Here is a 72,089-nt window from a genome sequence, read left to right as displayed (position 1 = left end):
CAAAATTTGGGTTAAAAACCTGCGATATTGCATGAAAATCGAGGACAAAACATCCCTTGGCGAGTCGGGCTACATAGCAGCACGCATGTGGCTGCCAAGGGGATGCCTTGAGGAGGTGCAGCCTATGCGTACGCTCGGCTGTCCGTTGCTAGCTTACACGTGCTCGAGCCTTGTGATGCTGGGCATGCTATATATGTACGTATGCATGTTGGTGCTTTATAGGGGTTAGTGTGCGTGGACATTGCTTGGGAAGCAATGTGGTGCAATGAGCACTCCAAGTCTTGGTGCTAGGCACTTGGACATTTTGGACTACGCATTTTTTTGTGTTCTTTTGTCGTTTTAATTATTTTAATTAATTATTTTGGTTTTAATTATTTTACTAAATTTTGAGGGCTAGGGCTCGGTTTTGAGCGGCATTGGCAAATTTTTAATTTTGGCAATATTTTGGGTTTTACCGACTTAATTAATTGGATTAATTAAGATGGATGCGGAATTTAGTGGGAGCTTCAATTTTTAATTGCGCTAAATTACATAATCAGTTAAACAACTTTGACTAGTTTTAATTAGGCATGTTAATTGGATTAACGACCTAAATTAGTTACTAGTTTTCGCGTGTTTGTGCATTGTTACATATTTATCGTTGTAAAATGCATGGGCCATTCACAAATAGTGGATGGATGAATGGAATGTATATTCTCCCGCAGGTTTTATAAAAATGGCAACTAGTGGGGTCCGATTAGGATAGAAAATACGGACTGCAATCCGTGATGTATTTTTGTAAATCTAAATACGGTCTGCGAACTGTTAAGTTTTTTTGTACCTTAATATTAAGATTAGTCCTAATCGTAGATACTAGTATTTGCATAATTATGGTCATGTCTTGAAGACGGAGGTTCTTGGAAGACGAAGCCATGAAGTTGCAAAAGCCGTCCCTTGAATACTTGAAGACTCAAGGGGTCATGCTAGTTGCCAAAATGCATCTTTATTTATGTTTTTGATATATGTATATATATATTTATGATTTTATATGTGTGTGATTCATATGTTAGATGCATGTTTAGGATTTCGGATGTTGTGATGATTAATTAAGTTCACTTTAATGAACCAACATAGAAAACCTAGGTCCCTAAAATATTGAGTAAAATTGCCATTCCAAAACAACACTTATCGACCTATTGAGAGTAGTGATGGGCTACGCCAAAGAGAGGCATCACTATTACTCCCTAGCCTAGGATACGTAAGGCATACCGAGTATGCAAGTTGGTTTTGGTTATACTCTACGATATGAGTGATGGAATCCTAACATGTCGTGGAAAAGTGGATAAGTTAATGAGAGAGCATTAGATGCGACGATTTATCCAACCAAGAGTGGCTTGGAGCCATTAGCAAAGAGTTGTTTACCTTAGAAGATTGAGTTTTAAGACAAGCCAAAGCATGCTTAACCACTCTTTGTTTCTTTGGATATTGGAATCACCTTATTCCCGCCAAATGGGGACAAATTTAATGCGTGGATAAGACGCTTAATAAGATTGAAAATTTGCATGAATGATTTTAAATTTCAAACTTATTATGTTATTTTCTTGATAAATGGTTATACTTTGCACATATATTTGTAGAATTCCAAATCAAACTATATTGTTTTCCTTGATTGGTAAAGGAAATCTTTGATAATAGTTCTCAAAGAAAGGAAAGGCATTTCAAAAATACAATTCTTATAAATGACTTTTACTAGTTCGAAAGGACGGTTAGACATCATGTATTCAAAATACTAGGTAGTTTTGATAAACATGAAGTATTGAGTTGGAAACTCAAAATTGTCAATGCTTGACAACCAACATATCTTTTGGCTTTATACGCTGGTGAGTACAACTCATTGATGTATTAGTTCAAGTACGAATTAAATGAAAAGATGGAACTTTGTTATACGGCACATTAGATGCTTAATTATGCCCAACAAAGTATAAAATTCAAAGACTCTTAAAAAAATGATTATGAAAGATTATGAGATAAAGTATGATAAGAATTATAGGAAATGAGGAACAAAGAAAAGGAATAAGATTCCATTTCTACTAAAGAGTTCATGTTATTCTAATTAACTTAGCAAGTTATTATCTTCACAAGTATCAGATACTGCTTGAGTTACCTCAAACTATTGAAGATAAGCTAAGTTATTGACTTACAAGCTTAGAATGAAGCAAGTGGTGCTACATCAGTTGTAAGGTAGTATGCTTTGCTTAAAGACCTTTTAAGCTAAGGCTGGAGCAAATAACTAGTTATTGTGTTCCATAATTAGCAAACAATATGTTAACACACGGAAAGACTCACATTCAAAGTAAAGAGAAATAGTTGCAAATTTATTTGAATGGCATGGTTATCTAAACCATGAGTCAAGAATGCTTGATTAAAAACAAACATTTCCCTAACATGACAACTCACAAAGTTCAAATCATAGGCATGATTTGTGTTCCGAACATCTTTAGCAATGTCACATTAACAAGAACGTACTCAAGGCTATATAGGCTCTTGACAGTTGATCGATTCGGAATCGTTCTAATACAAGAAAGTCTTACTTGTTAAAAACCGACAAAGTAAATAGCTATTGTTCTTGGTATAGACAATTGACTCCGAAAGCTAAAGAGGATTCAATTACTTCAACGTTTCACGAAGAATTTGAAAGAATATGGCTATATCCATCAAATGTGAACAAACTTGACCTTAAATAGCTCAAAATTTCAATGAAGTACAGAATCGACTTGGCAAGATATCAAAACGTCTAGATTAAATCAAGCGATGTTTGCTTGAGCCAAGCGTAACCATCACAAAGTTATGAAATTGAAATTTTCATAAATATGTCCACAAAGAACATAGTGTGTCTTCACGGAGACCTCGATGCCATTTAAAATTGACTCGAACAATGATGGATCACATCGCTTCCTATAAAGTTCTTACAGATTTGCACAAATGACTAATGTTACACTAAACAAAATGTCGGAGCTAAGAAAGGACACCATAGTCAGTTATGGATAAAATTAACTTCTAAACGTCTTTTTAAGTATGTCTTAAACTCTTAGCCATAGTGGGAGCTAAGTGACTCAGTGAGAGCTCAACGACTTAGCAAGAGCTAGGTGGTTCCGTAAGAGCTTAATGGCTCATTAAAGGCTAAGATAGCTCAAGTGGAAGCTAACTGTTTATTTCATAATGAACTTTTACCCAAAGACAATATACATGTCTCTTTGTAAGAATTCAAGTGAGACTACGAGCATTACTTCCACAACCTAAATGAGAACATAATATTTGTTATTCTAAGTGGTGTCTTTCTGGAAAGTAACACATTTCCAAAATGACAAGTGGGAGGAAAATGAACTCGATGACCATCGAGATTAGCAACAAACTAGAAATGAGAATCTCGGAACACCTTAAAAGAGCTTCGTAAGAATACTTGATCAAGAATACTCAAAAGGACTTTACAAGTGCCTTAAAAGATAATTCATTACTCGCATACTCGCAAAACTTTTGAAAAGTTGGAGTAAGATCAAGATAATCAAAGGGCTTTAGAAGCTCCTTGAAACTCAGTGTTTGATGCAATAACCTCGTATAGGTATAGAATTCACCAAAGTTTTGGATTGAATCCTTTAAATGTTCTATTAAGTTAGAAATAAACCAATGACTTACAAGCATACTATTTACTAATACTATTTACTATCAGATAGTAAGGGAATAATGCCTTGTAAGATAGCTACGACAAATCCAAATTCCAAATAATGGTTAGAGGCCATAAGATCCGAAATAGACTCCATGTTTGAAAATCATGTTTAAAACTTGATTAATTGGCATGAAGGGTGAAAGACCCATCGATCGAAAATAAATTTTCAAGGAGAAAACTAACAAATATGGAAATGTATATGTATACATAGCTAGATTGGTTGAAAAGGATATAATTAAGGAGTTGATTTTAATAAGAACCTATTCATCAATCAAAATGCTAAAGTCTTTTCGTGGTTATTCTAGCAAAATTGCACATATGAAATATGGCAAAATAGATACCAAAACCGCCTTCCTAAACTAGGATTTTGGAAGTGACTATGAAAATAGTCTAAGGGTTTTGAAAATCTAATTAATGCTAGATTTGAAAGCAAGCTCAAGAAATCCATTATAGGATTGAAGGAAGCATTGCATAAAGGAATTGGAACGTGTTTTCTCATAAAGTTAATAAATGGATTGACTTATGAAGAAACATAGAAATTCTTTTGAATAAGAAGTTTAGTGGGAGCAAGAGTCAATCTTGTAAGGCCCAACAAGAAGTTTACGAACTCTGCTGTAAATTAACTATCAAATGCTAAATGCTTAGAGTTGAAAGTATTTTCGACAATGGACCAAGCAAAAAATAGTACTTAGTACATATTGGGAATTAAGATATATTGTATAGACTTAATAAAATGTTTGAACGTGTAAAGGAGTTTACCGTGTTAAACATGAATTGAAGGACTTTTGAAATACTTTCGACCCGTATGTATAAAACTAAGTAAATGTTTGAACTAAGTATGAGCTAGGCTAAATACTATGTCAAACAAGAAAGACTCTAGTAGAGACTTTCAACCATATCACATAGCAAACAGTTTAGCAAGACTCAGTGAAACTAGATGAGCTAAAATCTAACGTGGGTGGAAAAAGATTGAGAATCATTCTACAATTAAATCCATCGTGTACACCACGATATGGTATCGTCACACGACTTACTTGCTTAGAGCATGTGAAGTATGTATATAGTACCAATCAACCTGAATCTATGTAATAGATCGTTAGATTATGGCCAAGAACATCAAAAGTACTTGGATAAGTAACAGGATGAGTTCTTAACTTGTGGAAACAAATACAATTTGAGAATTGATGTTGCAAGCACAAACCTTAACAAGGATTAGATCCTTAACAAGGAAGCCGTTTATAAGCACGAGCTAACAATGAGTCATGGCTTGAGAATGGTAACATGGACGTGCATCCATGTGTAATGTGCGGGAATTGAAGGTAAATTTCCATGATCACAAGTGATTAGGGTGTCCCAAATCATTGTGAACCGTTTGGAGTGAAACCCAAGCAAAGCATCAACAGGAAGTCTATTAAAATATATGTTGAGAATATTGTTTCCTTAAAGGAAATAATAAAGAAGACGTTCTATGGAAAGTTCATTGTTGAACATTAATGATTGTAGGTTGTCAAGTTGAAGATCTCAATCATGAAAATGAGTGGGAGCATCACTTGGACAATAAATCCTAAATCACATATAATCCATGACACTCTCAAATTCTATCATCTTATTATTAAAGTGATCAGTAATGAAGTTGCTAAGATTAGCAAAGTAATTATAACTAAACCTATGCAATAAGTGAACGACAACATCCACAATTGCACGAAAGAAATCAAGCATATTAGATATGGGTGTGATTTTTATAAATGTTTTATAAAGAGTGTTACTCTTAAAAAATTCGAAAAAACCATTTATCATAAGATGAACCATTCAGGTTTTCGAGTAATTTAAAATTTCATGCAATTTTATCACTCTGTTTTCTATTTATTTATGGTTTAGGATTAAATAATGAGTCCATTCGATTATGGGAATATTCAAAATAGGGTATCAAGACCAGTCTTGATAAGGAAACGCCTATTAAGTGAACATTGAATATTATAATCGAGAATTATCCCTAATCGAGGTCATTTAAACGATGGACGATTAATGACCACTTGAGATTAGTGTGTAGTTTGATTTATAGCACCGTTTCTTGTGCTACAAGGACATGATTGTCATAAATCATTTGCACAGGTATTAGTTTAGAACCATACTAGATCGACCTATGAGAACACTTTAAGAGATTTAAAAATCGTCATAAGCATATTCTCATTATGGCTATCGGAACCTCTTTCCTCGACCATGAGTATTGTGAGTTCTCTTGTTTGAGTACTAGTCCGCTTTGATGTTAGTCAAACGTCTACCGTAAACACTCAGGCGGCTAGGTCCTCTCAGTAAGAGAAGCTACATTACAAGACTGGGTCTGTCCCCTACTAAAATAGGGAAGATGTCTTTGTTATTTACAAGGCCTCTCGAAGAGCAAGACTGTAAAAATGCATGGTTGTGCTTGGATGGATTTTAGAAATCATCTGTTTATTGAAATTCGGACTTGGGATCGAGAAACACTTCTGGACACAATAAGGATGACGAATAAATCTTACCTTATAGTTCATGAAGAGACATTAAGCGACATAGGAAAAGGCTATACACTAAAAGCGCACTTGTCAGGAAGGACAAGTAGGAGATTGATAGGAATGGTGTCCTTGGAACAAGTGTATTATTCCGATAGAGGGTTCGGAATTATTAAAAAGCTAATTATTTAGTGAGGTCAAGTGATCGGAATGCCTAAGTGGAGGTCGCTTCCATTCAGTAATATTAATGAGTAATTAATATTGAAGCTTAATCTTCACTGAACCCTTCGGGTCACACCCAAGCAACTAACGATCTAATGCGACGAATTAATCTAAAAGGAATTAATAAGTCACTCGATTATTATGAACAAAGATGTCGAATTCCGAGCTTAGAGCGTCGGAATCGAATCTTAAAAGTCGAGCCAAAATTTAGGAATTGGCGAGACGGGAAAATGCTTCAAGTAACAAGTAAAAACCCTAGCCACGCGAAGGCTAGGGAAGCGCGCCACGTGGCAGCGTGCCAAGGTGGCGGCGTTCCATGGTGGCAATGCCTAGTGGCAACGAGCCGTGGACCTAGGTGGCCGGTCATGGACGCGGGCCAAAAGGTGGTGGCCCAACCTAACCCAACTTGGGGCTCAAAGTTGGGTGCCACATGGTTAGATTCACAATGCATGTGAGTTGCTTTGGGGAGCAAGTGAGGAAGTGGTCCTCGCCTAACTATCTGACACTTGTTACTTTGTTATTCCTTGGTTTATTTAACTAAGGATTAAATTCAACATTCACAAGGAAGCACTCCTTATACATAGCCAAGGCATACCTTGGGATTGTTCACTTGAGTAAGGTGTTAGAAAAGGCATCTCCATTGAGAAAACCTTTAAACACATATAATTACTCGAGTATTAGGTCGGGCTTAGCTAACCTCTAAGCATTGGACCTCGTCGGGGTCGAGTTGCGGGTGGATTTCCGTAGGAGGTCTTCGTGCGAGCGAGACTAAAAGCTTTCCCAAGTAAGAGCTCGGGTTAAAAGCGAAGCACGCGTCAAAGGTAAGTAATCTTTCCTTCATTCTTGTTAATTAAGTTAAATATGTCTTGTGATTATATTAATTGTGAATGTGGTCTTGGCTCGGGTTTTCTTCCGCGGTGACTTGCACTCATCGAAACCCAACACTTTTTTCTTCTTTTCAACTAGGTCGGCCTTCACTATGAGTGAATATTTTCTAGGTTGAACCGTCACACCTATAGTAGAACTTTCACCCCTTTCACCTCTTTCGTGTGCCTTACGTTGTTTCTCCCTATGCACCATCTTGTCTTTACCTTTTTCTTTTACCCAACTCTTCATTCTGGCATGATAGGGGTCTTAAATTTAATTCCTTGTGTTCTCGGACCAAGACGATCTTTAGAAGGCGCCTTCTTTTTTCCAAGTCGTCCTTTCGCATCACCATCAAACTTACGTGATCCAACTCGTTCCCTCCTACTTCAAGGATTCAACCATGCCTTGTATGCACTAGATAAGTGATATGAAATAACCAAGAAAAAGGGGGAAAAATCAAATAATAACAACTTCAAATAAAAAAAAAACAAGATAAACATATCTCAACAATCACCAAGATATATGAAATAGGGGGTCTTAATCAAAGCTAACACAAAGTAAAGCTAAGATTAAGGTGTAACCACAAAGATAACAAAGTTTCAATCACAAAGAAAGCAAATAATCACAAAGATTATGGATAGAGAGAGAAAATCTTATTAAATTCAAAATTAAGCAAAAGTTTTTCCCAAAAGAAAGCTTATCCCTATTTAAAAACTTTACAAATAAACCCTAAATTATTTAAATTATAACCCTTGGATTACAAATGAAAGGCCAAGATTAAAAGATAGCAAGAAGAAGCACAAAAGAAAAGAAGTTGTCCGCTCGAAAAAGGGCTTTGGAAGGGGCTCCTCACTACTGAAACTTCAAGTGACACCCATAGGAGCGGGTGTTCCTTCTAAGGGGAGCGGGCTCTCCTCACGACTGCTTGGACAGCTCAACTTCAAACATTCAAAACTTTTTCGTTTCTTGCTCAAATTTAGCATGTGATCTGTCGATGGAAAGCTCTTGAACTCTAATTTCACCTCCAACTTGAGTCACCTGAAAAATCCTTGTAACGAAGGAGATATAGCTGAATGAAATTGAGTATTGCATTTTGTTACCAAGTAAAAGCTTTTCTTTCTCATCCTTGTTCCCATGCTTTATCTTCAACCATAAATTGTAAAATTAAGACACAGAGATTGCTCTTATTCACCTAAACCACTTTATAACAAAGAGAATTCATCCAAAATGTTGATTGAGCCTTAAATGCCAATAAAAGAATCGTATAGCCATATAATTTGTAGGTTTCAAGGATGCTCCCACATCAAACCCTCTCTCTTGAAAAAGAATTGACCTAAATTCCTTGAGGTGACATAAACGCAAACCAAACTTTGGATGATAACTTCATTATTAAAAGCAATGAATCCTAATTGACTTCAAAAACACATTCAACTGATGTATCTACCTAGATCAAACACCAAGATGATGAGCTCGAGCAAAATTAGGAGTAAAATCAAGTAAACCATTGTGTAGATCAAGAAGAGAACAATATCACCATTCACATTATTGATTCTTTTACCCAATCACCCACAACAGGTGTAATATGATAGCCATGAAGGTTAGCCTACACATGACGCGCGACCCAACAAATAGTGTAGAATCACATTGAGAAACATCATTGGAGGAAGATCCAACACCAAATGTGGAACCAATGCAAGATGTACCAATCAACACACCATACAACAAAGAATTCCTCTCAAATTGTTGTCTAGTAACACTTTTACCAACATGAAAATATGGTAAACAAGAATCAAACACAAGATGTTCATAAAAATTGGAAGTCATTGAGCAGCCACCATGCTCATTTAAAGAAGCTTTCACAACATCCAAGGTAAATTCTTCTTTCAATTCATGCTCAATATAGTAATCATCAAAACTCTCATTAACATGAATGTCAAAAACCTAACGGGAAGAACAAAACAAGGGAGTATGACGTAGGGAAAATGTAGGTCGTTATCTAATCCTCCCTAGACCAAACAAATTTATACACTTAACAAACCTAAATACGAGTATAAAGGTAAGTCAAGGGTCGAACCCAAAGGAACGGTAATGTTCAAGCACTCTCAATTATGCGCCTAAGCTAGGTCGAAGTCAAAGGTAAGAGGTAACACTATCAACTAACAAAACAAACAACCAAACAAATAAAACACTAGGAATGGGGATCAACAAGTAATAATGACAATTGCAACAACTTGGGAAGATCATGTCAATCAAAGGTTGTGAAGACTAATGATAAGAGTTATCAATTAGAATCAAAGAGCTATCTCCTAATCGTTAAGCTAGGGTTCATTATAAATAACAAACTAAGAGAATCACAATCTAAACCAATCGATAATTGCAGTTCCTAAATCAATTGGTCGTGTCATTAGCAATTACAATGCAATCTAGCATAATTCTCAAGGCCTAATCGAATAACACAGATGCAAACCTTCATTAATCACTTTAATCTCAACAATCAATCAACACAAATCCCAAATTAATCATAATCAATCAATCATACAAGTTTCACCCAATCCTAGCCTAACAACTACTCAAGAATCATCATCTATCAACAAGCAACTAAAGAAATCAAGAATCAACAAAATATGGAGAACAATTACACTAATCAAGAATCAAACATCAATGTTAAACCAAACAAACATGAAATTAAACAAAGCAATAAAGAGGAGAGAGAGTGAGAAATCCTCATTGATTGATAATGGAGATCTTCAATATAATTGTCATCTTGAATATTCAACCTCTCAAATAACCATTGAAATCCCTCACTTTCTCTCTCCAAAACTACTCCTTAACTAACCCTTGATCTAGAGAAAGAAGCTCTCAACCTAAGCTAAAATATTAGAGAGAAATTCTAAGCTAGTCTAAAGTTGTTCAAAAATAGAAAGGTCGCAAGTATATATAGCAAAGAAAAACAAAAGGGACGAAGAGCCACGGTGCGCACATGCAACAAGCCCGTGCGCGCGCACAGAGGGGTCTGTACACACGCACAGGGGGGTCTGCTCACAGCACCCCTGTTGCATCCTTGCGGTGCGCGCGACTCCTCTTGCTTGCTCGTAGTCCCTTGTATGAAGTCTTTCTCCTAGCGCTCTGGTGTATCCCTATCGACGGCGCTATCGTGATGATGCCCGCGAGGAGGGCAGCCCTTGAGCTTCACATATTTGCGTGTTCATGACCTAGAATCAATGAGAGTGCAACCGTGAGAGCGCGGCAAATAAACTTTGAAACTTCACCTATAAAAATTCAAGTAAAAATAAGGAGAAAGAAAAATGAATTGACACTAAACTAAAATAGCAAAATAAGAATAAAAATCATGAAAAACTCATAAAAGTAAACGAAAAACCAAAATGAGTTGTAAAGACGGAAAACCAAATAAAACTAAGAAAATTATATGAAAATTATGAAAGAAAATATAGAAAATGAACCTAAATGTTATTCTTTTGAGCGCCATAAATGACGCTCAGCATTCCCTCAAGCTAAACTTTTGCTCGTCCTCGAGCAAAATAAAATCCACCCAAGGGAAAATGATGACATTATTCAAGCAAACAAAGAAACAAGAAAACTAGAGAGGAAGGGAATATACACTAACTCACTTTCGTAGGAATCACGGTTAATTTTAGCAATCAAAGACAAGTCATTTAACCCCTAGATCGCTCTAGAGGATGAGTAATGCTCTCGTAAGGGTTTTCTAAGAGATTAACCCATAACTCTCACAAACCAAACAAATAAGGAAAAGCATAAAAAGGAAATCAAATGAAAATTAAAGAAAACATATGTTCTTAAAAGGACATTTGCAAATGAACAATTACAAATGGATGCAATTCTTTCTAAACAAGTAAGGGAGTGCACGTTTCAAGATATCTAAGGTTGATTGAAACATAGGATATGCTAAGCATAGAGAACTAATGAAACGCAATTCACTTTCATCTCAAAACATTTTTAACACATTCCCCCAATTAGCTTCAAATCTACCTTTAATGAGCATCTCAATGGTTCCTCGAAGGAACCGGAAAAAGAAAGAGATTTGAGGCTACTCGACATCTCGGCTATTGCACACCGCTCTATAAGCTTAACCTACATCTCCCTCCGCCGACTTTTGACTCAACCACAAAGGTCAAAAGGTCTTGGAAAGGGTTATAATGTAAGTGCGAAAAGGGTGAAGGTAGGCTAAAATTTGAAATTTGGTGGTATACCTAACTTGTGAAGCAAAGATTGGCCAAATCTCAACACCAAAACCCAAGTAATCACCACACAAAAACACCAACACCCCCAAGCTTATTCAAAGAAAAACTCACAAACATATACACAAAAAGCGTAGGAACGCTTCCCCAAGCTTGAACAAAGCATTGTCCTCAATGCTTAAAATAGGAAGAAAGACACTTACATCAAAATATTTTTTTGAGTTTTTCATTTTTCACTTTTTTCAATTTTTGCCAAAGCTTTTGAATTTGCTTTGCTTTTTGTCATTTTTCATATTTCACATTATTTCATGTCCTTGCCTCTTTTAACTATGGACGGCTTTTCCAACTTTTTCATTTGCTTTTTATTCACAAAATATGTACAACGCGAACTTGCTTTCATTATAAGTACCAAACAATCATTCTCATCAACTAAAACTCTAACAATAGAGACCAAATGCTTCACAAAAACCAATGATGGGAACAAGAATCAAATAAAAGGCTCAAAATCTAAAGATATGGCTTAAAAAGAGAGTTTATGGCTCAAATGGTTAGCAAGTAGGCAAATGAAAACCCAAAACAAAGAATAGAAAACTATCCTAGAAAAGGAAAAATTACCACCCCGAAAAGATGCCTTTGATTTTCCTAAATGGCTCGGTCGCGATCTCGGGAGATGAAAGTCAAATTCTAGATAAAGTATACAATAGTCAAGGATCCATGCGCCGCTCAATCAAGAAATGTAGAAGGCTAGAAAAGAATGAAACCTCACATGGTGTAGCAAAAACTCACTATTAGTTTCAAATTTGCCAAAAGGGAGCAATTGCAAATTTTCAAAAACAATAGAATCCAGCTTTAAGGTCCTAAAAGTTCTAAATGACTACCTTAGCATACTCTATCCTAGAGTCAACAAAATATACTCTCAAACCGTGCACACCGTTACCATTTAAGAAGAAAAGCATTCAACTATACAAGTCTAAAAGTATTATGTCCAAGGCAAGAACAAAACAAAACACGTTGCAAATTTACCTTGATAGAATCAAAAATCTTTTTGGAGTTTTTCAAAATAAAGAGCATGAAAATGCATATACAAATGTGCATGGCATATATGAATCAACATCCCACCAAACATGATAGAATACCCTCCCCCAAGCTTGAATGAGACAACATGCTCAAACATAAATCATATAATCCATGGGAGGGGAAAACAAAGAGATCAATCCAACAAACAACCCATGTCCAACAAGTCAACAACCATTATTAGAGAAAGAGCAAGGAAAGATATTACCGGATTTAGGTGGGTGTAAATACCCGCAAATGACCCCATTTAACCTTTCAAAGCTAAGTTAATCTAGAATTGAATCTTGCTTTCCATATGCTAGCAAAAATAGGAGTCAAACTTCCTTGATTCTTAATCCAAACCAATGCACCAAAGTATATCAAGTCATGTACCTAGAAAAAGGCACACAAACATTTCTATGAGAGAAAATCTATTCTAAAAAGAAAAGAAAATGAAAGCAATAAAACACGGGTTACTTCTAGAGAAAGGCTTGCTTAACGTCCAAGCTTGACTGCTCTAGTAAAATAGTATGCAACGAACGCAAGAGCTTGTCAAATGCACTACTACACATTTCATAAGAAAGAAGGTACGCAAATTACAAAAAGAGAATGTGCAACAAGATCATTGCACGTAAGTGAGAAGGGAGATGCCAAAAGAAAGAAGAAGAGGGATCAAAAGGAAATTCAAGAAAATAAGAAGTGGAAGGGGGAAAAGAAGAATGGAAAGAAAAAGAAAAAGGCAAATCCTCCTCACTAAATTTTTGGTTGGGATAATTCCTCTCTTCCTCAACAATGATGGAATAAGGGACATGAAAATCATCCATAGAAGACGGCTCCCCAATAGGCTCTTTGAGATAGGAAGGGAGAGAAATAGGGCAAGGAGGGATATGGTCAAACCTTTGAGAAAAAGGGGTGTGAGAAATGGGAAAAGGGGTAGCTAATCCCTCACCACAAGGCCTCACATCGCTTATGAGGACATGAAAATCAATCATAGAGTCCTCAAACGAAGAACTCTCACAATCTACACCTCCCTCAAGCTTAAAAACTCCAATAGAATCGACCTCAACCTCCTTTCCACCACAATAAACAACCTTTCTTTCAACTATCTCAAAACCCAAGGCCTCAAAACCGTGCATGAATGGAGGTAGATTCATCTCAAACTCATCTAAGTCCTAAGAAGCAATCTCAATGAAATCATCCAAAAATCTATAAGTCCCCATATGACTCTCAAAAAACAAATGGGACATCACCTCAAAAGAGTCTATATACTCATAGATTGAAGGGTCACAAACATACACTTGAGACTCATCAAGATGGTAGAGGGGGTTAGCGTTCACAAATTCCACATTAGCATCATTCCCAACTCCTTCACCATCACTCGAATTCTCTCTAATGGGATCCTGACACTCGCTTGTTTGCTCATAATCATCATCATCATCCTCAATAGATACATTAGATTGGGATTTTTTACAAACAAGCATCAAAGATGACAACTGATTTTCCAACTCTTCTTTTCTTTTCAATTCTTCACTAAAAAGATTTTCACGCTCTCTAATCATCTCCAATTGGCTCCTTAAAGTTTCCATCATTTTTCTCTCCAAGGGCCTAAGATTAGGATTCATCTTAAACTCCCTCAAAGATTCATCAATTCGGCTATAAGGGATTAGAGACTCATCACAAGAGTTTAGAGAATGCAAAGGTGAAGAGGTTGGAGGATGAAGAGTAAGAGAAGAGTGACAACAAAAGCTAGGATCATCATCATTATTAACATGAGCATTCTCATTAAATTGGGGAGAGGGGGCACAATCAAGCATATGAGATTCATCATTTAGGGAACAAAGCACATCACAAGAAGTCATGGTAAATAATGAAGAATATTGAAACACACCATTAGCATCAAATTGAGCATGTACCTCATCATCATGAGCAAAAGAGGAAATAGAGTTGAAATCATGTGTTCTAGGTTCACTAATGGGATCATGTGACAAATCATGGGAATTCATGCTAATATTAGAAGAATCAACACATTACACATCAACATTAGAATCATGATTACCCCTATTATACACATCCCTAGCAAACCAAACATAAAAAATCCAAGCATCATTAATTGACTATGCTCTAAATTCACCATTATGCATGCTTTCAACTTTATTCCTAGTCTGCTCATTAAAACCAAAAGAACAAATCTCACAAGCCTCACAAGGATTACAACGATTATAGTACAAAAACCCTATAAGTCTATGGAAATATTTACAAAAAGGCAAATTATCATGTTGAGGAAATGAGAGACATGCCAGTTTTTTTACAAAACAAACAAAAATCAAACAAAAGAAAAGTATATACAAAGACCTAGACTCAAGCAATCAAAAACACTCAAACATAGACAACGTTCCTCGACAACGACGCCATTTTGACGTAGGGAAAATGTAGGTCGTTATCTAATCCTCCCTAGAGCTAAAAATAATTATAAACACTTAACAAACCTAAATACGAGTATAGAGGTAAGTCCAGGGTCGAACCCAAAGGAACAGTAACGTTCAAGAACTCTCAATTATGCGCCTAAGCTAGGTCGAAGTCAAAGGTAAGAAGTAACACTAACAACTAACAAAAAAAACTACCAAACAAATAAAACACTAGGAATGAGGATCAACAAGTAATCATGACAATTGCAACAACTTGGGAAGAACATGACAATCAAAGGTTGTGAAGACTAATGATAAGAGTTATCAATTAGAATCAAAGAGCTATCTCCTAATCGTTAAGCTAGGGTTCACTATGAATAACAAACTAAGAGAATCACAATCTAAACCAATTGACAATTGCAATTCTAAAATCAATTGGTCGTGTCGTTAGCAATTACAATGCAATCTAGCATAATTCTCAAGGCCTAATCGAATAACACACATGCAAACCTCATTAATCACTTTAATCTCAACAATCAATCAACACAATTTCCCAATTAATCACAATCAATCAATCATACAAGTTTCACCCAATTCCTAGCCAAACAAGTACTCAAAAATCATCATCTATCAACAAGCAATTAAAGAAATCAAGAATCAACAAAATATGGAGAACAATTACACTAATCAAGAATCAAACTTCAAAATTAAACCAACAAACATGAAATTAAACAAAGCAATAAAGAGGAGAAAGAGTGAGAAATCCTCATTGATTGATAATGGAGATCTTCAATACAATTGTCATCTTGAATCTTCAACCTCTCAAATAAACATTGAAATCCCTCACTTTCTCTCTCCAAAACTACTCCTACACTAACCCTAGATCTAGAGAGAGAAGCTCTCAACCTAAGTTAAAATATAAGAGAGAAATTTAAGCTAGTTTAAAGTTGTTCAAAAATAGAAAGGTCGCAAGTATATATAGAAAAGAAAAACAAAACGGACGGAGAGCCACGGTGCGCACGAGCAACAAGCCCGTGCGCGCGCACAGAGGGGTCTGCACGCACGCACAGGGGAGTCTGCACGCGTGCACCCCTACTGCATCCTTGAGGCGCGCGCGGCTCCTCTTTCTTGCTCGTAGTCCCCTTGTGTGAAGTCCTTCTCCTAGCCCTCTCGTGCATCCCTATCGATGGCGCTCTCGTGCATCCCTATCGACGGCGCTCTCGTGATGATGCCTGCGAGGAGGGCAGCCCTTGATCTTCACATATTCGCGTGTTCATGACCTAGAATCAATGAGAGTGCAACCGTGAGAGCGCGACAAATGAAACTTTGAAACTTCACCTATAAAAATTCCATCAAAAATAAGGGAGAAAGAAAAATGAATTGAAACTAAACTAAAATAGCAAAATAAGAAAAAAAATCATGAAAAACTCATAAAAGTAAACGAAAAACCAAAATGAGTTATAAAGACGGAAAACCAAATAAAACTAAGAAAATTATATTAAAATAATGAAAGAAAATATAGAAAATGAACCTAAATATTATTCGACCCTCATTAGAATAGGATTATATACCTTACTTATGAGATTCTCATAAGTCGGAGACAAATAATCATCAACATGAAATATAGACTCCATGTTTACTTCATTCAAGATCATAATCGGTAATGCCTCTTTGTATTTTGTTGACTCGACATCAAACAATACTTCTTCATCATAAATTGGTGGACCATAGTCTTTCTGATGATCAAGTGGGAAATGTGGTGTAGATGTTTCTTCATCCACACTAGGAGCTTTAATTTTGCACATAGCCTCTTCCATCATAGATGGAAAAGGCTTGTGTGTCTCACCCTATGATGCACAAGGATTTTTGAAAGAAGGTTTAGAATACCCACTAGCACTATTCACCTTGGAAAACTTCTCATAGTTCAAAGCTTTTTGCACCACATGATCAAAACATCTATGAGCATGAATATCATCCTTTTGTCTCAGCTTCCTCTTAAGACAACCAATGTTCCTAGCAATCTTATATTTTGGGGCCTCTTCAATCCCACTAGAAATAGGGAGATATTCAAACTCCCTTGTATATTTCTTAACCAACATAGATCGTTGATTGAGAGCATTCAACATAACAGAAACATCATGGAAATATGCTCTAGGAACAAAAGCTCGACTCGTGTGTTTCTTCAATTTCTCCTAAGATGTAATTTTTGTTTTTCCCTTAATCCTCATACGATTCTTAAAATTCTCACACAAAGATGCATGTTTCTTAAGTTTAATGATGGCCAATTTACAATGTTTTTCATCATTATAGCCTGTGTAATCAAACAATTTCTCCATAGTGCTAATCCAATTAAGAAATGCATTAGGATCAAGATTACCTTCGAAGTCCGGAAGTTGCAAATTGATGTCTCGGTCACGGTTATCCTCATGGCGTCGTTGGTGGTGTTCCCTTCTCCGCTGAGGAGAGTGAGAACCATCTTCTCCACTTGGACTTCTCATTCTTCTAGAACTTCTTCTATTCTGCAAAACATCAAAATGTCTATCAAACTTCCTCTCTAGAGCATCCAATCTAGATTGCTCATTATAACTTTTATCGTCTTCATAAAAGTACCTATCATCCATATTTCTAGATAGAAAACTTGTATCTTTGAGAGAAAATTTCAAATTTTGTGGGAAAAAGATGAGATCTTTTGAGAAGGGAAAGAGAAATTCAAATGAAAGGATCTTTCTAGGCTAATATCCTAGCTCTAATACCAAATTGATATGAAATAACCAAGAAAACCAAGAAAAAGGGGGGAAAATTATATAATAACAACTTCAAATCAACAAAACAAGATAAACCTATCTCAACAATCACCAAGATACATGAAATAGGGGGTCTTAATCAAAGCTAACCTAAAGTAAAGCTAGGATTAAGGGATAACCACAAATATTACAAAGTTGCTATCACAAAGAAAGCAAATAATCACAAAAATTACGGGTAGAGAGAGAAAATCGCATTGATTTTAAAGTTAAGCAAAAGTCTTTCCCAAAAGAAATCTTAGCCCGATTTAAAAACCTTTACAAATAAACCCTAAAATTTTTAAATTATAACCCTTGGATTACAAATGAAAGTCCAAGATTAAAAGATTGCAAGAAAAAGCACAAACAAAAGAAGTTGTCCGCTCGAAACAGGGCTTTGGGAGCGGTCGCTCTAAAGGGTAGGAACGGGCGCTCCACACTACTGAAACTTCAAGTGACACCCATAGGAGCGGGCGCTCCTTATAAGGGGAGCGGGCGCTCCTCACGACTACCTGGACAGCTCAACTTCAAACATTCAAAACTCAAATGTTTCTTGCTTAAATTTAGCATGTGACCTGTCGATGGAAAGCTCTTGAACACTACTTTCACCTCGAACTTGAGTCACCAAAAAATTTCTTGTAACGAATGAGATATGGCTGAATGAAATTGTGTATTACATTTTGTTACCAAGTAAAAGCTTTTATTTCTCATCCTTGTTCCCATGCTTTATCTTCAACCATCAATTGTAAAATTAAGACACAAAGATTGCTCTTATACACCTAAACCACTTCATAACAAAGAGAATTCACCCAAAATGTTGATTGAGCCTTAAATGCCACTAAGCGAATCGTATAGCCATATAATTTGTAGGTTTCAAGGATGCTCCCGCATCATTAAGAGTGGAGGAGGTATGTTACTCGCAGAAACGGTCCACATAGGCCTTCCAATCCAATATGTCTCGTACTTGTGAACATTATTTTCATGCAATGATACTTCACGAGTTCTATAATTATAGCTTGGAACTACTTGTTCAAGTCCATACTGTCACATCAATAAAGAAGGGCAATAAAAAGTCAATTTTTAAGGACTAGGAACACGAAAATACGGAATACCATTCGTCCCTACCATCCTAGTAAGCCTCCACCAAGGCACCACCCATCGAATGAAAATTCAATCTTCACAAAGAACAACTTTAAGTCATCATAAGACATGTTTGCAGAGTAGTTTTTCTTCCTACGAACTAGATTATAGGGACCATATTTTTCAATAACGTCAGGGGCTTCAAAAAAGTTCCAAGCGTTCTATCAACAAAATCAGCAAAAAAAAAAAAAAAGAAAAAAAAAAACGCAGATGGTTTGTATCGCATTAAAATAATAACACAAAGATTACACGGCATACACACCGTGGTGCGGCATAGCATATTGTGACACAGTGCACGCCATGTGTCACGGTGTTTACACGAAACCTATTTTACCTACAATATTACTAGAGAGCCCTTAATGACGGCTTTCTAGTCAGATTTTGCTTCATCAAGGCCACACAGAGTTTCTCCAAGGCAAGTAGGCATAGGGGATCTTCAAGATCACAAGCATAGAAACTAGACAAGCATGTCCTACTCTACCATTTGCAAATAAAAGCTTGCTAAACTTGCAAAAAATATAAAGCCATCATACGGTATACATAATATGATTTAGAGACAGGACGATTAAAATATAAAATTGCAAGCTTTTCTAGATCTACTTCTTTACCTCACACGGTTTTATTTAAATTTGTATCTGTTAGATTTAGATGACGCTCAAAATCCTTGTAATATTACTCACGTAGAGTAAGCATTGCAACGAGAACTCTAGCAGGAAAGACAAAATAGCACCAAATTCTTTTGGCAGAGGACAGATTTCATCATAATCAAACTTGAAACAATGGGTTTTTGGACTCCCATATTCTAAGGCTGCTCTCAAAAAATCAAGTTCAATTGCTACATGCCTTAATTCTAATTACACTAGTGTATAATTGAGTTTATGAAACACATAATTAGTAACACTTCTTGAAATGCAAAATATTAGATTAATAAGTAACACTTTGGTAACACTTTATTAGAATGTAACACATAACGTAACATTTTTAACATAAGTAACATTTCAAAGTAATACTTTTAAAATAGGTAACATTTTATGGTAACACTAATAGATGTTACCTTAATTTTTTTTAGAAAACAAAATAAATTAAACATTGAAATTAAAAAAAAAAAAAAGTGTTAAATCTCCATATTTATGTGAATTCATTAAAAAAAGCCAATTTGGCCAAAACCGCCAGATTAATGAAAAAAAACAAAAAAGGAAAACAAAATTGTAATATCTCAAAATTTTATTTCATCTTCATTCCCAAGTCAACAAGCCATAGCAGCAACATTCGATTAGGTTTCAGCAGAAATCAGTCGTCTCCACAATTTCATCATAAGTTTCATCAGAAAATTAGTCTTCTCGCGCAATTTCATCATTTGTTTCTTTAGATAACCAGTCATCTTGCGCAATTTCATCAGAAATCAAGTCGTCTCGGGCAATTTAATCGTGATATTGGGTTTGCATTGAATTTGTGATTCTAATTTCAGGTACTTTCTGATTTGTGATGGATGTTTTATTTTTCTATTTTTTTTGGTTATTCAATCTTTAAATTTCAAGAATGTATGAATTCAAGAGTTTATTTTTCTATTGAATTGTGAACGGTTATTGGCTTTGTGTTTAATGTTGTTCTATTTTTTGTTTTTTTATTGAATTTTTTTATTTGGAGTTTGGTTTGTTGATTCTGAATTTAATTGTGTGTTATTGGTTTTTTTTTTTTTTTTTTTTTTTTTTTTTTTTTTTTTTTTTTTTTTTTTTTTTAGTTCATGCATGTCGTAGAGGACATTGTAGTTGCTACTTCTAAACCTTGTTTGCATTATGTGAGAAGTTTTAGAACTACTGTTAGTTGTTTTATGTATAAAGTAAAAACCAAACGATCATTGTTATGTTTTTTTAGTCTAATGGCTATTGTACTATTGAGTATAAGATCAGCCATCAGTTCTACATATTCTTGTTTCACCAAGGTGATTGTATTGTTACTGTCAACATTGAAATGAATAAAGAAAGTGTAAAAACTAATCTGAAAGGCAGAGTATTATGTCTGATAACTTGATACAATAATTTCTAAAAACAGAAAAAACCTCTCAAAATTTGGTTCATATACTTGGTATATATGTAAACGTGCTACCTGATGTAAAAAGAAGTTGAGACATGATGCAATTAAACTGGAAAAACATGGCATGTTTTGAATTGATCAGTTAAATTAACATAGTATATGATCCATAAACATAATTGCCGCCACCATATACCAGAATGAAAAGAAATTCAGGCACTTAACATTTAAAATAAAAAAGGAAATTATATCTTGTAAAGAAAACTAGAGATAAAAGTAGAGGTTTCATTGTAAAATTAAGCATATTGATAATTGCAAGAAGAAGAACAAGCATTGAACTAGAGTATGTTGTAGTTTTCTTAAGTATGAACTGAGTTTTTTTTTTTTTTTTTTTTTTTTTTTTTTTTTTTTTCATGTAGATAGTGTGCAGAACTTTTGAACCTCTTTACGTCATTTCTTTTTCCTAAATATTTCATTGTATACATCATAGTATGTGGTAATGTGATAATGGGTGAGTGTAAGGAGGGTGTTCCCATCGTAGGGGATCCTTCTCCTTATATATCCATGGCCCTTTAAAAGCCTAGGACTTTACACTTGTTAGGGTATATTAGGATTTGAATTCCTGACTATTTGGGGGACCTTGAATTTTTTTTTTGGTAAATAGAGATTTTATTACCAAAGAGAGGAATACAACTTACAAACGAGCTAAGCTGTAGCCCAAAACATCACAGAACCCACAAAGGGCCAACCACCACAAAAAGACAAGCCAGATTCCAATTCAAACCTAGCCACCTTCTAGGAAGGGTTCTAGGAAGAACCAGAGCCAACACCTGGACTCAGGTACTTAGGCACCTTCTAGGAAGGGTACTAAGCACAAGGACCAGGACAACAAACTAAACAGAACAGAGCATAAATCTGTCAGTGCTATTACATCTACAAGCAACAAGAAAAACAATCTCCCTAATCACCTCAGAAACTGACTTACAGTTCCCTGTAAACATCAAGGCATTCCTCTGCAGCCATATATTATAGATAGCCTCAGAGAAACACATCACAATAAGTCTGCTCCTAGCATCAGTTTTCCTACAGCATTTTGTAATCCAGTACAGCTCATCACAAAAGCTAGAGATCTGCTTGGAGAAACCCAAGAGTTGCAGCATTGCACCCCAAATCTCTTTTGAATAACTGCACTCAAAGAACAAGTGATTCACATTCTCATTTGCTTCAGCACAAAAGAAGCAGCAAGGATCACAAGGAATCTGCCAGATTAAAAGCCTGGCTTTAGTAACCAGTCTACCCAAAATAGCAAGCCAAGTAATGAAAATACTCTTTGGGGAAGCTTGATTGTTGCAAATGATTCTCTTCCAGGGAACTTTAGGGCCCTGAGGCTTAATGATACTGTAAAGTTTCTTAATTTGCATCTTGCCATTGACAGTAACATTATCCCACCCACCAATATCATTCACCATCTCTCTACATCCAAGGATCTTTTTTAAAATCCAAGAAGCCTTGTTAGGAATAGCAGCAGTCCAAAAAGTCTTGCCTGCAAAATAATATGTGTGAACCCATTTAACCCAAAGTGTGTCAGATTTGCTAGCAAGATCCCAAAGCACCTTAGTAATAGCTGCTTTGTTCCAGTCTTCTAAGGAAACTAAATTCCAACCCCCACATGACTTGGGAAGGCACATAAAGCTCCAAGCAACAAGTGCTTTCTTTGTGGGATTGCCTTTTCCAGTCCATAAAAAACACCTGAACCTAGAATCCATTTCTCTAATGATTTTCTTTGGAAGAACAAAGATCTGGGCCCAGTAAGCTTGAACCCCAAAAAGAACACTTTTAATTAACTGTAATCTACCAGCATAAGATAAATGCTTAGCAGCCCAAGTATCAATTCTGCCTGTAATCTTCTCAATCAAGGGCCTGCATTCAGCAATGGTAAGTTTCTTGGAAGAGAGAGGAACACCAAGGTATTTAAAAGGAAGAGTTCCATTAGCCATTCCCAAAAAACCCTGAAGCTCACACCTATCTTGATCAGAAATACCCCCAAAATAAGCATCACTCTTATCCAAATTTGCAGCTAAACCAGAAGCACTAGAAAACTTCTGGAATGCCTCAAATAAAAGCTTTACTGACCTTGAGTCAGCTCTAGCAAATAATAAAAGGTCATCTGCAAACATCAAATGAGTAATCCCAAGTTTCTCACACCTAGGATGAAAATTAAAATCTGGATTCCTAATCATATTCTGCAGACACCTAGACAAATATTCCATACACAAGGCAAAAAGGAAAGGAGACATAGGATCACCTTGTGTCAACCCTTTCTTTGCTTGAAAAGGAAATGAGGGGTATCCATTAATCATAACTGAATAAGAGACAGAAGTTATACAACCCATAATCCAAGTTATTACCCTGTGAGGAAAACCCAACTCACCAAGCATAGTCTCAAGGAACCCCCACTCAACTGAGTCATAAGCTTTCCTGAGATTAATTTTTAACATACACCTAGGAGTAACAAATTTGTGAGTATAACCCTTGATCAACTCAGTAGCAAGCAGAATGTTGTCTCCAATATGTTTGCTAGGGATGAACCCAGCCTGAGCATCATTAACAACAGAACCCACCACCCTTGCTAGTCTAGCAGTTATAACCTTAGAAATCAGTTTATAGACTAGGGTGCTGCAAGCAATAGGCATGTATTCCTTAACATAGGAAGGATTATGAACCTTTGGAATTAAAGTAAGAGTTATACAACTCCAAGCTTTCTCCAGAATACCAGTGTCAAAGAATTCCAGAACAGCCCTGTAAACATCAAATTTCACCTGGTTCCAAGCCTGTTTGAAGAAAACAGCATTAAAACCCATCAATTCCAGGAGCTTTGTCATCTCCAATGTTGGCTAAAGCCTGGTCAATTTCAACATAAGTAACAGGAGCAGACAGAACATCAATATCATCAGCAGCAAGCTGCTTCCCTGCCCTAACAATAGCAACAACAACAGCTGGTAGAGTATCAGCAGCAGAACCTAAAAGATTCTGATAAAATCTGAGAATTTCATCTTGAACCAAATCTGGATCCTTCAACAAAACATCATCATTATTATAGATAGAGTCAATTCTATTCCTGCTTTGTCTATGCTTAAGCATAGAAAAGAAATAATGAGTGTTAGAATCACCAAGCTTGATCCAGTCAACCCTTGACTTTTGCTTTAAGATACTTTCATAAGTATCCATCCAATACTTCACTTTTTCAATTCCAACAGCTTCCTGATTCTGAAGAGTAACATTAGTAAAGTCTGCAGCCAAATGAGCTTGAACCTCAGCAAGATGAGACTTAGCAGCTTCCAGTCTGTCTGTGATTTTAGTGAAATGATTAGTGTTTAACACCTTAAGGCCACACTTAACAGATTTCAATTTCTTCCAAACTTGCAACATAGAGTTACCAGAAACATTGACATTCCAGTAAGAAGCCACAACTTCCTGGAAATCCTTATGAGAAGCAAGACAATTCAAAAATCTAAAGGGTTTACCCTTGCCAGCAACAGAAGGAACCAAATCCACCAAAATAGGACAGTGATCTGACAAAGAAGGAGACAGATAGATAGCCTCAGTATGACCATAAGCCATCATCCAAGCTTCATTTACCATACCCCTATCAATCCTGGTAGCAATTCTATCTAGCCCATGACCTTTATTATTCCAAGAGTAAAAGAAACCCTTACTTTTAATTTCAACAAGATCCAAGTCATGAACCAACTCCTGGAAATCCTTAACCTCATAGTCTGTAACCGGATTCCCATTAAGTCTATCTTGAGAATACAAAACAGAATTGAAATCCCCAATACAAAGCCAAGGTAATTGAATACTACCCAAACCTTTGATACCACTCCAAAGGGGAACTCTATGTTGAATAGAGTGCAGCCCATAAACAAAAGTACAAGAAATTTGATGCTGGAAATCCTTAGTAGATATGACAGCATGAATACACTGTTCAGTAACAGCAATAACATCTAAAGCAACAGCATCTGGTTTCCAGCCAACCCAGATCCTACCCTTGGGAGAGTAAGTATAATTGCAAACCCACTCCCAAGCTCTTCCAAATTTCTTTTTCATAGCTTCAAATTTCTGTAGCTTAACTTTAGTTTCAAGAATAGCCATAACATCAATAGAGTGATCTCTGAGTAACTGCTTAACAACAGTCACTTTATTGGGATCATTAAGACCCCTTATGTTCCAAGATGCAATAATCATGACACTAGAGAGGGATTACCATCACCCCCAATAGGAATTATTACATCAATTTCATCTTCCAATAGAGCAGAATAAGCATTGTTAGTTCTAGGCAAATTCTGATGAATATCAGCAACATGAGGCCTAGCTCTTTTGCTTACCACTCTCCAATCAGCATCAGAGTAAGCAGCAAAAGAAGTATAAGTAGGGGTAAGATGAGCATCATGTTGGTCCTTTCTTTGAACCTGATCAGGAACCACAGATGGAACAGGAACTGGAGCAGGTTGCTTCTGAACCCAAACCTTCTCTTGTGGTTTAGCTGGCTGAGACATAGCCTGTTTAGGTTTAGGCTTAACTTTAGGAGCAGAACAATCATGTCCCACTTTATCACACTTCTAACAAAAGGGTGGGGACCATTCAAAGAGCACTTTCAAATCAAGTGTTTCACCCATAGGACTTTCAACAGTAACACTAGTTGGGAGAGGTCTAGTTATATCAACTTCTATAACTACTCTAGCAAAGGAAACTCTGAGTTGCCTAGTAGTACACTCATCAGCATATAAAGGCACCCCAATTGTACTACCAATTCTGCTTAGAGTTTCAGCACCCCAACAATTCAAAGGCAAATTAGGAAATCTAACCCATAGAGGCACTGTTTTAAGTATCTCAGCTTGAAAATTGAACTTATCAGTCCATGGTTTAACAATAGCAGGCTTATTATTAAACATATGAGGTCTTGAGCTTAGAACAACATTCTTATCATCATTTGAACACAGATTGATTATAAAATAACCATCATCATGCCAAAAAATCTCAAGTTTAGCAAAATTACTCCAGTTTTGAGCAATGAATTTATGAACAGCAGCAATTGTGGGATAACAACCAATAACATAGAAGATAATTTCATTGCACCATTTAGAGTTACCTGCTGCAATTTCATCTGCTTGGATTTGAGCTACAGGCTTGCCACTCTTCAAAATAGGCGCCACAAAGTTCAGAGCAGCACCCTTAGCAGTAAGTTTACCTCGAAACGAATTCGACCAATTCTCAGAATTCTTGGCTTGATTTGTTGATCCAGGGTGTTCAGGGTGACATGTAGACCCAGAAACAACCAGAATCACATCATTTGGATGCTCAGCCGTAGCTTCAGGCAATGGAACAGTAATCGGGGAAACCCTAGGCACCAATTCACTGGATTTCTGCAACTGAGCAGCAGCAAATGATTCTTTAAGAATCTTCAACTCAGCTCTAGTGACCCTACCTCCTGATGGGTGAACAAGATGAGCTGGTGGAGAAACCAACTCATTTTCATCTTCAACCTCCGGGATAGTGTTCACATTCAAGTTCTTCAATCGATTAAGATCAGCAGGAGTGAGAGATCCAAAAGCAGGGGATCGAGGAAGTGGAGTAGCTTGTTTCTTCTTCTTTGCCATAAAAATCAGAGCCGAATGAGAAAACCAACTTCAGATCCAATCACCATGAATCGTAAGTTTACCCATGCCCAAATTGGTCTACGTGTACCAGAAGTGAGTTCAGGAACGAGGGTACTAACATAATGTTCCTTTTAGGGAGGAATCGCTATTCTAGCCCTGGTTAGGGCCTCTACTAGCTCTTCCTTTTTCACAATTTCATCACCAAACAATATATGTAACGTGATACCTAAAACTAAGTTAGTTAATTTATTTACACGCCTTAATCACGTAGGAATTACATTGCAAAAGTCGTTATTCTTATTCAATCAATATTCGTGAATTAAACAAAATAAACAAGATTCGCCTTAGCTTAGGTGATCAATCAACAATTAATTATTCAATTCTATTCTTATTTAACGCAAGATACTATGTGAAATTAATTAATTAATTAAAAGTCCGGTTAAAGTGATCAAACAACACTAATTAATTAATTAAAGTTTTTTTAAACAACAAAACAAAAGTGATTGATCTAAGTGGTCGGGAATTTACCACTTCTCTTTGCTAGATCTTTGTTTAGAACACTTATGGACTCCTTCATGTTCGGGAACCTCCACCGTATTAATAAGTATTAAAGGGGGCGAGTGTTTAGGAAAAGAGGGTTTGGTAGCACATAAGTTCACAAAGTTTCCGCCAGTGTTTTAGGTTAATTTCTGTCCCTTTGAGCCTCGTATTAAGCCCCTATTATAGGGAATGGGTACGATTAGGGTTTTGAACATTTTTCCACAACAGGTGTCGCGCGCATGTGAATGAGTTGCGCGCGACATCCCAGCGCAAGTAATTAGGTTGCGCTCCTATAGGCAGCGCAACTGATTTTCTTGCGCGCGGTATTATGGTAAGATTCGGATTTCATATTTTTATGAAATTCTGAATCTTTCGCAAGCGCATCACTAGCAGTTGCGCTGGGTGTTGCGCGCGCCATACCAGCGCGACTCAGTGAGATGCGCGCGGATATCTCTGCGGCAGCATTGATTTTTAACCTAGGCGCCTCTAAATCCTTCATTTTTAGGTTTTAAGCTCGGGCTTAAGCCTAATTATGATCGGGCTTAGTTGTTGGAACCTTAATGCATTTGTTTTTGGGTTAGGCTAGTTTATTTTTATGTTCTTTTGATTCAATCAGTTATCCATAAGTGTTCTTCACGTTAATCCAACACAAAGATGGTTTTATTTATCGTCATTGCACTTCCTATCGGGACAGGAGCCCAAAAGTAGATGTCTACAATGAGAAACTCATTATTTGGATGTGACGAACTATTATTAAAGCGTTTTAGTTTTCTATTTCAAAGAGAATTATCACCAAGAAGATAGAAATAACTATGACAAGCAAAAAAAAAGTCTAAGTGAATAGGCGAACCCAGAACCTAAATCCTTTAAAAGTTATTAGATTAAAATCTCCAAAAGGGTGTTTATTTCTATGGATATTGTCATTCCTTTTAGACATGTTTAAATTATATGCCAATATTTTAAATCTTTAAATTCACTATGTTTAAATTTAGATGAAGGAGACGAAATGAGTAGTTGGACCAACTTCTTACAATCTAGTCATGAGAATGAGAAAGGTGTAGAGGATTATTTAAATAAAGCGTTCTCTACACGAGCAATTGGAGATCAAATTACTTGCCCGTGTAAGGCATGCTATCACCTCTTTTTGCATCGTAAAGAGACAGTTTTCAATCATTTTGATTGCACACGAGATCGAGCCTGGCATTGAAGGATGGCGTTGTTATGAAAAGGGCATGTAATCAACATCAAATACTAAGAGGGATGTTGAAGACATGCATGATGATATTGAACGTCAAATATATGATGTTCATAGAGATGTGGCAGAAAGGTATGAAGGTGTTGGAGATGAGCCGAATGATGAGGCTAAGAAGTTTTAAAAGTTAGTTGAAGATGGTAAACAAGAGTTATATCCTGGGTGCAAAAAAATTTCAAAGCTATAATTTCTTATTCGTTTTTACCTTTTGAAGTGTACTCATGGGTTAACTAATATAGAAATTTCAGAGTTTTTGGAGCTTTTTCGAGAAGTGTTACCAGATGCATCAATTTGCCTAAATCTTTTAATGAGGTAAAGAAATTGATAAAAGATCTAGGTCTTCATTATGACAAGATTGATGCATGTCGTAATGATTGTATGCTATATTGGAAGGAGCATGAAGCTGCCACGTCTTGCCGTGTTTGTCATACTCCAAGGTGGAAAGAAACATAGACTGAATACCAAGAAGATATTAGCAATCAACCATCCAAGAAAGTGCATCAAGTCCCTGAAAAAGTTCTTCGACATTTCCCTCTTAAACCAAGGCTTCAAAGGTTGTACATGTGTTTAGAAACAGCAGAGCTAATGAGGTGGCATGATGAAGAAAGAAAAAAAGATGAGTTGTTGAGGCATCCTGCTGATGGTGAGGCATGGAAAGAGTTTGACCAAAAATACCCATATTTTGCTAATGAGACACGTAATTTTCGTCTGGGCTTTGCAAGTGACGGGTTCAATCCATTTCGAACAATGAGCACATAACATAGTACATGGCTTATTGTTTTAATTAATAACAACTTACCACCATGATTGTGCATGAAGCCAGAATTCTTAATGCTATCTCTCCTTATTTCTAAGCCCACCTCTCCTGGAAATGATATTTATGTCTACCTTCAACAAGTGGTTGAGGAACTTAAAGATTTTTGGAAGTATGGGTTGGACACCTATGATGCGGAGAAGCGTTAAACATTTAAGATGCATGCAGCTTTACAATCAATGACCAACAACTTTCCAGGTTATGCTATGTTATCGAGTTGGAGCACCAAAGGGAAGTTTGCATGCCCTTATTGTCACTACCAGACTGATCATCATCACTTGAGTAATAGTAACATATCGTGTTATTGGGCTCATCGTCGATGGTTAGATGAAAACCATCCTGGGCTGCATGATATGGAGTCTTTTAATGGGGAAATAGAACAGAGGACATCTCCAGATCCTTTAACAGGGGATCAAATTTCAAGCTTGTTGGAAAACTGGGAAAACATGTTTAGAAAGTTACAACCAAAGAGGAAATATGTAGATTGTCCATGGAGAAAGTCCTCTGTCTACCACACTTTGCCTTATTGGAAAGATTGTGGTTGTCGTCATCATTTGGATGTCATGCACATTGAAAAAAACATTTGTGATAATGTGCTCGCAACTTTGTTAGACATACCTGGAAAGTCAAAAGATCATCATAAGGCTTGATTAGATTTACAAGAAATGGGTATAAGGGAAGAACTACATCTTGTAGATGTAGGTGACGAGCGGTATGTTTTGTTGCCCAGAGCATCATTCTCAATGATGAAGGAAGAGAAAAGCATATTTTGTAGTGTTTTGAAGAAGGCAAAGCTGCCTAAGGTTGTGCATCAAATATTTCAAGGTGTGTACAAGTAAAGGAGGGGAAAATATAAAGGTACAAGAGTCATGATGCTAATATAATAATGCAACACTTGCTTCCGCTAGCAATTAGATAAAATTTACCAAAGCATGTTGCTTTACCTCTTATGAGATTTAGTGGCTTTCTTAGGGAAATATGCAAGAGAGTCATCAATCCGAAAGATTTAGATTGCCTTTCAAGCAGGAATTGTTGAGGCTCTTTGTCAACTAGAAAGAATATTTCCACCTTCTTTTTTTGACATAATGATCCACTTACCGATTCATTTGGTTGATGAAATCAAGCGTGGTGGACCGGTGTGTGATTGGTGGATGTACCCTATAGAAAGGTACCTCAAAAAGTTAAAATCATATATTTTGTCGCCCTGAGGCTTCTATAGCAAAAGGTTATTTGGCTGAAGAGTGCTTGATATTTGCTCTATGTATTTGAATGCTAGTGTAAAGAAGCAATCTAAGTGGTTTAACAGATGTCAAGAGAAAACTGATGAAATTGATGAAGAATCACTTTTATTCCCTAAGGCAGGTTATCCTCTTGGGAGGAAAAAGAAAGGTAATAAGAAAGAGAAGGCATACACTCTTGATTCGGACATAATGGCTCTAGCACATCGTTATGTGTTGTTTAATTGTCAAGATGACCAAGTTGAAAATTACATCAAGTGAGTAACTTTTTTAATATCTTGTCCATTATGTTTAAATTTATATTGTTTTATTACCTTACTTATTGACAGAGGGTGGATTCTAAGTCGTTGGAAACTAAAATTCCTCCATTCAAACTAAATTTATAACCAAGCCTACACCTAGTAATAAGGCAAGTTCGGGTCGAACCACTAGGAATGGGGGGAAATTTGCTACGGTCAATGTCAAGCTACTTCGTAGTGTAAGAGGTAGTGTAGGTTATCTAAATTCAACTAAACAAACAAAGTAAATCAATATATCAAAACACTAGGGATTTAGGATCCACATGTACTTGCAATGGACACACACTAATCGGGTTGGAGATTGATTGATTCGAGTATTGCGAGGGAAGATAGCCAATGCAATCAAAAGAGCTCGACAAAGCTATCTCCTAGAGGTCTAGCTAGCACCAACTACGAAAGAATCTAACTAGGAACGTCACTAACCAAGCTCAATCGACAAATGCGAGCTACAAATCAATTGTCCGTATCAAAGTAGACTCACAATGCAATCTAGTATGACAATTAAAGTTAGCTACTCTATAAATAATCACACACATGCACAAAATCAATCGACAAATTTAATCACAATGCTAAATCAATCAAAAACCCCCAATTAGCTATGATCCATCACTCCAACATGCTTCACCACATCCCTAGCAAGTAAACTACTCACAATCCATGGAAGAAGTCAAGATCAAAACTAAGCAATTCAACGAATTCATCATCATCATTTCAATCAAACAAATCCAATCAACTAATCAATAAACTTGAACAATCAACAAAACAATTGGAATCAAAAGCTAAATATTGCATTAAAGTAAAAGAAATCCTTACAAACTTTGATGAAATCAAAGGAAATGTGCTTAGAATCATCAATCATCAACCATGAGTTTCTTTCTCTAAACTATTCTCTAATTCTTCTCTAATGAATCATCTAATCTCCCAAAATTCTCTTCTACTCCTCTAAAAATAGAAGAAAAATCTATATATAGTGAAGCTAACAAAGAGAAGTTGATTAGATCATCCAAAATAGACCCGTACAGGCACGACCTTCTTCAAGAAGATGCGCGGCCACGCAAAAGAGGGTACGGAACAGGGGGAGCAATAGGCGCGGTCGCGCCAGAGCACCGCGCGCCCGCGCCACCACACTGCACGACCGCGTCATTGTTGCGCGCGCCTGCACCTGGGAGCAGGGCAGCTCTCTTCCCCTTCAACTTGACGCTCCTCGTGCGTTCTACTTGGTGTGCTTGATGAACACAGAGCATGGAAGATTCTAAACACTTTGACGGTGGGTTTAGCACCAAAATTGGTGCCCCCAACGGCTTGAATGCACGGCCTAAAGAAACTTGGAACTTGCACATCTCCATACTTGGGCTTCAAATGGAAGACACTAAACATCCCCATCCATGCAAAACCCGGGGAGAAACCACGGGATTCCTTGGACAACAATCTTAACCTGAAAATGAAAGAAAACAAAAAAATAAAAGGGAAAAAGACAAAATAAACCAAGAAATACACGAAAATGGAAAATCAACTAAGGAAAGTGCAAACTAATGAAATAAAGAGCAAAACTAAGGAAAAAAGAATGAAAAGAGCTATAAAAGCAATCTAAAATCACCCTAAAAGAGAACAAATGAGTGCCATAAATGACACTCATCAAATTCCCCCAAGCTAAACTTTTGCTCGTCCTCAAGCAAAACCAAGCAAGCAAGAAAAGGATGAAAGACTTATTCAAAAAGGAAAAAGAAAGACATGAGATAAGAATATACACTAAGACTCACTATCGTAGGAATCACGATTGTTTTTAGCTACAACAAGCCCTTTAAACCCCAAAGTCGCCTTTGAGGACGAGTGTGGTCTCTTAAAGGTTTCCTAAGAGCTTAACCCATAACTCTCAACAAACAAGCATGAGGCAAATCACTAAAGTAAAAGAAATCAAAAGAAAAGTAAAATCAAAACCTTTACGAATTGGACTTTACAAAATGACTACATTTCAAATGAATAAACCAATTTCTTAGGAAAATAAGGGTATACACGTTCCAAGATATCTAAGGTTGATTGAAATGTAGAATATTCTAAGCGTAGAGAACTAGTAATCACAATCCACCTTCATCCCATTCAATCTTACCGCGTTTTCCCTACTAGTCTCAAATCTCCCTCTAGTGAGAATCTCAATAGTTCCTCGAAGGATCCGGAAAAGAACATATTTTAGGCTACTCGACGTCTTGACTACGCATCCCTCTCCATAGGCTATAACTCATAATTCCCTCCCCCGATATGTTACTCAACCTCTAGATCAAAAGGACTTTCAAAGGTTGTAATGTAAGGGCAAAAAGGGTGAGGCACTACTACAAAAAGCTGCAAAGAGACCCGTTGAAAAATGCTTTACAAACCACCAAGCAACAGGTCTCTAGCTAAGGGGTCTGTCAGATAAACAAACCGCCTCTTTGGGGGGGTCTGTTTTAAAAATATAACAGACCGGTTTATTAAGAAGTCAGGTTTGTCAGACTAGTACTTTGAAAAATTATTTCGAAGAATAAGAGACCCGTTATTTAACATAACAAGTCTTTTCAGTGGGGTATCAAACAGACCAAATATGCTACATAACTGGTCTCTTTCTTCTTTTTTTTTTGTAAAAAAAAAATTCTCGTGATTTTTTTTATTATACGTTCTATTTTGAAATTTGAATTTCATTGCTTTATTGAATTGGCGGAGTACTGAAAATGCAAACTTTGAATATGTAATTAAACAAACCGACATATATTAATTATTGAAATTTACAAAATAATTACTAGAATTATTTACAAGTGGTAGCTTATTGAATAATTTACAAGTATATACTCCATACGACCATGCATACATTAATAGTGTATCTTGTAGTCCGTATTCCTTCCATCTTGTACTCCGTATTCCTTTGATGATTATTAATAGCATAATCTGTCCAATGATATAAATAATATTAGGAATAATTACGCCCAATAATATAACAATATTAGGAACAATTATGCAAAATGATATGTAGTTATATGAAATTAAAATACATCTTGCTAAATTAAGAGCCAATAAACAAGTCAAGATTTAGTAAAATAAAGAGCAATAATCTAAGTTAACATTCAAACTAAAAAAAAAAAAAAAAAGAAAAACCAGATAAAGATTAGAACACCAACAATTGAAAGCCAAATCTAAAATTTTACTCAAACAAAACAATTGCAATTAACAACAAAAAACACGACGAGTTTCAATGAATTGAACAATTTAGCAATTAATTTTTTTAAAAAAAGCAATAATACTTGAATCGTGGTGAAACATTAGTAGATCTCGAATAGTCATTTGGTAAAGCAGAAACTTTTGCTCTTGCCCTCACTTTCGTCCCTTTCACAGATCTTCGGACCTTTACTCATAAAACTTCGAATCTAAATTATTTTGGTGCGAATTAACCAATCACATAATCTTTCAATAGATCCAACAAAAGGATTATAATAAATTTAAAGAAAAATTCGAGAGTACAAATAGAATCAAAACCTGTTTTCGTTGTTACCGGCATCTCCATCCTTAGAGTTGTTTCTGGGTTGTGACGATTCCCCATCTGGGGTTTGAAAGGCTCTTAAGCTGTTTTAAGAGCTCTCAATCTCTCTCTCCTCTCAATTACTGCTTGTTCAATTGGATCTTCTTCCGTCACCATTAAAGCATGCTCAAATTACTTCAGTATTTACAAATTTAGGTAAATGAAGATAGAATAATTAAGATATTTTCAATAAATGGGATTTAGAATGAAAGGGGCGTTGATAACTAAGAAGGTAAGAATTGGATATTACCAACCATTCAGTGGCGTTGATATAAGAATGAATTAATAAGGTAATATCCAAGTGGCGTTGATAACTAAGAAGGTAAGAATGAAATGGGCTTTAGAATGAAAGGCCTCAATAAGGTATGATATAAGAGAATTAAGAAGGTAAGAAACTCGTTCAGTCTCACAACGGGTCTCCTAGACTTCTATTGTTTTTCCCATCCCAAAATTAGTGGGCCCTACTATATTTTAGAGACCCGTTAGGTTTCACAACAGGTTTCATATCTCTCCTCTAATTAAATTGGTGGGACCTATTGCACTTAAGAGACCCGTTATCACTAATATTGGATCTCCTACATCAAACAAACCTATTATTAAAATGACGGATCTTTTATTAGGGGTCCTTTTTCCAAATTTTGTAGTGTTGAGGGTAGGCTTAAAATTTAGAATTAGGTGGTATTCCTAATTAGTGAAGCAAAAGGGTGATCAAACCTTCTCCTCATAACTAAGTAATCACCAAACAAAAACAAACTAACACCCCCAAGCTTATTCAAAGCTATACTCACAATCATATATAAAAAAAGCGTAAACGCTGCTCCCCCAAGCTTAAATGAAGCATTGTCCTCTATGCTTAAAAAGGGAGAAAAGATTCACATCAAAATATTTTTGCATTTTCTCATTTTCACTCTTTTTATTTTTTATTTTTTATTTTTTTTTTTTTTTTTTTTTGCATTTTCCAAATTCATAATAATTGTCCTCGCCCTTTTAACTATGGACGGCTTTTTCAACTTTGCACTTGAATGTCCTTGCCTTTTTTAAAACTACAGACGGCTTTTTCATTTATTCACTTGCCATTATTCACAAAATATACAAAATATAAGCTTACTTACAAATAAGAACCAATACCCAAACTCATATACCACAATCTCCAATAACATGATCATTTGCTTCACAAAAACCAAAAATGGAACAAAAATGAAACAAAAGGCACAAAATTCTAAAGATGTAGCATGAAAAGAAGGGAAAAAGGCTCAAATGTTTAGCAAGAATGCAAATGTAAACCCAAAAACCAAAAATAATGAAGATTTTCCTAGAAAATAAAAATTACCACCCCGAAAAGATGTCTTTGTCCTACCTAGATGGTTCAGTCTCGGTCTTGAGAATTATGAGTCAAGATTCTAGTTTAGGTCCGCAATAATTAAGGATCCATGCCGCTCATGCAAGTAAGTGTAGAAGGCTTGAAAAATTGTAAACCTAAAATGGATGTAGCAAAAACTCACTATTGGCGTCAAATCGACTATAGGAAGCAACTACCAAACATGCCACAAACAAGTAGAATTGGGTTTCATGATCCCCCTACTTCTTAGACAAGCTACCTTAGCATACGCCATCCTAGAATTAACCAAGTATATTCTCAAACCGTGTATACCCCTACCAAGTAGGAAGATGTTCATTCAAAAGCAAAAGTCCGTTAGTATTTAGTCCATTTCACAAGGAAGATAACAAAAAGAAGAATAAAGCCTCAAAAACTTTATACAAACCAAAAACAAAAAGAAAGAGAAGAAAAGAAAAGAAAGGAAAAGAAAGGAAAAGAAAGAAAAGTAAAGAAAAATAAAGAAAAGACGAAAACAAAGATAAAGGAAGAGTAGGAAAATAAAGAAAGGAACAAAGATGCAAATATAACACGTAATTCCCAATCGTCATACAAGTGATCAATTGACAACATTGCCAATGATCCCAAACACTCTAAGGTGTTACAAGCATACATCCTCGAACCGTTCAACTTCTCCTAAAACTAATCCTAATCTATGCATCCAAGAAAAGTAAAGAAATAAAAGAAAGAAAATAAGAAGGATCTCACCGGGCTTCCAAGCAATGCTAATAAAAAATAAGGCGAAAGATCAACCACCTTCATTAAGCTCCAAGAAATAATAGAATCATCATCAAAGCCAAGAGAGAAGAAAAATAGAAAATAGATCTATAACAAAGTAAGAATAAGCAAAGAAAACTAACGGAACTATACACTAAACTAGCAACTAAACACTTAAACTACAAGATTTGGATTTAAGGGATTTGGATTCAAGGGTTTTAGATAATAGGGCTTTGGATTCATGGGAGCAAACAACATGCATCATAATCATCATAGAAATCATCACAACAACACCATTATCAAGAGAGAAAGAAAAGACATGGAAAGATCATAGAAACAACAATCAAACACCATCAATGATAGACCAAGGTAAGCAATTATCAAACATCAAGGCAAAAAGTAGACAGGCAATGCACAACAACAATATTGGCCACTGTGACAAACCCCTAATAAAATAGAGTTCCCCCAAGCTAAACAAGAATACATCTCAACATCCCATCAATTCAAAGCAAGCATCACATAAAATAAGAGATGGAGGAAAAAGGCACAAAATAGGAGAACTAGCTACCACTCGGCCCAACACTATCATTGTCATCCCCGTCATAGGAGAACCCGGATGGGGGACCATAAGGATCCCATCCCCCGGTTTAACCGGGTGGCCAGCCGTAGTGCCCCTTGAAGTTGTCTTATTGCTAAGGGGCAAGGAGAGTATATTGCTCGGGCAAAGCGAGCGGTAGTTGATGATCGGGGTGAACATAGGAGTAGTTAGGATCACCTTTATAATCGCTCCCACCGGGAACATGGTAATCGTAGTTACCGTGCTCATCGGGGAATGAGCGAGTCACGGTGCTAGACCCCGGGGGTCCTTGCCAATATGGGTACCCGCCTGATGGTATAGGACCAAGTTGGAGTGGAAAGTATGGGTAGTTAACCGCGGGGGAGACCTCCCCACGGTTAACACTCGCATCATATAAATGTTATTGTTGGAGAAACATACCTTGTTGCATCTCTGAGATGCCTCTCATTTGGTGATAAATTGCCTCGAAATCTTGGTCGCACATCCCTGCCAATCTAATTTGCATCCCCTTTATTTGTGCACTTAGAGCATCCATATCGGGGTTAGAAAATTTTTGATGTTGTCGTGGTTGTCGTTGTTGTTGTAGTTCTTCTTCTTCTTCTTCTTCATCTTCTTCAACCATCTCCTCATCATCATCACCATAGGGGAGGCGGTTACTTAAGGGTACATGCCACACATTAGGCACATCCTCTTGGTGGATAGAAGTCAAGGATGGGTTAGGGAGATAGCACCAATGTTTGTTCTCCCTAAGCCAATCAAACACCTCATCATCTTCATTCTTGGCCAAAAATTGCACCTGCTTCAATTGTGCAATGTCGAGGTAGAGGGTGCTCGAACTACCCACCGGAGTACAAGAGGGTAAGTAGTGGTCAAGATGAAGGTTGGTCGCGAGCCTCGTAACCATACTACCACAAGGGATCTCTCCGGACTCCCTTTCTTGCAACCCCTTGTAATATCTCAAGAACATGTACCCTAAGTTCAAATGAACCCGGTACTCCTCTCTAGTAGCCAACCAAAGTATCCGAGCTCCAATTGACTCATCTTTCCCAATTCTTGCTTAGGGATTATCGAATTTCCCAAAATCCTATGAAGAACCCTTAGACACGGTTGGAATACCTTGCTTATGGTGTCATACCGAGTAATGAAATTGCCTTCCCCCGATATATTACTCCGCAAAGAATTTTGGTCATACTCATTCTTGAAGAAGAACTCGGGGTGCAAGACATCCGCCCCCAGATTAAGATCAAGTGCCGCATTGAAATCGGCAAGAGAAAGATCATGATGAATGTTGAAAAGATGAAAATGGATCCAGTAGTTATTATCCTCTACCACCTCACATGAAACCGTAACAAAAAATTCCAAAGTTGGCTCAAGGTAGGTACGGTAACACGTGCTCACAAAGGTGCTCATGCGAAGATTGCTAAACAATTCCCTCAAATCCTCATCAATACCCAATTTGATCATGTCTTGTTGAAAGTAGTGCCGAGAGGGTTTAAAGGATTGGTTCTTTTTTAGCTTGGCATATCGAGCTTTTTGGATTGGGTCATTGATTTTTATCTTTGCCAAAGGATTAGGTTATTTTGTTTGGGAAGTAGACGGGTTTGAAGAAGGTTCTTCGATTGTGATGTTGGTTTTTGGTTTCTTAGAGGAAAAGGCTCGAACAAGCTTCGACATTGTGTTTCCCCCAAATTTATCAACTCATAAACCAATCAATCAACACCACAAACACCACAAAAATACCACAAAACACTTCCAATCACCAATATCACAACTCCTTAACCAATAACACCAAGCACACAAACAACACCTTACTACCAATATTCAAAATTTTTAACTTCTCACAATCACCACCAATTAAACCAAATTTTCTTCACAAATGTACAACACGATGTGAGTAAAAATCAATCAACAATCAACACAAATAATCAACCAAATATCACATTCAATCAAACAATTCATCAAAACACATAGTACTACTATTCACAACATAAACAATCAAATTCTTGCAACAAAATGATATAAAATGTAAATAAGAGTTTAAGAAGATAATTATACCATACTAGAAGCAAGATTGAACAAGAATTAGCCACCAATTCCCACCAAACCAAAAAGCCCCAAATTTGGTCTTTAATGGAGGAGAGAGATTGGAGATTGAAAATGGAAGTAAGTAGTATGATTATTGTTGTAAAAGATGAATTTGTAAAAGGAAAATGTTGATTTTTGATGGATTTCCGATGAATTGATGAAGAAATATGTGAGAAATGGAGGTAGGGTCTCGGTTCTGTAGAGTGAGAATGAGGGTCGTACATGCAAGAATGAGGTTGAGGGGAAATGAGGGAAAGAAAGAAGAAAGAAAAGAAATAGAGGCTCGGCGCTGCCCAGGTGCGCGGCCGCGCGACTTTACTACGCTCCCGCGCCCGTGTCTTCCTTTCTTAAAATTGTTGCTTGATTTTACTTGAAAAGAAGAGGGTAGCTCTGCCCCTGCTGGTGCGTGCGCGCACATACATTGTGTGTGCGCACCAGCCAAGGCCAGGGGGGCTTGCTCCCTCTTGTGCTTACTCTCGTGCTCGCGCTCTCATCGACGCTCACGAGCGTCATGATCAAGTGATACCCACGAGGGGGGCAGACCAAAAATCACATAAGAATTTCTTTTTGTTTTTTCAAAAATCACTTGTTCATGATTAAAATTCACGAGAACGCAAGCACGAGAGCGCACTTGCACATTAATTTCTCCTTCACCTTAATTCAACTCAAACCTCTTGAAACCTTAAATATTCACTAAAATTTTCGAAAATCTTAATCAACTCAATCCCAAGGTACCTTACCCTTTTACCTCAAAATTCGATAAAATAGAACATATTCTCATTAAAAACACGAAACACCTTTCCATTGCTCATGCTCACTTGAAATAATCCAATTCCCATGAATCTAACCTATCAATCCAAATAGAAAACAAGTGAAAGAAAGGAAAACAAAAGAAAGAAAATTAAGAAAAATAGGAATCAAAAGGAAAGGGTTAGAAAATCGGGTTGCCTCCCGTGAAGAGCTTGCTTAAGGTCCTTAGCTCGACTCTTCCTCCAAATCATGGAGGGTCAAAGAACACCACCTTGTTCAAAGTGGCGGATGGAACAAACTCCTCTTCAATTTTTAGCAACCTCACATTGTTGCTAGATGAAACTTCACTTGATGAAACCTCAAAAGCAAGCCTCTCTTGATTCAACTTCATCCTTTTCTTCCTAAAAGCTCTCGCCTTCTTCTTTGCCTTGTTCCTTCTAGTAGACGCTTTCTCACCATCCATACTCTTGGAATCATCCTCCTCCTCCTCTTGAGGGTAAAGCTCAAACTAATGAGGAATGTCAATCACCTCCTCATCCATGGGCTTGGAAAACTCCTTTTTCTCTTAACTAACCTTCTTGCAATCAAAACTCAAAAGCACATCATCACAAATCTCAAGAACATCATTAGTTGAAGAGTCAATCATGCATACATTATCAATGGAGCGAGGGGAATTAACACACATGGTTCCATTAACAAAAGACAAGGACTCATGCATCGGTTTTAGCTCAAAACTTGCCTTATTGCTACCAACTCTTAAAGTAATTAGGCCTCCCTTAACATTAATCAAATCTCCCAAAGTAGTTAAGAAAGGTCTCCCTAGAATGATAGGTATGTGGTCATCTTCTTCAATTTCAAGCACAATAAAATCTACGGGAATAGTAAAACCACCTATCTTAAGGGGAACATCCTCAACCCTTCCCTTGGGGAACTTGATGGATCTATCGGCCAATTGCAAAGTTATGTTGGTAGGAAGAAGCTCTCCTAGCTTAAGCTTCTTGAAGACGGAATAAGGCATGATACTAACGCTAGCACCAAGATCACATAATGCATTTTCAAAAAGTTTGCCTTTAGTTTTGCAAGGAATGGAGAAATTGCCCGGGTCTTTCATCTTTTTGGGTAAGTCATTGTGAATCAAAGCATTACAACACTCCCCAACCTCTATCGAATCTATCTCATTGCACTCTCTCTTGACACTCAAGATATCCTTAAGAAATTTGGAGTATCTAGTCATTTAGGTCATGGCTTCGGTGAGAGGGATTGAAAGATGAACTTCCTTCAACATATCAAGGAACCTCCCAAATTGTTCATCAATTTTGTTCCTAAAAAACTTTTAGGGGTATGGAAGGTCGGGTTTTCTCACTTCCTCTTGCACTTACTCAACACTCTTCTTTTTCTCTTGAGCTTCCTCTTTGCTCACATTCTTTAACAGATCGTTCTCTTCTTTCTCACTTGAGTCACTCCTCTTCTCATCCTCCTCACTCATCCTAGAAACTCTCTCCTCAAGTACTTTCCCACTCCTTGTGGTAATAGAGTAGACGGGTTTCTTAGGATCAACTCCTTGAGAATATAATGAAGAAGGGCTAGCACAATCTTTCAAGGTGTTAGCTAGTTGAGTGATTTGGGTCTCATGCATTTTGTTGTGTGTCATCATCTCATTGAACTTCTTGTCACTGACCGTCATGTAAGTGTTCAAAATTTTTGTTTGGTTTTCAATGATCTCCTCCAAGTTAATTCTAGAAGATGAGGGTTGAGCATAGGAATTATCACCTTTGGTCTTTGGAACAAAACCGGGTGGGGGACCCCTTTGAGCATTGTTTTGAAAATTTCCCCTACCTTGGTAGTTCCAATTACCCCTATTTTGATTTTGACCATAACCTTGATTATGGTTACCATGACCTTGGTTATGATTACCATAATTTTGGTTTTGATTTTGGCTAATATAACCTTGGTTATTATAGTTACCTCAAAAATTTTGGTTCCCTTAGTTCCTATTACCACCACCTTGGTCATACTTGTCAAAATTCCCATGGTTGTAATTCCTATTCCATTGACCTCTTTGATTCTCAAACCTAGAATCATTATTTTTTGACACATAATTCACATGCTCATTCACATTTCCATCTTGATCATCACAAACATCCATACATGCATGAGTAAAATTAGAAGCATCATGATCATACGATCCACAAACATCACAAAACAAGCATCCACTAGGCATGTTACAAGAAGAGGGAGAGGGTTGAGGATTAGAAGACATACCTCTCCCCTTAGATTGGGAGGGAAGATTCAAAACTTGGGAGGTAGCACTTTCCAACTTTGCCTTGATAGCGGACATTTCTTTCCCCAAGCTTGTCATTTGTGAGGATAGATTGTTGATTGCATTTAGATGATCAACCGAGTACACCGAAGAGCTACTCTTGCTAGTTGACTCCCTTTCTCTATCTTGCCAATCACTATAGTACCTCACTACGTCTTCAATTATGTCTACCACTTCCTCCTCCGTTTTATTCATAATGGGACCTCCGGCTCCTCCATCTAGACATGACTTTCCTTGAGGACTAAGGCTTTCATAAAAGATTTGAATAATTTAGTATGTAGGAATTCTGTGGTGAGGACATTCTCTTTGATACTCCTTGTATCTCTCCCATGCTTCATAAAGGCTTTCAATAGGCTTTTGCTTGAAACCTTGAATCAAAAGCTCTAGCCTCCGCCGTTTTCTTTTGTGGATAGAAACAGGATAGAAATTCCTTGGTTACTTCGTCCCATGTCCTTAGAAAATTCGGCTTGACCTCCTTGTCTAGCCATTCCAAGGCACGCCCTATGAGGGAAAAGGGAGAAAGCTTGAGGCGGATGAATTCTTGGGAAACTCCATTCACTTTGTTAGTGTTGCAATACTTTTTGAACTCCTTGAGATGATATAGTGGGCTTTCATGCTTAGCCCCACTAAATTGTCGCCTCTCTATCAAAGTGATCATCGCTGGCCTTATATCAAAGTCATTTGCCGGTATTGTAGGTGGAGCAATCCCACTTTTAAACCTATATGCACCGGGAATCCCCAATTCCTTCAATACCACTCTTGGATTTTCTCCCATGCTTGCTTGTTCTTCTTGTTGTGGTTCTTCTTCACTTGAAGGGCTAGAACTCAAAGATCGTCTAGCAACTCTTATTCTTGCAATTGTCCTCTCAATTTCCGGATCAAAAGGTACTAAAGTCCTTCCTTTTGTCCTATGCATACAATCTCAAAGAAACAATTAGTAGCACGGCTACAAGTGTAGCCTAAAAGAGAAAAATCTTTTTGTAGTTTTTTTTGAAATAAAATGAAATAGACTCAAATACAATAGCAAACAACTACGCCATTCCCCGGCAACGGCGCATTTTTTACGGAGGGTGGATTCTAGGTCATTGGAAACTAAAATTCCTCCAATCAAACAAAATTTATAACCACACCTACAATAGTAAGAGGGTACGGAACAGGGGGAGCAACAGGCGCGGCCGCGCCATTGTCGTGCGCGCCCGCACCTAGGAGCAGGGCAGCTCTCTTCCCCTTCAACTTGATGCTCCTCGTGCGCTCCACTTGGTGTGCTTGATGAACACGGAGCATGGAAAATTCTAAACACCTTAACGGTCGGTTCAACACCAAAATTGGTGCCCCCAACGGCTTGAATGCACGGCCTAAGGAATCTTGGAACTTTCACATCTCTATACTTGGGCTTCAAATGGAAGACACAAAGCATCCCAATCAATGCAAAACCCGGGAAGAAACCTCGGTAATCCTTGGACAACGATGTTAACCTGAAAATGAAAGAAAACAAACAAATAAAAGGGAAAAAGACAAAATAAGCCAAGAAATACACGAAAATGGAAAATCAACTAAGGAAAGTACAGACTAAAGAAATAAAGAGCAAAACTAAGGAAAAAGGAATGAAAAGAGCTATAAAAGCAATCTAAAATCACCCTAAAAGGGAACAAATGAATGCCATAAATGACCCTCATCACTTATATGGTTAATACTATGAACGGAACATGAAAAGTTTGTGAAGAAGAAGTCTAGAAACAAACAAAAAAGAAGGTGGAAAGTGGTGCAAGAGCATATCAATGAATTCGTGGTGTGGTTTAGAGAAAAGGTTGTGGTGAATAATGTCCCAGATAATATTAAGTGGCTATCAAAAGGTCCTTCTACTGTTGCAAGGAGGTACACCGGATATTTTTGTAATGGATATAAGTTCTACTGTAGAGATCATGATGAAAGGTGTAAAACTAAAAGTAGCGGAGTCTCTTTAACCGCTTTGACTCCAAGTTTCGCAAGTAGCAAGGATCACAATCCTGTTCTTGCTAATGTCACATATTATGGGGCTATAAAATCGATAATTGAGGTCGATTATTTGAGTGCATTTAGTGTTATGTTGTTAGAGTGTGATTCCTTCCATGTGGAAGTAGATGATTACGGACTCACTCGCGTTAACTTTAAGAAATTGTGTTCTAAAGATGACCCTTTTGTCTTGGCATCACAAGTGCATCAAGTGTTCTACATGACGCGGGATAAACCAAGGTCTTTGGTGTCTAGATTCCCCGGTCAAAACAAAACATATAAAACTAAACCCAACCCTAAACTAGGTATAAGGGCAAGTCCATATTGAACCCAAGGGAAGGCGGTAATTACTAAGGTCTTAGGCTAACCTATTTCGAAATCTCAAAATAACGGGTTGGTCTATGCTATTCTAACAAAGCAATTAAATGAATACGAGAATGTTATGAGGGATGCTAGGGAGTCAGGATTCACATGCACTCATGGTAAGAACGCTAATTGGGGAAAGAATTCCATCAAACATACAATGCAAGGGAAATCGAGAAATGCAATCAAAATCGCTCAAAGAGCTATTTCCTAGGGTCAAGCCAGATGTCTCTACAAATGACTTGAAAGGAAAATCGCAAATTTAGGTCAATCGATAATAATAGCCTTCAAATCAATTGTTCGTGTCACTGAAACTTATTATGCAATCTAGCACGATAATTGAGGTTGATCACTCCTCAAGATTTCAAACACATGCACAAATTTCACTAACAAATTCAATCATAATGATGATCAATCAAATTCCCCTAATTAATCATGAATTATCACTCATACATGCTTCACCCTATTCCTAACAAGTAATCTACTCACTACTCATTGCAAATTTGAACAACAAAGCTAATCTAATCACAAATTTCATCATCAACATAGTAATCAAAATATGCTCAAACTTTATTAAAAATCAAATCAAACAAACAACAAGTAATTCAATCAAAATAAAAAATCAAACATGAAATTGCATTAAAGTGTAAAGAATACTTACAAAACTTTGATCAAAATCAAAGAGGAAGAATATTGAAAGTAGCATTAATCAACATCACCAAGTTTCTCTCTCTAAAATCTAAGGAACAAAATCTTCGAAATCCAAGAGCTTCTCTCTCTAAAAACTAAATCTAAGCTTAATTCTCTCTCTAGAATTGAAGAAATCCTATATATAGTAAAACTAACTAAAGAGAAGTTAATTAGATGTCCAAAAGAAACCTCAAATGGGCGCGGCCTCTCACCCCTAAGCACGGCCGCAACAAAATGGGTACGGAAACACGGAAGAGAGAGTGCGCGGCCGCTACTGGCTCGGGCGCGACCGTGCCACCCACCTGCGCGGCCGCTCCTCCTGCGTGCGCGGCCGTGCCTTGGGAGTAGGGCATGAGCCTTGGGTGCGGCCGAAAATGCCCCCGTGCGCTCCGGATGATCCATGTTGCTAAGGCAGTTTTTTGAAGCTCTTACGGTTGGTTCAACACCGTCTCTTCATGTCCACGCGGTTTAAGAGCGCAACCTTGAGGACTTGACTCTTGCACACCTAGGCTTTTGGGCTTCAAAAGGAGGGATCGGGATGCATCTTTGGCCTTAAATACCCCAAGATAATGCCTAAGAGTTTCTCAAACATCATAAACTTCCTAAAATCAAAGAAAAACAAACAAGTAATGAGGAAAATCCAAAATAAACTAAGAAAAGCAAGAAAGTGACATAGAGAAAATGTAGGTCGTTATCTAATCCTCCCTAGAGCCAAACAAATTTATAAACACTTAACAAACCTAAATACAAGTATAGAGGTAAGTCAAGGATCGAACCCAAAGGAACAGTAACGTTCAAGCACTCTCAATTATGCGCCTAAGCTAGGTGAAGTCAAAGGTAAGAGGTAACACTAACAACTAACAAAACAAACAACCAAACAAATAAAACACTAGGAATGGGGATCAACAAGTATTCATGACAATTGCAACAACTTGGGAAGATCATGCCAATCAAAGGTTGTGAAGACTAATGATAAGAGCTATCAATTAGAATCAAAGAGCTATCTCCTAATTGTTAAGCTAGGTTCACTATATAACGAATTAAAAGAATCACAATCAAAACCAATCGATAATTGCAATTCCTAAATCAATTGGTCGTGTCATTAGCAATTATAATGCAATCTAGCATAATTCTCAAGGCTTAATCGAATTACACACATGCAAACCTTCATTAATCACTTTAATCTCAACAATCAATCAACACAATTCCCAAATTAATCACAATCAATAAATCAATCATACAAGTTTCACCCAATTCCTAGCCAAACAACTACTCAAGAATCATCATCTATCAACAAACAACTAAAGAGATCAAGAACCAACAAAATATCAAGAACAATTACACTAATCAAGAATATATCATCAAAATTAAACCAAACAAACATGAAATTAAACAAAGCAATAAAGAGGAACTCGGCCTTATTATATAACCAAGGCGGCAAATTATAAATGGATAAAACAACTGGCCAAATACTATATGACACATTCATAGTTCTGAATGGGTTGAAACCATTAGTAGTAAGACCAAGCCTCACATTGTGAAAATCACTTGCAAATTGAGGATGCACAACATAGAAATCTTTCTAAGCTTGTCCATCAGCAGGGTGCCTTAATTTGTCATCTTTCTTGCGATCGGTTTCATGCCATGTCATGAGTTCAGCCGTCTTAGAGCACATGAACAACCTTTGTAGGCGAGGTTTAAGAGGAAAGTAACGTAAAACTTTTGCAGGAATTCCTTCGTCGGGCAATGCACCTTCCTCTTTTTTCTTCTCATTTAATTTCCACCTAGAACCTTTACAAACATGGCAAGACTTGTCATTTGCATGTTCTTTCCAATACAGCATACAATCATTAGGACACGCATCAATTCGTTTGTAATTAAGTCCAAGGTTCTTCACCAGTTTTTTAGCATGATGAAAAGAAGTGGGAAGCTTTGCAGATGGAAAGGCAGCACATTGAAGCTTCATCAACTCATCGAAAGAAGAATTGCTCCACCCGTTAAGGCATTGAAGTACATAGAGTCGCACTGTGTATGAAAGCACAGAAAAATTCTTACAACCTGGATATAATTCCTCTCGTGCATCCTCTAACAAGTTATAAAACTTTTTAGCACTCTCATCGGGACCCTTTTGAAGTTCTTCTGCTTCGGAGCTTGAACCTCCTATAACATCTCTGAAAATATCATTAATCAACTCATCGATATTGTCTAATGTGCTATGATTATCACACTTATGTCCACCTCCCCTTGAAGAAGACCCTGTTAACAATCCTTCGCCATGAAAGTTCCACACTTTATACCTCTTGTTAAATTTGTTAGCAATTAGGTGATCGAAAACCTCCTCCCTTGGGAACCAGAATCTGTTAACACACTTCATACATGGGCATAAAATTTCCGGTTCATCATCTTCCTCTACATCCATGGTTGAATTTAGAAATGCAAAATCAAGAAAATTCTCAACTCCTTTGATATATTCTTTGGCACTTTGGGGTGCATTAATCCAATCTTTGTTGATGTTTGCCATTAGAATACTCTATAACATAAGAAGTTATATGGAGGATCAACAACAAAGGTAATAAACTAAGAGAAAAATAATGAAATGAATTCTTGGATTGGCTAAAACAAAATAAGAAGACAAACTTTCTGCAACAAAAATGCATATTTAATTTTTATAATAATAGCCATTCATATAATATTGGGGACAAAGGGTTACCGATGAAAAAAGAAAAAGTATTAATTTTAAACTCCGTTAATAAATTAAAGGTCACAATACAACAATTGAATCACACCCTAAAAGAGATACAACCAAAGATAATGGTAATAAGCACCTAACAATCCCATATATCATGTTATACATCAGATACATCCAAAGATAATTACAACAAGCACCTACTGAATAACAGAACGAAGAAATTATCTTATCCATACAACACATTATAAATCAAGTACACATTATTATATAGTGCTATTACCTAGAGGTTGTCAACATTTAAGGATCATCTACCTATATTATCCCGCAATAAGATTGTTTGTCTTCTTTGCAAAAACAAAAACATAAAATAAAATTGTATTAGCAGTTACAGTAGTTGTAACAAATATTGTTGGATTTCTTTTTGGAAATTATTATCTTTGCTTACAAATTGAGGCTCATGGTCTCAATTATTATAATATATTCAGATTTTTTTACCAAACGGAAATGTTTGGAAATAATATTGCTAAACTATTTATTCTTATTTATTAATTTAGATTATCAAACCAATTAAACCATAAACATACTTACCAAATTTGATAAAAAAAAAAAAAGAAAAAAAAATCTCTAACATTTCAAACCTAATAAGACTTAGCCTAACATACTATGAAATTAAAATAACAGTACTGAAATTAAGACAATTCATAATCTAATTGAGTCGACTTGCCGAACAATACTGAAATTAAGACAATTCATAAGCTAGTTGAGTCGATTTGCTAAACTTACTTGTCTTTGTTTCTTCCTCAATCTACAAGCTACTATCTTCAATCAACTCCAAGATAGACAAGATGATACCAAACAATCAATATTGATTCTCCAATATCTAGAATCTACTCCAATAAATTGCAATTTGATACCAGAAAACAGAAATCAAAAACGAATTTGAGCAATATTTTAGAGTTTCTTAATTGGGGTTTGTTCGATTTTGTGGGAAATATAATTTTATTTAATTTTTGATAACATGGGAAATATGATTAACAAACCCTTTCAAAAAAAAAAGAAACGTTAAATGGGTGATTGATGTGTGGGAAGTTTGTTATGGGTTTGTTCGATTTTGTGTGCCGACTACTAACAAATTAATTGGGGTTTGTTTTGTTTTGTCTTTTTCAGTTTCTTTTTATACAAGATTTTACTGAGTATTAATCAGAAGAGATGCTAAATCAAAAATTACGTTAAGCCAATCTTTAATTCTTTATTAATAATAATATTATGTTTTAAAAAGAAAAATATAATAATAATAATGTTTAAAAAATACTAATAATAATAACATACTATAGTATGAAGTATATTTTGTTCTGCCAACATAATTCATTTACTAAATCATGATTACATTTATTGAAATTGATAGATTAATTTGTAGAGCTTTGTATACATTAATATCATAAAGAAAAAAAAATATACTCTATAATGTTAAAAATATAAGCTGTATACATTAATATCATAAACAAAAAAAAAAATTATACTCTGTAATTCATTTATGCCATTTTATTTGTGGTTAAATTAAGATAGAAAAAGCTTTCAAAAAAAAAATTAACATAAAAATAATTACTCCATATGAATTAATGAATATTGAAACCAATTATATAATCATGAGCTTAAACTTGCACTTTTTTATCAATTATAATTTATGCTGTGTCAAAAAAAAATTATACTCTGCAATGTTAACTATGAAGTGTATTTTTTCAAATGAAGTATGATTACGATGGTTAGATGAATAAGTGCGTAATAATGAATCTGTAATTGACTATTAGTTATAGCTAGAGCTGTCACCTTGAAATATTGTATCAATTATGGGCTGACCCTTGATAGATCGAGTCATAACGAGTCAAATTCCTCTTAAGGTGGGATGGAACGATAGCCCTTTTTCGTGGTTACCATTTTGTTCCGATCCACCTCACTTATCTTGGGTTAGTTCAGGTCTAGTCAATTTTGAGTCCAGATCTATTGAGTCAAGATGAGACGTTTGACTTTTTTCACTATTTATATACAAATTTTGACCGTCGCTTTTTTAGTAACGTATAAAAATAAAATTTTATCATGAAATATATTGTTAGGCATATGTGTCAAGTTTCATTGTGTCGGTTATATAGGAACATGATTATAGTATGAACTGGTTATATCGTATCAATTCAATTACGAGTTGACCATTTGGTGATTGGGTCATAATGAGTCAAAGTTACCATTTCAATCCACCTGATCCGTTTAGATTAGATTAAGTCGTGTCAATTCAACTTGTTTTGTTTGAAAACAAGTTGGGCTATCACTAATCCACTCAAAATAGTTTGGATTACATAAGATATCTGTATACGTCAATGTTGAGTCGGGTTAAGTTCATTATTGTCAAACTATAATAAGTTAAGATCAAACTTGGTCAAATCGACATAAGACTTATCAACATAATAAAACAATTTGACTTTAACATTTATATTAAACTTATTAACATACTCCGTAATAAGCAATTTGACTTTCACATTTGTATAAAACTTAAAGGTAAAACTCACTATATATTTCTTTTTACTCTATTTAATTAATAACTTTACTTTCACATTTGTATCCCTACCTTATAAAAAGTGGGAAAATACTCTTATGAATAGTGTTAGGACATTTTTAACCCTGAAAATGTTTAATTACCTTTATACCCCAATTAATGTTGTATGAGTAATTTATGAAAAATCAATGTATTTATTTTAGAAAATACTCTTATGAATAATGTTAGGACATTTTTAACCCTGAAAATGTTTAATTACCTTTATACCTCAATTAATGTTGTATGAGTAGTTTATGAATAATCAATGTATTTATTTTATTGCTAATTTGTTATTATTGATCAATTTCACAACATGGGTTTAATAGTTAATTTAATTGCTCACTTGTCAGTATAATCAACTTAGGATTGCTTTAATTATTCAAACCTTCATAAGTATTTTTTTTAAAACCTAACCTTCATAAGTATGATTAAGAGAGGTTTTGCTTTTACATGCTTTCCTATATGAAGCACAAGGAACTATGGAAGCAAATATTTGTCCAATATAGTGCAAAAGCAACTGTGTTGAAACTGAAATTGATATATGAAAAATCAGGCTCAGGTGTGGGTTGGTGAATCGGTTATATTTCGGACAGTAAGAGAAAATCGATGGCCATGATTTTGATATAAGTTTACAAGGGTATTGGTTCATTTAAAAAAGTTCATGAAAGTGAAATCCGAAAGATCATACGAGTAGTTCTAACAAAAAAATAAAAAATAAAAAATAAAAAAAAAATAAAATAAATTAATAATAATAATAATAACAGAAGCTAAGACAAAGGTTGGTCAAATACAATAACCAGAAAGTTATTCAAGAGATTGCGGTATTAATGTCATTGAGATAGTTTAGTTAGTTTGATGACTCTTAAGGTCTAAGCAATAATTGCCCATGTTTTTACTCATTTGAACTGAAGACTAGCTTGGTAGAAATTTGAATTGGGGATGAACTTGATTGACAATTTCACACAGTCAATCACTCAACATCTACTGTTATTGATCCTTGGACCTTATTTCTCCACTTAACTTAGGGTCTATTCTCATTGACTAAACTGAGCTGAACTGATTTGAACGAGAGTTTTGATTAGTTCAAGATTTCAATCTTTATCCAGGGCTCTTGGAGCCTTCTGATCTTGCTACCGACTTAGGACACACTATGTTCGTTGATTCCGAAAGCATTAAGATATGTGAACTGAACTGAACTGAATTGAACTTATTAGAGCTGAACTTAACTGAACTGAAATGAATATTTTATGAGAGAAGAAAATTAAGAGCTGAACTGAATTGAACTGAACTGAACTGAACTTATTAGAGCTGAACTGTACTGAACTGAAAATAATCGTATGAGAACAGACCATTAGTTTTTGAGGTTGGTCCATTTTGTCCACTGCATTTTTTACCGATTCAAGAAAATAACTTCATTATTTTTGTAACTTTAACAAAATAAATTAATGACTTATAATATTAATTTACTCTGTAAAATAAATTATTTACAAGGCAATCATTGTTAAATGACATTTACTGTAATTATTACGATCATAACTTTAACCGATTAAAACTTAAAGTGAGGTGTATTGGTATCTTATATGAATACAAGAAAAATATAGACATGTGATGTCCTGCTCATTGAACCATTTCAATCTGTGCTTTAAATATAGCAACATTTCCATGTCTAGAGCTCAATACTTTATACAACTCCTTCACCAATTCTACAGTAATTTGCTAAAGTTTTGAGCATTGCTAAGAAACATGACATTCAACATATTAATCGCATATGTACAAATAGTTATAATAAAATATATACAAACATGCATAAGGTATTAAGACTAACTGCAATAACTCAACTTGAAACACTACCTATACCGCGCACATCGCGCGCGTAGGATCCCCTAGTTAAGAAAAAAATTGTCATAAATCATAATGGTCAAGGTTACCCTTTTAATTAATGCTCAAATTGGAGTATTAGGTTCATCACGGATTTGGGTGGGTCTATTTCTTATTAGTTGACTTTGGGTCTCCTTGATACATTTTTTGTTGATTTCGAATAAATATTACATTTGTATAAAACTTCGTCAAACATTATTACAAACAAGACTTTATTATGTTTGCCTTTATTCCGCTTATTTTACGAAAAACAAGCTCACATAAGCTTACATAAAATTAAATATGCTTTCGAGAAGCTTAAAATAGTTCAGTAAGGTAATTTTTTGCCAATTTAGGATAGCTTTTATATTTCTTGGGTAAATTTGAAGCCGATAAGATTTTAATGTAAATAGCCAATGAAATATTTTTATAAGGATATTATAGTTAATTTTACTTACAAACCTTTAATATTTATCCCAATAATAGATTACCATCCACAAACTAACAGTTTTTTTTGGTGTTCTACTCGGTTCACCCTTTGGGCTAATCTGGATTCGGGGATCAGTTTTGGGTGGTTAGGTTCTAATCCCCTCCGAATTATTATTACGGGGGATCGAACACGGGTTCTCTGTACCAAGTGTAGTTTTAATCACTACATTAACAGTCAAATGGTACAAACTAGCAAGTTACAACCAATTTTAAGACATTTTAATTTATTTGTCATATCACATTACAACTTTGTTTCATTAAGATATTTTTTAATCCCACCAAAGTAAGATCCCCTAGTTTATTCCCAAGTAAGCTAAAGAAAGTAAGCTACGTACAGAAAAAGCTAGAAAGAACAAGAGGGATTCTTCTCAACATTTATTTCCCCACCCCCCCCCCCCCCCCCCCCCCCCCAAAAAAAAAAAAAATAAAATAAAATAAAATAAAATCCTCCTCAACAGCTCAACTTCCTCAACGTCGCCCGCGAAATGGTGAATTACTTTTGGCTCCAAAAATTTTCCATTATGAATCAGCAGTTATTCCAATTTTCAGTTGTTGATCTCATTATTCAGCACACTCATCACCTTAAAAATCATTATATCCCTCAATCGGTTACTCACCTCCTGCGTTTCTACTCAGGTGAGAGTTAATTAAGAGTATGGTGATTTTACTGATTTCATAATTAAATAGTTGTTTTGCTCTCTACTCACACTGCTTGCTTGGCTTTTAAGATTGGTTTGATGCGGCCGAAGTTGGTTTCTGAATTTCATTTGTAAGTAATCATTGCCCCTTTTATATCTCAAGTGAATTTAATCTTTATAACTGGCTAATTTGATGTTGGATCTGATTTTTAGATGTAATATCTTCTGGGTTGTCTTAATTATGTCGTATTTTTTTTGGTTATGTTTCTGGGTTAGCTGTAATCATTGCCCCTTTTATGATTGATTGAATTATTGGGAATTTTCTAACTTCTGGTTGTTGCTTGCGGTGATTATCCTATTAATTAGATTTTTTTAATTTATGATGAATATTTTGGTATTTGATAAATAAAATTATAAATTTTCAAAAACTATGAAGAATACCAAATTATAAATATTCTAGTTGAGTAGACTTGTCAGACTTGTCTATGTTTCTTCCTCTACTTACTGATATCTTCAATCTAATCCTATAAGTTACAAGATGATACTAACAAAAATCTGCGGAATAGTTCCACTATGTTCAGTTTACACCAAGAAATTATATGATGATACCAAACATATGCTTTATTGCACAACTACAAACAAAACAATAGTATTCCCAATTTCCATGTAATCTAGAAGTCTACAATGTGATTTCGTATGCAACTTAATCCCCCTGTCCTGTTTCTCCTATGCTTCTTCAAAATTGAATGTCTGCAAAATTTTAACTCCAAATTTGTATATTTGTTCTACTATTTAAGTTGTGAAGGTGCAATTCACGAGTTTTGGATTGTTTTGCAATTTTGATTTGAATTTAAGGATTAATTTAGGATTTAACAACTCCTAAATTGTGTTATTGGGAGCAAAAGTATATGATTTTTGTTCATTTCTATTTCCCAGCCTAATTTGATCGAAAAGAAAATTGAAAAGGGTTTGATTCTTTTTTCTCCGGCTAACCTTTAATGGCAACTTCACCGTGACATTGCTATCTCCAACTCCGCTGCTTGACTTTTTTTTTCTTTTTTTGTAATGGGGATTAGTGTTTTGCTGTTAATTCAAGGAGATAAACGATTTTTGTTGGTGTAAAGCAGTTTTTTAGAGTATATTATGGACTATGGAGAGCAGGAAAATAGGGAAGGGACAGAGGTTAGGGAAAAAGGTTATTATTTTAAAAACAAATCAATCTTAAAGTGACATATCATGTTTTTAACCGGTTTAATAGGTTATCTAAACATGGAGACTAATATGAGAAGGGTTAGTCAATAGTTAGGATTATTTTGAGTTAAAGTTTTGTTGGGATTAAAATGAGAAGGTGGTTAATAGTTGGGATTATTTATGTTAATTTTTCCTAATAACAATGTAAGAAAAGCTTGAGTCTTTTTAATTAACTCTAGCAATAAGGGATAACTTGACAACTTGACAACTTGAGTCAGTTTCAATGATGGTTAACTTCTGGTTAACAATCTCTTTTACGAAATTCCTCACAATGCAAACATAATGACTACTACTGCCTTAATTCCTATATATACTCAAGCTTACAATTTTACAAATAAATCTAACATTAAAGCATTTTGTCACTATTTTATTGAAGAATCATCTCTGCAACTCCAATTTCACCTTGCTCAACTCCCTCCTTGAGTAAAGAATTATTAACATTTGTCCTGTTGTGCTTTAATGCCCTGTTGGCCCTGCTGAGTGTTGTTTGTGCTTTCCCTCTTGGGCCTTCCCTTGATATGATTCCTCTTGGTGTAAACCTGTAACTATGGTCTGGATATTGGGTCTTTTACATAATTTTTCTCTCATTACCGAAACTACATTAATTCTTCAATGATTTCTTAATTGATTCTTATCTGGAATTGGAATGTGATATTCATGTTTTTTTATCCCTTGTTTTTTTTACGTTGGTCAATATGCATATAGCTATTGTTTGGTTGCTTTATGAGTGCTTATATAAATATGATTTTTTTCTTCGGTATAATTGTATTCATTTTCAAAATTAATTAGCTCCAACTATGACAAAGAAAAAATCCACTAAGCTTGGAGCTATAAGAGGTTCAGGTGATGAGCGTCAAACTCATGAACCAAGAATGGAAGAATATGAGAGGCTCAGAGTGGAAACGATTAAAAAAAATTTGACAAGAATGGAAGCATAAGGTTTAAAAGAACAGGCTAAGTCACTGATGGCGCGAGTTCAAAATAATAGAGCCAATCAAAGTAAGAATAAAAAGAAAAAGGTTTCGAGAGACGATGAGCTCTATAGGCCTAACCAAGATATGGAGCATGAGCTTGATTCCACCGATGAAGAGTTACCCGTTCCACAGTCTAACAGTAAAGAAAAGTCCAATTCTATTCAATGGAAGGTAGTTGTTTCTGTGCTATACATTTATCAATAAGCATGTCTCTTATCTTTACACATGTAAATTCTGTATGCATCAAAATGTGTTCTGCTGCTACATATATGTGGGTTTGAAATTAAGAATGGAACACTATTATCTCATGGAAGTATGCAACTAGGGATATGATTGATGTTTGAATGTTCTGCTTTGCTATCAACACTGAACACGTATTGGTAGCAAATTTGTCAGTTCTCTACAGATTTGTTAGTTCCCTATGATTATGTTAACAGTACATAGGATGCTGCTATACCCCTACTGCCCTGACCTCTAGCTCTCTTTATTGATGTCTTGGTGTACTGCTACAGCTTTATGATCTTATTGTTGCCTATTGCTTTGCGGCTGTTGAAACACCAATTCTACTACTCTAATGCTGAGTTGCTACCCCCCCCCCCCCCCGGCGATGTGACATGGCAGTGAAGGTATGATTTTGCGTGTGTGATTATGTATACTTGTGCTTGTTTGTGTGGTATTAATCTAGAGTAATGAACCATATCAAGTTATAAGTGTATCAGAATGTAAAACTAGAAACTTAATCATTGTTCATGTTTCTAAGACACTATTATTAGTCCAATCTATGAGTAATAACTTTAGTTTCATGTTTCTAGAACACTAACTCTGATAGCAAGGGGTATATAATCATTGTTCGATCAATTTGGGTTATATTTTGCATACATACATAAAGCATTTTTTATCCGAGTTTTACAAAATCAACTAATGTCACTGTTATTAATCCTATTAATGAGTAGAAACCTTTGTTTCATGTTTCTAAGACACAAACACACATAGTTAGGGGCATTAAGTCATGATTTTATCATTTTAGGTCTAGTTTTGTGTAAGTGAAACATTTTGGGTTCTAAGTTTACAAGCATGTATCAGCTTAATCTCCCCTTGTTCTGCAATCTGCTGCCAAAATCTTCTCTTTGAACAAGATTTCTGCTCTGCGTTTTAAGCAGTTAGACCTGTGTGCTGTGGATGAGACACAATCTGTACAGGTTTCAATTTAGATTGGATGTTTCATGATTGAGCTATACTGTAATGTAAGTTTTTTTACAATGATGTCCTGGTTTTAATTAGTCACTAATGATTGCTTCAATATCGAATATAATTGGATGGTTTGTCGTGTCATTTACAAAAGTGTGAAATTGCATAAGCATTGTGCTAATTTCCTAGTCTTTGTCTGTATTTTCCTTGTATGCTCATATACCTAAAGATCATATCAATGTGGCCTCTTATGTCAGTATGGTGTCTAAAACACTGAAGAACACAATTCCCAAGGCTACGTGAAGCACATGCTTAATTAGACATTATGTTTTATTGCTTATAAATGCTATAATGAATGTGTGGTCTATGATCATTTAATTGTTATAAATTTAACTATATAATGAATGTGTGGTCTATGATCATTTAATTGTTATAAATTTGACTAGGGATATGAAGTGTGAAACTTTTTTTTTTTTAATTAGACATTATTATTTATAATGTTTGTACATATATATACATATATTAGAGTATTGTATAACTTTCTTTTCCTTGTTTGTTCACATTTGCAGATTCGCAAAATGAAAGCTCTGACTCGAAAAGCAGTGGCAATAGCTTTGACTTTTAAGAAACGCCGGCAGAAAGTTGATTTGGCTTGTTCACATGGTGGCTTATCTATCCCTAATCATACATCACAGCAACAATGTTTAACCAGAAGAGAACCTGGTGAAACACTAGGATCTGAATTCGAACACTTAAATCAAAATTAGAATGATAAAGAAAATGGCAAGCTCTCTTTCGTTTTTGTATTTTAAAATGTTTACCTTTATGCACGATCAATCATTATTTTTTATTTTTTATTTTTTTTACTTTTGAATTTCTTTGCTCATGTTAGGTGAAAAGGATAACCCTAGAAGAGGACCCACTATGTGCTACAACGTTCATGGACGCAACGAAGAAGAACGCTTGGAAATTACCTTGAATGAGCATGGACAACCTGTTGGTCCTGATGACAAAACATGCAATGGGTTCACTAGTTTCTTAGGAACAATAGCTCGAAAAGCAAATATCCTACCATTGACTGTCAAGAATTGGCCCATACTAAGGAACGAGAAGAAAGATGAACACTGGGATTATGTCTTGTTGAGTTTATTAAACAAATATGATAGAAATGTTTTATAATTGCTTACGTTGTGTTATTTTGTCCCTCCTACCATCTCTTGGTGAGTTACTCATACTTTCTCTAAGCTTAGTCGAATTCTAGAGCTTTAACTTTAGTTCACTGTATAATGTGTTAGAGTCTCATGTTTAACTTTCTTTAGTGGTATATCTTATTTTAAAAAAAAAAAAATTAAACCCCTAACTGTCATTATTGCTACTGATCTACTAAGGCTGGCAGGGGCAGCTGCAGGCCTACTGCGGCTGGGTGATGCTGCATGCCTGGTGCTTCTTCCTGGCTGCATGTGTGCAACACTTGTGTTTCTTTTATATGTTGTTGAACTTTGGTATAACTTACTTTTTTTTGGAATTGTGTAGAGACATTATATTGTCTTAGTTGAGGCCAAAAAATGGGTTTTGCAAACCATTGGCGCTGCTTGGAGACGATACAAATGTTATTTGAAAAGAGTACACTTTCATAAATATGACAATGATAAAAAAAAGGATGATGAAACGAGCAAAACGAGTGCCAAAAACAATGTTCAAGGATTTGTTAAAGATTTGGAATGATGACAAATATGAGGTATTTACATCTATACAAGTCTCTTATATTCCCCTCTCTTCATAACGAATGTATATTTCTTGTCTTAAGGAAAAATTTATTTATTTAGTTCACCGTCTTAATTTGTTAGGAACGATGTATGCAAAATAAAGCAAATCGATTAGTTAGAAAGGAAAAGAATATTATGCGTACTTCAGGACCAAAGAGTTTTGCTAGGGTTCAATATAAGTGGGTGAGTTTGTTTGTTTTCTTTTCTTGTCACTCTTATTATTGGTTTATTTCCTTGTTATAATGATTGACACTCATCACTCTTGTATAGAAAAAGGATAATAAAACAACACAAAATCCTACATTAGCTCAAATGTTCATAGCAACACGCAAGGAAAAGCTAAAAAAGCGAAAGCCTAGTGACTTAAGGAACAAATTGATTGTAAGATTCATTCCCATTTCATGTAGTTAACTTTTTTGCATTTATTTTTGTCAATGCTAATTTTTTTCCTTTCCCTTTATAACAATCTAAGATGAACTTCAGGAATTAGATTCAGAGAAGGATGTTGATAGTGTGATTTCAACTTTTATTGGTTCTAATAACAAGAAAAAGTCTCCATTAAATTTTTATGGAAGGGGTGTTTCATCAACTCAATTAAAACAGAAGGCTTTGATGAAGGAAGTTGAAGAGAAGCATGCTCACGAGGTTAAAGCTCTACAAAAAGATTACGAGGATAAAAGGCAACAAGATAGAAGGGAGATAGCAAATGGTCTTAGCTCTATCATTTCTCAACTTCAACAACAAAATCCTCAAATGTCTTTTGATCTAAGCATGTTTGGCTCTTTATTTCTTGATAATCAATGTGAGAAGGATGGTAATACGGCAGAAAAGTTCGTACTTCATTCTTCGGCTTCCACATCCAAGGTACAAACCTTTTGATTTTTATATTACGGAAAGTAGAGGTAGATAGTGAGTAAGGTGTTTATTTTTTTTTCTCTGTTTTTTTGTTGCATTTGAGAGATATAACTAAGTTGGGAAATTCTCCATGGTAGCTAAAGACACTTTAGAAGTCATCTTCCTTTCACAAAAAACTCATTAAATTTCGAATACCCTACCATTACTGTTTATTGATAGGTCTAGTACCTTATATGTTTGTTTGCTGAGCTTTCTTAGTGTTGCACATTAATTTAAAAAATGCTTCAAAATATCAGCATTAATATATGCCTTAATTAGCTAGCCTAGTAACTTTGTGCTATTAATTGTCAGAAATTGTTGTTATTAAATTTATGTTGGTTATAATTCAAGCTAGTTAAATTTCCATTTTTGCTTTTGCAAACATTTTGCTAAGGGAAATTTAGGTCAGTTGTATAAAAAAAATAAAAAATTTGCTGAATAAATAGTAGATTCTGAACAATACTAGTATGCTACTGCTGAGAACTAGTTTCTACTTGAATTGTGTTTGATATGCTTATCATTTTCTAGTAATTAGGTGTTTATTAATTATGGGTTAGTCATAAGATTAACTTAATAAGGTTACTATATGTATTACTAATAAAGAGTAGAGTGCTACTTTACGGAATATATGTTTTGCCGTGCCACCATACATTATTTTAAGAGCTAATGCTATTATATAGGATTCTCACATTAAGTTTCGTTATCTCTCACTATAACAAAATCATTCAAGCGTTTGTATCCATTATTTTATACCTTTCTTTTTTGTTATGTTCATCATGTCATTGTTATGTATTTACATTAGGGCATTCGAAATACAAAGTATATTAATTTCTAACTTTTTTTAAGAAAAATTTACAGGGAGTGAATAGTATGGAGGATGAACTAGATGAAGATGAGGATGGCAGGGTGTAAGAAGAAGAAGAAGAAGAAGAAGAATGTGACATCATTGTTCAATTTGAATTTGCTTTAACATGTCTATTGTTATTTCTTGTTTGGATATTATTTTTTCTTATATTTATTAGCTAGACCAATATTATAACATTTAACATATTATGAAACAATAGGTTATTGAGATGGATTTGTTGTTGAAAACATGTTGATACTGCATTTTATATATATTAATGATCAGCATTTTTCTTATATAACAAATTCTCAAGAATACTACACATTTTCACTCTTTCAATATTAATGGAAATGTATTACAATCGGAAAAAAAAAATAGCCACTTCATTCTAGTTATTCAATTATATATAACAGTTTTTCAAGTGTTGTCTCTAAAATAATTGGCAACACTTACATATTATTGCTAGCAAATACAACAAGTGAAAAGGATGTTGCATATTATGACATAATGTAACAATTTTGAATTATCTCTTACGGTGGCAACATTTACTATTTGTTGCCTTTGTAAAACTGTTGCCTTAGGTATTATTTTACCTTAGCTTTTAAAATTGTTGCCTTTGAACTAAAAAGTGTTGCCTTATGAATGGACAACGGGGCCATAAACTATGCCTTATATGTGTTGCCTTAGGTACAAGGCAACACTTTTTTAATATTAGGCAATGGTTTTTCATTGTTCCCTTTGCTTTATTTTGTTGTAGTGTGAGTTTCATGGACGTCTACTCAGACTTTCATCAGATTCCCCTGTGGAAAAGGATCAAGAGGAGACGGCATTCGTCACTGATCAAGAGTTATTCTATTATACAGTGATACCGTTTGGCTTGAAGAACGCACCTGCTCCTTTTTTAACGAATTATTAATACCGTCTTCATTAATCAAATTGGGAGGAATGTAGAGGCGTACATCGATGACATGATAGTCAAATCCAAGCAACAGGCGGATCATCTTGCTGACCTCTGAAGAAGCAGCAGGCGGAACATTCACCATACTCAGGCAGCACAAGGTCATGCTCAATCCTAGAAGTGTGTCTTTGGTGTTAAGTCTGGGAAGTTTCTCAAATTCCTGATTGACCAGAGGGGATAGAGGCCAACACTGAGAAAATATAGGCGGACATTGACATGAAGTCACCCCGCACTGTTAAAGAAGTGTAGAAATTAACAGGTTGCCCCGCGGCCCTGGGAAGATTCCTTAGTCTGTCAAGCGACAAATGCCGTTACTTCTTCCAAGCAATCAGGAAGAAGGATATGTTTGAATGGGGGGATGATGCTAAGGCGACCTTCCAAAAGTTAAAGCAACATTTTCACTCTTTGCCAAGGCTAGTTAGCCCTCTGCCCAAAGAGATGCTCTATATGTACTTGGCTATCTCAGATCATGTTCTAAGTGTTGTTCTCCTTGCTGACAGAGACGGCACCGAGCTCCCGGTCTATCTCAGATCATACCAATCAGGTTTGGAAAGTGTATGTGGACGGGAGCTGCACTATGAACGGCTGTGGTGCAGGGGTTTTATATCAGTCTCCTAAAGGAGATAAGTACGAGTATGCACTACAGTTCAAGTTCTACGCCTCGAATAATAGGTAGAATACGAAGCCCTGCTAGTTGGTATCCGCATGTGCAAGGCGGCAGGGGTGACTAAAATTAAAGCTTGCTCTGATTCTCAGTTGGTCGTTAGCCAATACCATGGTTACTATGAGGCCACTCATCCGGCTATGATCAAATATTTGCAGCCGGTCAAAGCTAAAGCCAGGACACTTGAAGAATTTAATCTGAGTTAAGTGCCTCGATCTGAAAACAATAAGGCGGATGCTCTCTCTAAGTTGGCATCATCTGTCTCATGCGGTACACCTCGGTCAGTCTTCTGCGAAGTTATGGAAAAGCGAAGCATTGAAGAAGATCCCATTGGAGTACTTGACCGAACCTCTACTTGGATGGATAACATTCGGGCATATTTGCTAGACGACACGCTGCTAGACTTAGCTCTAGATGTAGCCGCACTGAAAAAGCGTGCGGCCAACTTTGAGATTCACAAAGGAGAGCTTTTTAAGAAAGGGTTTCTACAACCCCACTTGAAATGCACCACCCTATAAAAAGGGCGGGAGATTCTGGAGGACTTGCATGCGGGCCTCACATATAGGTGGCAGGTCTCTAGCAGAAAGGGCCAGGCGATAGGGATACTTCAGGCCCACCCTTGAGGAAGATGCCATGGCTTTGGTAAAGTAATGTGATAAGTGCCTAAAATTTGGCAAATTGATACACCGTCCAGCACTCGGATCTAACGGCCATACATAGCCCGGTACCATTCGCCAAATGGGGTATGGACATTCTTGGGTCGTATACTCCGACATCAAGCGGACGACGGTACATTCTTGTTGCCGTGGACTACTTCACCAAATGGGTGGAGGCAAAGGCGGTCAAAAACATCAAGACAAAGGACGTCATCTCCTTCATAGGGAAGAACTTCATCACCCGGTTTAGGGCGCCTATGTCTATGTTTTTGACAATGGTCCTCAGTTTGAGACGCCTCACCTCAAGACTTGGTTGGGAGATCAAGGGATCTCACACAGTTTTGCATCAGTTGGCCTACCCCAAGAAAACGGCTAGCTCCAAGCCTTCAACAAGCTAACCTCAGACAGCATAAAAAAGAAAATTGAAAGAGCTGGCGGCGTATGGGCAGATGAGCTACCTCATGTCCTATAGGCCATCAGAACAACAGTAAAAGGGGCAACTGGAGAGCCCCATTTGTCATGGTTTACGGCACAGAGGCCGTTTTGCCCATTAAACACTATGAGCCGACTCTTCGAGTCATGTTATATGACGAAGAGGCAAATTGGGAGGCTATGCGGCTAGCATTGGAGTCACTTTCCGAGCGTAGGGGCAATGCTGCCCTACAACATGAAATCTACCATCTGAGAATGACTAGAGCCTTCAACAAGAGAGTACACAAGCGACCCTTAAATGTAGGGGAATTTGTGTTACATAAATGGAGGCAGTCGGCAGGGCGAATGAATAAGGAAAGCTAACCCCTAATTGGGAAGGCCCCTACCGAATCTATGAAGAATTAAGAGGCGGAACCTAACGTTTGGACACAACAGACGACAAATAGCTAGCCAAAACTTGGAATGTGGATAACTTGAAAAAGAACTACTTCTGAAATTTTGTAAATTTTTGAATGAAAAGCTTAATCAATGAAAAAATAGATTTTTGTTTTCAATCCTGCTTATCTATTGCTTAGTATAAGGGCACTGCCTGCACAATTTGCAGACGGCTTGCATTCACTTAACTAATACAAGCTGAGTTAAAAAACTCAGCAGCTGAATCCTCGTTACAAAGACGAGTTAATGAGGCCAACGGCCGAATATAATCTAAAACAACCTACCGTCTGCTCCAACATGAGTACGACCGTCTTCTCAAACATGAGTATGACAACCGGCGACACCCATTTGGGTGAATTCTGTTGGGGTTTGGTGAGTCCGACTCGCCGCGGAAACAACCCCTTCCCGAGGAACCACTCGCAACAATTAAAATCACAAAGAATTAATAAATATTCACAAAGAAAAGATAACGAATCTTACCCTCGAAGGGAGCTTCGCCCAAAACCCGGGGCTCTTACTTGAAAGCTACTAGCACGTCAAGCGCCGCGCCTCCGACGGTATCCACCCACAAATGGGCGAACACAACTTTAAGGTCTACTACCTTGGGATTAGCAAGGTCCGACCCAAACCCGAGTGTTATGTGAGTTTAAGAGTTTTCCCAAATATTATGGAATTCTCTTTTTAACTCCCACTCAAGCACTTTACTCCAAATCCCAAGGTTGGTATTTATAGAGGAAAGTATGAGTGGGAATTTCTATCCCATCAATGTGGGATCTTGAAATTACACAAATTAATTTAAATCTAAGTTAAATTAAAATTACAAACTAATAATAAATCTACAAGTGGCATTACCATGTGAGATGGGTTAGTGAGGACCACATGGAGAGTAGGGGACCATACTTGCTGCCCACTCAATACTCTCCTTGTGCCACATGTCCTCACCCACTTACTCCCATATTCCAAGCTTCCCCTTATTCATGGCCCTATGACCCGAGCCAAGCCACGAGCCAAGCCCGAGCCCGGCCCGCAGCCAGCCCGCACCTGGCCCGAGCCCAGCCCGCACCAGCTGCTGCGGTTTGGTGCGGCTGATGCCGTGGCACGGCGCGGCTGCTGTTGTGCCTAGCCGCGGCTGGTCGGGGCTGCTAGCACGGTGTGCTAGCTCGTCTTGCCCCTAGCATTCGGATGCTCGGGGCACACCGATGCTAGGGATATTTTCGGGAATATGGTCGATTTATTATTATTTTGCGCGTCTCGTCTTTTATCATTTTAGACTCGACATCCGACGATCGGTTTCGACGCTCTAAGCTCGAATTACCGACGTCTAAATATTTAACACTCAGGCGACGAATTAATTTCTTCCGAATTTATTCGTCGAGTTGGTTCGCATATATTTGCTTAGGTGTGACCCGAAGGGTTCAGTCAAGATTAAGCTGTAATATTAATTATATTAATATTACTGATCGGAAGCGGCCTCCACCCAGGCATTCCGATCACTTGACCTTACTGAATATATTAGCTTTTTAATAATTCCGAACCCGCTATCAGAATAATACACTTGTTCGAAGGACACCATTCCTTTCAAATTCGTCGAAGAGAGCATCTCCCATTTGGGTGGTACCTTGCTCTATAAACCAAAAAACAAACGGTGCTACCGACTATCTAAATTAAGATAACGCTCAAAGCTTTTTGACTTAATCTAATTTGAAACCTAAAAAGCTTAGCTTCTCATCTGATCTAATGTAGGTGGGAAGCGGCCACTATTTCATTTTAGAGGCTCCAACATATATACGTCACCGCATGTTACTACTCTGAGGCAATGCATGCAGATAGATTATTTTTAAATAATTATAAGTCCGAAGAATTAACAGATTAAAGTATCATTATAAACAACTCATCAAGGCCTATGGCCGGATATTCCTAGCACTTACTCGTCTGCTCAAGATGGCCGACTGTCCAGTTAGTTTGGGGCAATCACTATAGTGATTGATTAACTTAGAAACCAATCATACTCTATTAAGTATCAATAATGTCCAAGTTAATCAATTCACCCTTGAAACCAAGCGAACATCCGGCCAAGGGCAAAGACATCTGATACTGCAAACAATCGCATAGTATACAAGCAAGTTAAATACTTAGCTTAAATCTATGCATTCCAATCAAATTCGAAAGCTTTAAAAATTTTAAGGCAAAAACAAAATCAATATGATAGAAACCGGTCATATAACCAGGTGATTCATTAATTAAACCAGCCGTCCCTAATGAGCGTCATTTATGGCGCTCAAAAGAATAAGATTTAGGTTCATTTTCTATATTTTCTTTCATTATTTTCATATAATTTTCTTATAACTCATTTTGGTTTTTCATTTACTTTTATGAGTTTTTGATGATTTTTGTTCTTATTTTGCTATTTTAGTTTAGTTTCAATTCATTTTTCTTTCTCCCTTATTTTTACTTGAATTTTCACTAGTAGAAAATAAGTAATGGGAAGCCCCAAATGGCAAGCGGTTTTAAAAATCCGCTTGCCATTTAGCCAATTTTTTTTATAAAAACCTCTAATATTGATTGGCAAGCGGTTTTGGCGCAAACCGCTTGCCAAAATGTAAATGGCAAGCGGTTTGGACATTGAACCGCTTGCCATTTGCTTAAAAAACCCTAAATGCGCGTTCCTCATTTCTCCTCTCTTATTTTCACGCCTCTTCTTCTCTCTCCTGCCTCCCCTCATTTCTCACGCCCCCTTCTCTCTCCTCCCCTCAGGCTCTTTCTTCTCTCTCCTCTCCCCTCATTTCTCACGCCTCCTTATCTATCCTCTCTCCTCTCCATTTTCGATCACTTCCTCTCCTCTCTTCATCTCCTTCTCTTTCTCCACTACAACCACCGGTCAACGCCCACCAAGCATCCAACACCCACCGAGCATCATCAGCCCGCAACACCAACAGCAACATCGACGACTTGACACCCACCGAGCACCACCAACTTTTCTCTCCCCTCTCCTCTCTCAGACCCCACATCAACTTGGGTTTGGGTTTGATTTTCGTGAGTTTCAATTTTAATTTTAATTTTGATTTCAATTTTGTGGGTTTGATTTCGACTTTCGTGGGTTTGATTTCAAATGTTTGGGTGAAAATTTTTAATTTTAATTCTAATTTTCGATTTTAATTTCGATTTTCGTGGGTTTGATTTCGGATTTTTGGGTGACAAATTATAATTTTAATTTTGATTTCGAATTTATGGGTTTGATTTCGGATTTTTGGGTGAAAATTTTTAATTTTAATTTTAATTTCGATTTTAATTTCAATTTTGTGGGTTTGATTTAGGATTTTTAGGTGAAAAAATTTGGGATTTTAATTTTAATTTGGGATTTTAATTATAATTTTAATTTCGGATTTTAATTTCGATTTTGTGGGTGATGTGTGTGTATTGTGCGTGTTTCGAATAGATTTAAAATTTCAGATTTTTTTTTTAAAACTTAATTTCAGATCTCATTTTGATTGTATGTGCAGGTGGTTTAATCGGTGGTGCGCGTCGGTGGTGGCTGCTGGTGGAACGAGAGCAGCAACATGGTGAGGGGTGGTGGGGGGTCGTGGTGGGTTTTGGTGGGTTTCGGTGAGGGTTAGTTGGGGTTCTGATGGTGGTGGCTGCTCGTGGGGGTCGTGGTGGGTGGCGGTGCTGGACGGTGGTGTTGGTGGTCGTGGCTGGAAGTCTGATCTGGAACATGAGTTTTTTTTTTTTTTTTTTTTATTATTTGTATTAATTTTTTTTTTGAGGAATATTATTTGTATTAATTTTATTAGTTGAATCAATTTTTTTTAATGTAAATGTAATATTACAACAAATAATTAATAAAAGTATTAATGTTTTTACATATGTTTGGTTTATATTTCAATTTTTGTGGAAAAAACCCAAAAAAAAAATTTATTTTTTTTTTTAATTTTTTATACCCATAATGGGCAGCGGTTTGGCGCCAAAACCGCTGCCCTTTCTCTAGTAATGGCAAGCGGTTCTGAACCGCTTGCCATTTAAATGGCTAATGGCAAGCCCCCTAATCCCATGCGGTTCAAAACCGCTTGCCATTAGGGGGTTTGAACCGCTTGCCATTACGTTTATTCTACTAGTGTTTTTTAGGTGAAGTTTCAAAGTTTTATTTGCCGTGCTTTCACGATTGCGCTCTCATCGATTCTAGGTCAACACTCAAATATGTGAAGATCAAGGGCTGTCCTCCTCGCGGGCATCATCACGAGAGCGCCGTTGATAGGGATGCACAAGAGCGCTAGGAGCATAGCTTCGCACAAGGATCTACGAGCAAGCAAGAGGAGCTGCGCGCGCCGCAAGGATGCAGCAGGGGTGCATGCGCGTTGACCCCCATGTGCGTGCGCGCAGAACCCTCTGTGCGTGCGCACGGGCTTGTTGCGCGTGCACACCGTTGCTTTCTGTAGACACCTAAAAATGTCTCCCTGAAACCAGACCTGATGATGAACAACCTTTCACCGCAATTATTGGTCGGGTTGAGTATTTAATCTTTAGAGTTCTTAAATCCATGTTTCCATTCAATACATTTCATAAACCAATCCATTTCCTAGCTCATTTCCCTAAACCATAACTTGTTTTCCTATTTTCGTGTCCACATCACAAAACCGAGAGAAACTGATTTTGTTCCCCTATAATTTTGATCCAATTATTAATTGGTTGGATAGGACTTGAAATAAGCTTTCCAAAAATATATCATAAGCCCAATTTTGATTTAAAACGAAGAAGATATGAGCAAAATACTAAACTCGGCCCAAAACCGACACCCTTTCACTGAAATGGACATATCATAAAGTCTACAAATGATTTTTACCTGATTCTAATTGGAATGGAAAGTAGACTTGATAAGCTTTCAAATGATATATTATATGCCTTATTTTGAGTTACGGATCAATAGTTATCATAGTTTTAATAATGTGTAAAAAACTGGAATTACCGCGCACAGTGTAAAAGCGCCGTGTCATGGCAAAGTCTGATGTGGCCCGGTTTCTGGTGCCGTGACACGGTAATTTTCAACGTGTCACGCTGCTTTTTCTGTGTTTTTTTCCGCGTTATCTCACTCGCTAATGAATCTGGACGTAAAAATGGAAACAAAGGCCACCGCGTCACGGCATCATATGCCGCGCCACGGGAAAATTTGCCGCGTCACGACATATTTTTCCCTGTCATGGTGCTCATGCCGTTACATGGAAAATTCTCGTGTTTTCCCCGTGTGTCAGACTTCAAGCGCTTTATCTTCTGTAGGTCAAATCTTTCCCACGTCACACCAAAGTACCCCAGGTCACACTAAAGTATACCGTGTCACGGCATTTCTTGCTGTGTCGCGGCATACTGCTGACATGTCACGACAACCTTTTTTAGGGTTTTTATCTTTTTAGGGTTCCGTGTGTTCCCTCTGCTCATTTTCCTTATAAATACCCCCCTAATTTCTGTAGGTTGGGCCACCAAATCATTCTCTCTTCCTCTCTTCTACACCAAAAAAATTATTCTCTTCTCCCTCTCTCATATTCTAAGCCTTAAACCTATATTTCTAATTACATCATTATTCCCTTAAGCACTCCAAGGAATCCATACTTGACCCGAGGTTATGTCCTTAAACCAAGGCGTGAAAAGGAAGAATTAACTGAGGGTTTGGACCAAATAAACTCTACATTTATTTAATTTAATTTCCATTTGATTTATATTTTTATTAAAGTTACTAACAATTTATTCATGATGTAGCAATTTAAAGGAACGCGCGGAATGTGAGTAATTAAGTAATTAATTAATTTAATTATTTATTTTATTTTTATATTGCTAGTATCATGATTAGGTTAATTTATGTTTGATTTGACTAACAATTTATTGTTAAATTGCTTCCAATATTAATGTTTAAAGGGAATATATTTATTGATCACAATATTGCATGTTTAAAGGGAATATGTAATTGAAAATCACGCCTAATAAGATAATTTGGACAACCAGTTTAGGTTCCTTTTTAATCTTGTTATTAAATCAAATGATCACTAATATTTTAGAATAACGTGGTGCATCAATATTCAACCAATTTAGCCAAATGATAGGTTAGAACGAATTGAATATTTGTTTGTATGCCTCTGAGATCGCAGGATCACTTTTCACTATAAGAATCGAGTAGAGGCCAATACGGGTGAATGTGACTCCATGACTCACTTCGTACCATCATCCCCGATCCTCCTTTCATGGTTCCGAACCATATGGAGTTAGTAATCTCATGGATTATGAATGGGGTGTAACCTACACGGGTCAATCGTTGTTGCCTTTTGTTGTCCCTTAATCATGATTGCCTTAAATGATCCGTGAACGGTTTACAAGTTCCTTAAAAACTTGTTGGCGGCTCCTTAATTTGATTTGTCCCTAATCGTATATGTCAATTCCCACTTCCTATGAGTGCCAAGCATATTCACCACATACTTAATGTAGGCGCACTTCGAACGACGCGTACACTCTCCGTCCATTTTGTTTTTCTTTGCTATATATACTTGCGACCTTTCTATTTTTGAACAACTTTAGACTAGCTTAGAATTTCTCTCTCATATTTTTAGCTTAGGTTGAGAGCTTTTCTCTCTAGTTTTAGGGATAGTTTAGGAGTAGTTTTAGAGAGAGAAAGTGAGGGATTTCAATGGTTATTTGAGAGATTGAAGATTCAAGATGACAATTGTATTGAAGATCTCCATTATCAATAAATGAGGATTTCTCACCCTCTCCTCTTTATTGCTTTGTTTAAATTTCATGTTTGTTTGGTCTGATTTTGATGTTTGATTCTTGATTAGTGTATTTGTTCTTGATATTTTGTTGATTCTTGATTTCTTTAGTTGATTGTTTGTTTCTTGAGTAGTTGTTTGGCTAGGAATTGGGTGAAACTTGTATAATTGATTGATTATGATTAATTTGGGAATTGTGTTGATTGATTGTTGAGATTAAATTGATTAATGAAGGTTTGCATGTGTGTAATTCGATTAGGCCTTGAGAATTATGCTTGATTGCATTGTAATTGCTAATGACACGACCAATTGATTTAAGAATTGCAACTATCGATTGGTTTGGATTGTGATTCTCTTAGTTTGTTATTCATAGTGAACCCTAGCTTAACGATTAGGAGACAGCTCTTTGATTCTAATTGATAGCTCTTATCATTAGTCTTCACAACCTTTGATATTCATGATCTTCCTAAGTTGTTGCAATTGTCATTATTACTTGTTGATCCTCGTTCCTAGTGTTTTATTTGTTTAGTTGTTTGTTTGTTAGTTGTTAGTGTTCCTTCTTCACCTTCGACTTCGACCTAGCTTAGGTGCATAATTGAGAGTGCTTGAACATTACCGTTCCTTTGGGTTCAACCCTTGACTTACCTCTATACTCGTATTTAGGTTTTTTAAGTGTTTATAAATTTGTTTGGCCCTAGGGAAGATTAGATAACCTGCAATAATTGTTAATTAACCCGAGCCCTTGGTTGGTAAATACATAGAAGTACACGACACGCAGGCTGGAAATAATAACAAATGGCCATTATGTCGTAGAAAAGACAGAAAACTTAAGTATCAAGAGTGGGGTTTTCAGTGTTGGCAGCCGCATCCTCCTTGTTTCCCTTAGGCGGCTGCCCATCTGTTTCCTTTTCCTCCCCCTCCTCCTGATCATCATCCCTGGAGGTCGAGTCCTCTATAGAGGCGGACGCCTCAGCATCATTGGTCCCTTCTTCCTCATCTTGCTTCAGGAGCTGGGCATTGAACTCATCGTTGGCCTCATCAAACTTGGCCTGCCATGTTTTGTAGTCAGAGCCCGGATGAATAGCCTCCCAGATCATCCGCGTGATAGCGTTGTAATCCTTTATCATTTATTTGACCGGGGCTTCCTATGATTTTCTGGACGAAGAAATTGTTGTAGGGTGAAATGTTCTAGATCATCGGCCTCATCTTTCACCATCTGAAGATATTTCATCATGGCCAGCTCCCTGGCTTTGTAGTCACCATTCGCCTAGCTGACTATCAGCTGGGAGTCAGAACTAGCATCAATTTCTGTTGCCTCGGCCGCCTTACGCATTCTTAGGTCAGCCAGAAAGGCTTCATTCTCGGCCTCATTGCTAGATGCTTGAAACTGAAATCTCATAGCATATTGATGAGCATTGTGTATGGCGCTCAAAAGAATAAGATTTAGGTTCATTTTCTTTATTTTCTTTCATCATTTTCATATAATTCTCTTAGTTTTATTTGATTTTCTATTTTTATAATTCACTTTAGTTTTCGATTGGTTTTTACTAGTTTTTCATATTTTTAGTTGATAATTCATAATTTTAGTTTTAGTTTTACATTGCTACGCTTTCTCTCTTTGTTTTATTTGTGTTTTGTAGGTGAATAATCAAGTCAATTTGCTCATATTGGGACTGCCATGTTCGCGGGCATCATCTCGAGTGCACTGATGATGGGGATGCTCGGTAGCGCGGAGTTTGATCAAGCAAGCGAAGGAGCCAAAGCCTAGTGCATAGCACAGGGGTGCGCGCGCGCGGCACAAGGGTGCGTGCGCGCAGACCTAGCATTATTTGTTATTCCGGTGGACTTTGTGGTGCTTGAGATGGACGAAGATGCTAGTATTCCTATCATTCTAGGGAGACCAT

At 36.4% G+C, this 72,089-nt stretch overlaps 3 protein-coding genes and 1 non-coding gene across 7 annotated transcripts in view; 3 read left to right on the top strand and 1 right to left on the bottom strand.

The window, feature by feature from the left end:
• The window catches only part of LOC145577940 (uncharacterized), an 8,343-nt gene extending 4,622 nt beyond the window's left edge, over nt 1–3,721 (top strand). Inside the window, exon 2 of the mRNA XM_081635357.1 lies at nt 3,707–3,721. Within this exon, the coding sequence (XP_081491483.1) occupies nt 3,707–3,721 (15 nt within the window). The remainder of the gene's footprint in view (nt 1–3,706) is intronic.
• Nucleotides 3,722–42,358: 38,637 nt separating this feature from the next.
• LOC145580553 (small nucleolar RNA R71) lies at nt 42,359–42,465 on the top strand. Its single transcript, XR_014099571.1, has one exon. It is a non-coding gene; the product is annotated as a small nucleolar RNA R71 (small nucleolar RNA).
• Nucleotides 42,466–46,702: 4,237 nt separating this feature from the next.
• LOC145577939 (uncharacterized) lies at nt 46,703–47,641 on the bottom strand. The gene has a single exon (XM_081635356.1). It carries the CDS (start codon nt 47,639–47,641, stop codon nt 46,703–46,705), a length of 939 nt encoding a protein of 312 aa, XP_081491482.1.
• Nucleotides 47,642–53,158: 5,517 nt separating this feature from the next.
• LOC145579111 (uncharacterized) lies at nt 53,159–60,589 on the top strand. 4 transcript variants are annotated; one of them, XM_081636382.1, is made up of 9 exons: nt 53,159–53,375; nt 53,468–53,508; nt 55,472–55,773; nt 57,360–57,573; nt 57,683–58,528; nt 58,638–58,739; nt 58,827–58,937; nt 59,040–59,420; nt 60,309–60,589. In XM_081636382.1, exons 5-9 carry the CDS (start codon nt 58,430–58,432, stop codon nt 60,360–60,362), a joined length of 747 nt encoding a protein of 248 aa, XP_081492508.1. In that variant the 5' UTR covers nt 53,159–53,375; nt 53,468–53,508; nt 55,472–55,773; nt 57,360–57,573; nt 57,683–58,429; the 3' UTR covers nt 60,363–60,589. The 4 variants fall into 4 exon arrangements, 3 of the variants coding, with proteins under 3 accessions (XP_081492508.1, XP_081492509.1, XP_081492507.1); XM_081636383.1 differs by having other exon boundaries at nt 55,418–55,773; nt 58,833–58,937; XM_081636381.1 differs by having other exon boundaries at nt 55,418–55,773.
• Nucleotides 60,590–72,089: the final 11,500 nt, after the last annotated feature.

The sequence above is a fragment of the Chenopodium album genome, chromosome 14 (assembly GCF_948465745.1).
Source record: "Chenopodium album chromosome 14, dcCheAlbu1.1, whole genome shotgun sequence".
Taxonomy (NCBI): Eukaryota; Viridiplantae; Streptophyta; class Magnoliopsida; order Caryophyllales; family Amaranthaceae; genus Chenopodium; species Chenopodium album.
This window is presented reverse-complemented; position numbering and strand designations above follow the sequence as displayed.

Excerpts from the sequence above, each read along its gene's own strand:
- LOC145579111 (XM_081636382.1), top strand. The coding sequence starts at position 58,430 with ATGACAATGATAAAAAAAAGGATGATGAAACGAGCAAAACGAGTGCCA. Across the intron at positions 58,740-58,826 it reads CTAGGGTTCAATATAAGTGG|AAAAAGGATAATAAAACAAC; the intron begins GTGAGTTTGTTT and ends ACTCTTGTATAG. Across the intron at positions 59,421-60,308 it reads CTTCGGCTTCCACATCCAAG|GGAGTGAATAGTATGGAGGA; the intron begins GTACAAACCTTT and ends AAAAATTTACAG.
- LOC145577939 (XM_081635356.1), bottom strand. The coding sequence starts at position 47,641 with ATGGCAAACATCAACAAAGATTGGATTAATGCACCCCAAAGTGCCAAA.